Genomic DNA, 60,948 nt, shown 5'->3' on the forward strand with positions numbered 1-60,948 from the left:
TCATTATTACAGCTTCATTATTACTGTCACAGTTCAACTTGTGTCTGTGAACTAGCCCATTAATCACTGGGCAGGGTCAGTACGTTCTGTAATGATCACAGTAGGACACAGAAATTTTAATTATTTTAGAATATGAAAGGAAATAAACATCAGTGCAGCTTTACTGATATTCATCCATCAAACCAACAGCAGACGTGACCTGAGCATCACTGATTAACATTTACAGAGGAGTCAGAAAAACCCTGAACAGCAAACACACATCAGCAGTGTGTTAACAACAACCCCACTCAAACTAAACTCTCATATCAAAAAGATCCAAACAGGTCTTAAATCAAACAAAAGAGAACAAACATAATTTTTATTTCACACACCAAGAAAAACCTGTTTATGTTGATGAGTCAACAGCACAAATTCAATTCAATTTTATTTATATAGCGCAAATCACAACAAACAGTCACCTCAAGGCGCTTTGTATTGTGGGTAAAGACCCTACAATAATACAGAGAAAACCAGGAGGGGGCAGTCATCTGCTGAGGGGGGGAGAGACAGGACAAAAGACACACTGTGGAATAACAGACACTTGTTCCTTTTTCCTTTCCTATGTGATCCAGTTTGGGAATTTTTCCCAGATTCCTGACCTTCTGTTTTCAGTTGCATAAATCAAGCAGAGGATTTATATAAACTTTTGCTTTACCTAATAAATGAGTGAGGGACATCTCCCTCTTTGTTTATGTTTGCTATAACCTTAATATTTGACCTTTGGTCTTTAAACACCTTTAATTTTGTTTTGTTGGTTTCTTTGAGGATTTTTCATTTACTGCAGCAGGCTCATTTGTTCACACACACTCACACATGAATTAGAGGTGCCAGCAGCTCAAGGACACCACTTAATCCACCACTCAACTCAAACCATTCAAAGGTCTTACTCATTCACACTTTTATTAAACTAATTTCTAACAATTTCCTGCCAATATTTCAGTCTCTACTTTGTTCATACAACACTTTTCATAATAATTTTTCCCGCCAACATATACCACGAGAGATTGTCCGAACAATTAATAACGTTCACTTCTTATTTTATCCCAATGAGACTACCTTAAATCTATGCAACAATGATGCATAACAATACTGCTGCATAGAGTATGAATCATTGTTCATACTCTATGCAGCAAAAACATCAATATTTTAAATGTCTCTCATGGTATATAGCCAATTCTCACACAACCATTCCTCATGTTGTGGTTTTCAGGAGTCATTTCTAATTCAAAGAAATTTTCTTAGCCACACACTTCACAGGGAGACAGGACAAAAGACACACTGTGGAAGAGAGACAGAGATTAATAATAACTAATGATTAAATACAGAGTGGGGTATAAACAGAGTAAATAAGGTGAATGAAGAAACTTTGTTTCTTTTAACCACTATTTTTAATTCTTAATGTCAACCATTCTTCTGATGCTTCAATACTTCCAAGTTTTAAACAGTTTATTTAACAGATTCTCTAAAATTTATTCTCTTGTGACCTTACCTCCTCCTCACTCACAAAAAAATTAACACCCAATTCAGCAGACTTCAGTTAACCAACAGGCTTCTGCTTACCCATATTGCTGACGCCTCACTGTGAGTGTGTGAGGAGTTAAAGTCCCGAGGTGAGTCGTGGAGAAAATATTCCCCTCCCTCCTCTTATGCCAATCATCCTCCTTCACAAATCCCGTCCGGGTCACCATTTATTATCTGTGCCTGTGTGTGCTCTGTCTCCCTCCCCTCCTGTGTTCCTCTCTAACCAGAACATTTCTATAGTGATACTTCATCTACACATAAACAGAGTGTGAGTGCTGCGGTTTGGCCTTCATCATTGGTCTTGTCCAGTGCTGGTTCTCATTACTCACATTTCTCCCATCGGTGATAAAGTTTTGTAGAAAAAGCACATCTTCTCCCCTGATGTTTCAGTTAATCAATACAGAGCAATCTTATCCAGATTAATAACAGAACATGGTGATGTTTTAATTGGACGTATTGTGGCCGAACCTTCAATGATAAGATAAACTGAGACTGGGAAGTTAGTCTGGCACTTTCTAAGGTCTAATGTATCTATTTATTTATTAAATTGTCTGTTTGCTCCAGCCACTGTTTATTAATTAATTTCCTGGAGTTTACTTTTAAACATTTGTCATTTTATTCTTTGGGTAAAAAGTAAACCCCAACAGTACCCATAATAATAATGTCTGTCTGCATGTGTGTGTGTGGGTGAGTGCGTGTGTGTTTGTGTGTATGGCTGGACCTGGTTCTGGGCCTTCTTCCCTCCCTGCTGCTCCTTGCTGGTTGCTCACCCGGGGTGTGGGTGCCTTAGGGTTCCAGAGCAGGGCTGGATGTTCTGACATGGGTTAGATCAATTATTTTAGTAATCGAGTATTCTATCAATTATTCCATTGATTAATCGGATAAGAAATACTTTTTTTATGAACAGTTTATCTGCATATTTTAACTTCCATACTGCAGTTTTTCGCCTGTGAACAAACAGCGGTGAATGGAGCAGCTACAAAGTTCTCTTTTCTTCACCTTAACACTTGCTGATCAGGTGCTTGATGAAGGACCTCCAGCTGTTTCACAGATTTAATGGTGGTTACTAAAAGAAAAAGCTGCTGTTTTGGATGCTGGAAAAACGTTTCCTTTTTCACTACTTGAGCTCACCGTCTATAACAGCTTCGCCTCTTTGTGCTTGCGCAGTTAATCGCTAGTGCTAATGGCCCGCGCTCGCTAGCAAACCAGTTCTGGTAGCTACTAGTGGTGTGCGATACTGCAAGATTTGGTATTGATCCGATACCAAATAAATACAGGGCCAGTATCACCTTTACTGATACCGATACCAATACTTTTTAATAATTATGAAGCGTTTTCTTAATGTTTAAGTGTTTTGTGATTTTTTTTTTTTGGATCATTAATTAGTTAAAACCCAGGATAGAACTGGGCAAAATACTTTATTGTTCTGAAACAATAGAACAGTAATAAAATAATTTTCCACATATATTGTGATCTCTTGATTTTCTTTGATTTTCTTTTCTTGAATAAAGTGTACAAAATGATCACTCAAGAACAAATTAAAACTTTTTTCAGGTAGAGTTTTCAGAAAGTATGATTGAAAAAATGTAATTAAAAAATATCCCTTCATTCACTAATTTTCTGGATTTTATAAACGTTATAAAACATTTAAAGCAAATTCCTTTTTTTCCCAAGTAAAATATGTTACGTGTCACGTGACAGTATGACATCAAAACACTGTGTGGAGCAGAGTGTGCCTGCTCTGTACTGTGACAGGAGTGGCACTTAAACAGTCAGCTCACATCTTTGATGAAACCGCAGCACTGCATACAGGAGAGACACTGAAGCTAAAGTATCGATCTCATTACACTGATATTGATCAATATCAATACTAAATGTGGGGTGGCTGTAGCTCAGTAGGTAGAGCAGGTCACCTACTGATCGGAAGGTCAGCGGTTCGAATCCTGGCTACTCCGGGCTACGTGCCAATGTATCCTTGGGCAAGATGCTTAACCCCAAGTTGCTCTCCGACCGTTCTGTCGGAGTATGAATGCGTGTGAATGTTAGGTAATTAAAAGCACTTAGCTTAGTAAAAATGGAAGTGCTTGTATGAATGGGAGTGCATGGGTGAATGCAAAACAGGTTGTATAAGCGCTTTGAGTGCTCATACTGAGTAGAAAAGCGCTATATAAGAACTAGTCCATTTACCATTTAAATTTGGTATCGATATCATCGATGTTTGGATCGATCCGCCCACCACTAGTAGCTACAGCTGAAGTAAAGACAAAAATAACAGCTGAAATTCTCAGCGAGCACAACACACACAGACACACAGAGAGCAGTGGAGGCGTGGAAATGCATGTCAGCGATAGTTGCCACCTGTCCAGTAAAGTACGGAACCCCGCATGTTACGGAGCCGTATTCCACGGAGTCCCGTAACATACGGGGTTCTGTATTTTAGGAGACAGGTGGCAACTCTAGATGATCCACTCTGTGTTAAAGGAAATCCATCGCAGTGACGGAGAGCTTTTTAGACTCTGTGTGTGTGTGTGTGTGTGTGTGTGATTCACACTCCAGTCCAGTAGGTGGCGGTAATGCAGTTCTATGTTGGTTTGCCAGCCACCAATAAACCCACAAAAAGACGACGGAGTACTATAATTGCTGCTAATGCTAGTGAGGAGCGCCGCTTACACCGAGACAGCTGAGCGCTGCAGAGTTTAAACGAAGCAGCGAAACAGTAAATTTGTGTCGATAATTTTTTAGAATCTAATTAATCGAGTTAATTGATGAATCGTTGCAGCCCTAGACATGGGTGTTGACCTGGTCCCCTGGGGGTTGTGATCCATTGCGGCTTTGGGTTCTTCTGCGTTTGGTGAGGTGTCGGGCGGTTTTCAGCTGCCTGGGGCCCTGGGAAGGAGCTGCCAGCCTGTGCAGGGGACTGCTTCTGGGAGGGGGTTCTCTGGGGCCCTTGCTCCTCGGCTGGGGGGATCTGTCTGTTGCCAGATCTCGCGACAGAAACAAGCAACCAGCTCTATGAAAACAAGCCCAAAAGAAGCCCAACTGGCAACCCACAACACTGTGTAAAACTGAGGCTGCTTTTAAACAGTATATCTCTATAGTATAGCTCACTTCTTTGTTTTGTCTCATTGTGTTGGAGCAGTCAAACCCATGGTTCTTAGCCTCACAGAAGAGAAGGGTGCACAGTTTTTTTTTGTGTGTGTGCTTCTCTGTATTAGCATGTTGAACTAAATCAGCATAGTGAGCACATATTTCACACTTGCAAAATCTGCAGAATGCCTTTGGTACGTCTCCCATTAGGACCGCAGCTACTTTCAGAGGTGTATGCGGACACAATCCACCCCCCCCCCCCCCAAAGGAGGAGGGGAGGTGAAGGAGCAGGGGTGCCTAATCAGCGCCGTTCCTCTGTTATTGATCATATCATATGCACAGCTGTTAAATACAGAAAATGCCGACTAGAGAAATAATTTCATTGCATCGTGTTGGTGCCCCCCTCTTGTGCGGCGCCCCTATGCATATAGTGCATAAACACTTTTAGCGCCACTGTCTCCCATCCGAGCTTGGATCCAGTCTTTAAGTGCGCTCTCTTTCTCCCACTCTTTATTATATATTTTTTTCTATATTTTCCCCACTTACTGGAGCTCATTCTTATGCTGCCTCCTCACTCTGGGCTGTTATGTTTGTTTGGGTGTGCGCCCGGTCAGCTTGGGAAGGAATGATAAACAGGAAAAGGGGGCTTGGAAGGGACAAACTACCTACCAGTCGTCTTTTGCTTTATTATGGGGCGCCAAGAATCAAGGAGTTTCACTCGGAAAGAAAGTCAAGCCCAAATAAGTATGGAGAGAAAATTGACTGAAAATATCTGTGTGTCTGTAACGCTGGATTTGTGCATAACTTGCTGGATTTGTAATTTTTTGTAATACACGAATCACCTGATACACACGCACAAAACGGCGGTTACGAGTGCACAAAGTTTTTGAGACACATTTCACGCTTCCGGAGAGCTCTCAGATTTGTGCTAACTCGGTGCATTTAAATGCTGGTGCAAAGCTGGGTCATCTGAGTTTTGTTCGGGGTCTAGTGTTTTTTCCGCTGAACTTCTTTCATTCTGTGGAAGATGGGATACCTCAGCACCCTTTAGTTATAACACATACACCTACATCTACATCTAATATTCTAATACTGTTTAATTTTATGTTTTTGGTCAGACAGTGTGTTAAGTTGTGCCATCCTATTAATTGAATTTGTGTTCTGTCTTTATAGTCTATGTCTATGTAGTCAAATTATATTTCCATTGTAATTGTAATGTACTTGTACTAATGTACTGTAAATAAAAACAACAACAAGAAAAAAACATTATAAATTCCATTAAATTTCTTAATCTAAACACTACTAATGATGCCCCGCAATAACGGTCTCCTACGCTTCCTTCGTGCCTCTCAGAATTTGACTGGCTGTTTTCCCAGCCAGAGAAGCATTGCACCACCTAGTGGTCGTCTCTTTTAACCAAGTAATTACATTTGTACAGCTCACAAATGCATATGTAAACAGTATTAGAATATTTAAAAGTAGATGTAGGTGTATGTGTTATAACTAAAGGGTGCTGAAGTATCCCATCTTCCACAGAAAATCGTCTTTTCCACTTCGGCACAAGTATAGAGTGAAATAAGTTCAGCGGAAAAAACACTAGACCCCGACCAAAACTCAGATGACCCAGCTTTGCACCAGCATTTAAACGCACCAAGTTACACACGAATCTGGGAGCTCACCGGAAGCTGAAATGTGTCTCAAAAACTTTGTGCACTCGTAACCGTCGTTTTGTGCGTGTGTATCAGGTGATTCGTGTATTACAAAAAATTACAAATCCAGCAAGTTACGCACAAATCCTGCATTACAGACACACAGATATTTTCAGTCAATTTTCTCTCCATACTTCTGGTGGGCGGAGCTGCGGCTTTCCGCCCTCATTAGTGAGTACATTTCATGACACAGACACAGTCATGCAATCACAACACAAAAAAATTGTTGGTTTGTGTAACCATGCTTTGTTTAGCCCACATGAATTTATTTTTCCAAGTATTGTATTTTTTTTTCTCTCACAGGTGCAGCAGTTGATGAACCTGTTTCGTTTTTTTTTTTTTTTTTTTTTTTTTTTTTTCCAAGATGGCGCCACGGTAGGCAGCCTGTTACTGCAGCTCCCAGGTTACTTCCCTTTCTTGTGTGTTTTTCTTGTGTTTTTAGTTTTTCTTTCAGACTCTTAGTTTCGTAGTTATATTAGATATCAAACCCGTCATGGACCTGCGAAGTTTCATTAGAGTACTGGCATTCCTTATACTCTTTTTGGGACTTTTCACCACTTCATCTGGAGAACCGGTGAGACACTCTATTGTTTACAGCCGGGATCAGCTGTTAGCCCTGTGCAACAGGAGCGTACTCCCGGAGGAGCGACCCGAGATTCCGAAGGAATTACGGCGTCGGAGGAGGGGATGCAGAGCTGGAGCGAAGTACCGGGAGAGGAGGAGACGGTACAAACCGAGCATTCCATCTATTCTCATGGGCAACGTAAGATCTTTACCCAACAAGATGGAAGAGCTGGCGGCGCGAACCAGACTGCAGTGGGAGTACCAGCAGAGCAGCCTCCTGCTGTTCACGGAGACTTGGCTCACGGACCACACACCGGACTCCGTCGTAACATTGGAGGGCTTTCAGCTGGTGAGAGCGGACCGGAGCATGAGGGAGAGCGGTAAGAGGAGAGGTGGGGGACTGGCGATGTACGTTAATGAGAGATGGTGTAACCCAGGACACATCACTGTGAAGAGGCAGCGCTGTACCAAAGACATTGAACTGTTAGCGGTTAGCGTTCGACCATACCACCTGGCCCGGGAGTTTTCACATGTTATTGTGTTAACTGTTTACATCCCGCCATCGGCCGACGCTACAGCAGCCTGTGAGGACATCCACACCACCGTCTCTCAGTTACAGACGGCACATCCGCAGTCCCTGATTATCATCTCTGGGGACTTCAACCATGCCTCACCTTCTTCCACTCTCCCTAACTTCACCCAATATGTTGACTGCCACACAAGGGACAATAAAACTATAGACCTGCTGTTTGCTAACACAAGGGAGGCTTACAGCTCATCACCTCTACCCCCGCTTGGCCACTCAGACCACAACCTGGTCATTCTTCACCCCACCTACACCCCCATTGTGAAGAGGAAACCCCCCACCAAGAAGACAATAAGACTGTGGTCTGAGGACTGCAGTGAGGCCCTGAGAGACTGTTTTGAATGTACAGACTGGCAGGAACTCTGCAGGCCTCACGGTGAGGACATCGACGCCCTCACCCACTGCATCACAGACTACATGAACTTCTGTGTGGAGAACACTGTGCCAACCAAGAAGGTACGGTGCTTCTCCAACAATAAACCGTGGGTGACCCCAGAGCTGAAGGCCCTGCTGAACGAGAAGAAGAGGGCCTTCAGATCTGGAGACAAGGAGGAACTGAGGAGAGTGCAAAAGGATGTAAAATACAAGATCCGGAGAGGCAAAGAGAGCTTCAGGAGGAAGATGGAGGAACAGCTCCAACATAACAGAGTCCGAGAAGTCTGGAGAAACATGAAAAAAATCTCTGGCCACTTTGAGGACAATGGAGGAGCCACAGTGTCTGCTGACCGGGGGTGGGCTAACAACTTGAATCTGTTTTTCAATAGATTTGACTGTGGGTCGTTGACCACCTCCCCCACCCCTCAGCTCCCATCTGCCCCCTTCCCTATGCTGACCCCCCTCTCTCCTGGTGCAATGCCATCATTGCCTGCGCTCTCCTCACCCTCACCCACAGCGGAGCCAGCCCCATCACCCACCCCAACCCAGCCTCACATCCACCTCACAGCTGATCAGGTGAGAAGTCAGCTCAGGAAGCCGAAGATCAGGAAGGCAGCGGGTCCAGATGGAATCAGCTCCAGACTGCTCAGGGATTGTGCAGACCAGCTCTGTCAGGTGGTCCTGCACATCTTCAACCTGAGCCTGAATCTGGAGAGGGTTCCTGAACTGTGGAAGACTTCCTGCATAGTTCCAGTGCCAAAGATCGCACATCCCAGGGAGTCCAACCACTACAGACCTGTGGCCTTGACTTCTCACCTGATGAAGACCATGGAGAGGCTCATCCTGCACCACCTCCGCCCACTGGTGAGCTCAGCGCTGGACCCCCTGCAGTTCGCCTACCAGCCCGGCATCGGGGTGGACGATGCCGTCATCTACCTGCTGCACAGATCCCTCTCTCACCTAGAGCAGGCAGGGAACACTGTGAGGGTCATGTTCTTTGACTTCTCCAGTGCTTTCAACACCATCCAGTCTGCACTGTTGAGAGGGAAGATGGAGGGAGCCGGAGTGGACAGGCAGCTGATGGCATGGATCATCAACTACCTCACCAACAGACCACAGTATGTGAGGTGCCATGACTGTATGTCTGATGTGGTAGTCTGCAGCACGGGGGCGCCACAGGGCACTGTCCTCTCACCCTTTCTGTTCAGTCTGTACACCTCAGATTTCAGGTACAATTCAGACCATTGCCACCTACAGAAGTTCTCAGATGATACGGCCATCATTGGATGCGTATCAGATGGGAACGACCAGGAATACAGGGGGGTCATCAGTGACTTTGTCGGCTGGTGTGAGAACAACACACTGCAAATCAACGCCAGCAAGACGAAGGAGATGATCATAGACTTCAGGAGGAAGCCACCCCCTACAGCACTGGTGAACATCCAGGGAAAGGACATTGAGACAGTGGTCTCCTACAAATACCTGGGTGTTCATCTCAATAACAAGCTGGACTGGACTACAAACACAGACGTCCTGTATAAGAAGGGCCAGAGTCGACTCCACCTGCTGAGGAGACTGAGGTCCTTTGGTGTCTGCAGGACTCTGTTAAAGACCTTTTATGACTCAGTGGTAGCATCTGCCCTTTTCTATGCAGTGGCCTGCTGGGGGGGGGTGGATGCACCGAAAGGGACAGGAGCAGGATCGACAAACTGGTGCGGAGGTCTAGCTCTGTGTTGGGATGTCCTCTGGAGTCTGTGATGGTGATGGGTGAGAGGAGGATGTTAGCAAAGCTGACATCCATCATGGACAACCCCCATCACCCTCTGCATGAGACCGTGGGTGAGCTGAGCAGCTCCTTCAGTCAGAGACTGAAACATCCTCGCTGCAGGAAGGAGCGCTTTCGCAGGTCATTCATCCCAACAGCAGTTAGACTGTACAACACTTCATAATGTCTTGAGTCACTTGGACACTTTACCTCCTCTGCATCACTTTATCCTTACAGTCCAGATACATTTTATTTATTACACTCACCCATATAATGCATACCGTGTATGCTGTGTACCTTACCGGCTACAAATGTATATAATATTTGATATCTTTATATAGTGTTTTGACGTGTGTGTATATGTGTGTATATGTAAATGTGGGTATTGACACTGATATATATATTTATGTATATAGTGCTTATGTATATGTGTATAGTTTTTTGCTATTTTATTTTATTCTATTGAATTTTAGTTTTTAGTTTAGTTATTTGTTCTTACTCATCCTTTTCATTTTTTCTCTGTATTGAGCTGCTGTAATGCACAAATTTCCCCGTCGGGGGATCATTAAAGTTTTATCTTATCTCTCTCTCTCTCTTACCCCCCCCCCCCCTTCTTTTTTTCTCAGCCTGTCAACTCTGGAATTACAATAATGAAAAAAAATGTTTTTTAAATATAGAACTGATAATAAAATTGTGCATTTTAAAACCATATGGCACAAAATATGCATTAGATTTTCTTTGATTTTATAGATTGATATTGATTGTGAGCAGTCTGGGAGATTTACAGGTTATGTGGAAGAAATGGAGAAAACATTTACACACCTTTAAAGCTGCACTCTAAAAAACCCAACTTCATATTTGTCATCCATCCATCCATCCATTTTCTTCCGCTTATCCGGGGCCGGGTCGCGGGGGCAGAAGCCTAAGCAGAGAAGCCCAAGCTTCCCTCTCCCCAGCCACCTCCTCCAGCTCATCCGGAGGGACCCCAAGGCGTTCCCAGGCCAGCCGAGATACATAATCTCTCCAGCGTGTCCTGGGTCTACCACGGGGCCTCTTCCCGGTGGGACATGCCCGGAACACCTCACCCAGGAGGCGGCCAGGAGGCATCCTAATCAGATGCCCGAGCCACCTCAACTGGCTCCTTTCGATGTGGAGGAGCAGCGGCTCTACTCTGAGCCCCTCCCGGATGGCCGCACTCCTCACCTTATCTCTAAGGGAGAGGCCAGCCACCCTTCGAAGGAAACTCATTTCTGCCGCTTGTATTCGCGATCTTATTCTTTCGGTCACTACCCAAAGCTCGTGACCATAGGTGAGGGTAGGAACGTAGATCGACCGGTAAATCGAGAGCTTCGCTTTTACGCTAAGCTCCCTCTTCACCACGACGGACCGGTGCAGCGTCCGCATCACTGCAGAAGCTGCCCCGATCCGCCTGTCGATCTCCCGTTCCCTTCGCCCATCACTCGTGAACAAGACCCCGAGATACTTAAACTCCTCCACTTGAGGCAAGAACTCGTTCCTGAGCCGGAGATGGCACTCCACCCTTTTCCGGCTGAGGACCATGGCCTCAGACTTAGAGGTGCTGATTCTCATGCCAGCCGCTTCACACTCGGCTGCGAACCGTTCCACTGCGAGCTGGAGGCCCCCCCCCGATGAAGCCAACAGAACCGCATCATCTGCAAAAAGCAGAGATGAGACTCTGAGGCCACCCAGGAAGAAGCCTTCCGCCCCCTGGCTACGCCTAGAAATTCTGTCCATAAAAATTATGAACAGAATCGGTGACAAAGGGCAGCCCTGACGGAGTCCAACACCCACAGGAAACGAATCCGACTTATTACCGGCTATACGGACCAAGCTCTCACTGTGGTTGTACAAGGACTGAATGGCCCGCAACAATGGGCCAGACACCCCATACTCCCGCAGAACCTCCCAAAGAACACCCCGAGGAACACGGTCGAATGCCTTCTCCAAGTCCACAAAGCACATGTAGACTGGTTGGGCAAACTCCCACGCACACTCGAATATCCTTGAGAGGATAAAGAGCTGGTCCAGCGTTCCACGACCAGGACGAAAACCGCATTGTTCCTCCTGAATCCGAGGTTCGACTAACGGACGCACCCTCCTTTCCAGCACCCTGGCATAGACCTTACCGGGGAGGCTGAGGAGTGTGATCCCCCGAAAGTTGGAGCACACCCTCCGGTCTCCCTTCTTAAAGATGGGGACCACCACCCCGGTCTGCCAATCCAATGGCACTGCCCCAGATCTCCACGCGATGTTGCAGAGGCGTGTCAACCAAGACAGCCCTACAACATCCAGAGCCTTCAGGAACTCAGGGCGAATCTCGTCCACCCCAGGGGCTCTGCCACCAAGGAGTTGTTTAACTACCTCAGTGACCTCACCCCCAGTGATGGTCAAGTCATCCCCCTCATCCCCAGACTCTGCTTCCACTACAGAAGGCGTGTCAGTGGGATTCAGAAGGTCCTCGAAGTATTCCTTCCACCGTCCGACTATAGCCTCAGTTGAAGTCAGCAGCACCCCCCCCGCACTATAAACAGTGTGAGTGAAGCACTGCTTTCCCCTCCTGAGTCGCCTGACGGTTTGCCAGAATCGCTTCGATGCCGTCCGAAAGTCTTTTTCCATAGCCTCACCAAACTCCTCCCACACCCGAGTTTTTGCTTTGGCCACTACCCGAGCTGCATTCCGCTTGGCCTGTCGATACCTGTCAGCTGCCTCCGGAGTCCCACAGGCTAACCAAGCCCGATAGGACTCTTTCTTCAGCTTGATGGCTCCCTTCACCTCCGGTGACCACCATCTGGTTCGGGGGTTACCACCACGACAGGCACCAACCACCTTGCAGCCACAGCTCTGAGCAGCAGCCTCAACAATGGAGGTGCGGAACATGGTCCATTCGGACTCAATGTCCTCAGCCTCCCTCGGAATGCTGTCGAAGTTCTGCCGGAGGTGGGAGTTGAAGATCTCCCGGACTGGGGCTTCTGCCAGGCGTTACCAGCGCACCCTCACAATACGTTTAGGTGTGCCAGGTCTGTCCAGCATCTTCCCCCGCCACCTGATCCAACTCACCACCAGGTGGTGATCAGTTGACAGCTCAGCTCCTCTCTTCACCCGAGTGTCCAGAACATACGGCCGCAGATCTGATGATACGATTACAAAATCGATCATCGACCTGCGACCTAGGGTGTCCTGGTGCCATGTGCACTTATGGACATCCTTGTGTTCGAACACGGTGTTTGTTATGGACAAACTGTGGTTTGCACAGAAGTCCAATAACAAAACACCATTCGGGTTCAGATCGGGCAGGCCGTTCCTCCCAATCACGCCCCTCCAGGTCTCACTGTCATTGCCCACGTGAGCGTTGAAGTCTCCCAGCAAGACTATGGAGTCACCAGATGGAGCACTCTCCAGCACCCCACCCAGCAACTCCAAAAAGTTGCTCATATTTGTCACTTTAACTTATTTTTAAAAGCTGAGAGAACAAATACACTTTTTTAAAAGTTCAGAAAACTGAAAATTTCAAGTTTACTTGTAAGTAGGGCAACATCCTTAAAGTTTTAGGTTGCAAAACTTCAGGTAGTGGTTTGGGGATGTGCTGTGGAAACCAAGGCCATTGCACATGTGTAGACATTAGTTAACAAGGCTTAAGAGTAATGCCATATCAAATTACCAGCAAGTATTTATCCAGCCTTCAGAATTTGCCAAGATTTGTAAATGTTGGGAAAAGTAAAAGAACTGTCATGGAACGACTGTGTGGCAGGCAAGAAAGAGGACCCCAATGCAGGATACACCAGGCAAAGGTTAAGCTTAAAATCCACTTTATTTCCAAGTTGCAAAACAAAAGACCGGACTGGACAGGACCAATTCAATTAAATTCAATTCAATTTAATTTGATTTACATAGCACCAAATCACAACAAACAGTCGCCTCAAGGCGCTTTGTATTGTGGGTAAAGACCCTACAATAATACAGAGAAAACCCAACAGTCAAAATGACCCCCTATGAGCAGCACCTGGTGGCAGTGGGAAGGAAAAACTCCCTTTAACAGGAAGAAACCTCCATCAGAACCAGGCTCAGGGAGGGGGGGTCATCTGCTGAGGGGGGAGAGACAGGACAAAAGACACACTGTGGAAGAGAGACTAATAATAACTAGTGATTAAATGCAGAGTGGAGTATAAACAAAGTAAATAAGGTGAATGAAAAGAAAGTGCATTTTGGGAACCCCCCAGTAGCCTAGTATGGAAAGCCGTTTCATTCAAAATGAAATAAATAAATAAATACTGCTATTGATAAATTATTAATAAATATCCCCATGAAATAAAATAAATTCTTATTTAATTTTTTAAAATGCATTTATCTATTTATTTATTTATTCATTTATTTATTTCATAATGGAGTTTTATTTTGTGACACTTTTATTTTGTAAAGCTATTTTACGTATTTCAGTGACTTTTATTTTTTAACCCCGTTTTTCATGTTCTTATATTCAAATGAGGGGGCGGAGTTTTATCTGCGGGGCGGGGCTGGTCAGGAGTGGCGGACTTGGACCAGAGCGGAGGATAGCATCCAAAAAGTTTGAAAAATGACTGTTTCTGTGACATAAAATAAGCTTTTAAGATATTTTCAGGCGAAAATGTAAATGTGTAAACCTCAAATATCAGCTCGTTTTATCAAGATATCGCTTAATTGCAAAAAGTGCTCCGCTGTTTTCGGAGCTGCCGTTGCCGCTTCTCTACCAGCAGCTCGCCTCGCTAGCTGTCAGCTGACCGGGCGATCGAGGCGAGCTTTAGCCGGAGAGAGCGTCCGACTGCCGGCACATCCTTTTGAAACCCCCGCTGGCTTTCGCCGCCGCGTTGAGGTTAAGCACAGTTATAACTCACTCAGATGATCTCTAACAGCTGGTGTTTGGTTTGTTTCAGTTTTTCATTTGTTCCTCAGCAAATCAGTTTGCCTGAAATTAAAGTTAATCATCATAACTGGATAGTTTTATTCAACATTAATGTCTCACTTAATATAGTTGAAATTAATCATTCTCTCAGCTGTACTCCTTGATGTTGAAATGTGTTATGCTTGTTTTAACAGCTTATTTTGAATTAAAGAATTAAAATTAAACCACAAAAAGGAGAAAAAGTTGTTCTCCGTTTAACAGCTGATTTTACACAGCTGTGCTTCACACTGTCGCGGTTGCTAGGCGACATGAGCTACGCTGAGGTGAGGGCAGGTGACGCTGATATCTGCTTCAACACACCTGAGTCAAATATAGAAGTCATCAGCAGGACTCTGGAGAACTTGACTGCATACTGAGGAGGTCATTCAGCCATTTGATTCAGGTGTGTTGGATCAGGGACACATCTAAAACCTGCAGGACACCGGACCTCGAGGCCTGGAGTTGAAGAGCCCTGGCCTATCCGGTCTTTCAGTCTGACGTCACCAGTGACGTTTCTGTCATTTCTGGGTCCAAATGGCAGAACCAGTGACTTTGTTTACCATTACATCCTAATTTAGCGAGACACCGATTAGAGTTAAAAAGGGCCTTAATTCTTTTAACTGCGATAAAGTGGTCAGTGTATCTGTTCTCCCAGGTGGTGTCATTAAGGGTAGAGTCCAGGCATCCATGAAAAAGATTAACGAGGTTGAGGTGAGTTAGGTGTAAGCTAGTTAGCTGACATTTAAAGATGAAAAACCTGTACTGGCTGACGTATTTCTTAAAACGCACACACGTACAGCACAGCTAAAACGGTGTATGTAAATGGAGATGGAAATCTAAATAACAGAGAGTTTTTGGACAGCTAGTGAAGGAATTTATTAATAAATGTGAGTGCTGTCTGCTGTTTAAGCCTTTAAGTTTCTGCGTGTTCGTTTCTCGAACAGGAATGACATACAAACAAACAGAATAAGGAGTCCAAATATTAAATTTAATAAAGCCATTTTCAAACAGTTTACAGATTAATCCGCTTCAGAACTGCATACCATAATCGTGTGAGATGGCATGAAGTACTGGCACTTTCTAATTCAAGTTACAGTTGTCATATAGTCACAGCTTATCAGTCTTGATTACATCATTTACAAAACAGAATGTGGAAAACAGAGAATTTCAACAACAGGGTGACCTCGACGTCTCCATTTCTATCATTGTGTAGTCTTCATCAGTGTGGCTCAGTGTACAGTCAGAACACAAAGTTCACAGAACATTATAAGCTTCTGTATTTGTAATCAGTTAAGTTATTTTCCAGACAAATTTCTCAGGGAAGTAAACGTACATAAGATATATATGTGGCATATACTATGAATATTCCAACAATCCCCCTTTTGACCTTAGACATTTCTAAGGTCACCTTCACCAGCCTGACCTCGGGTGGTCAGCCAGGACTGTATTGATATTAAAAGCCAGAAGAGGATTCTTGTGAAAACTAATCTTATACCATTGTGATTGTGAATTTAGCAAAAAATTAGACAGAGTTTAATAATGTCATATTTATAATGGATGTATCTGCTTTCTATACTTTCTTATGGCCTGAAAAACAAAAAGAAAACAAGCATTATTCTTTCATATGTCAATGTTGTTCAGTGAAGTGGATTAGCATTTAAATTTAATCAGTCCAAAGTAAATTCTGCATATAAATTGGCCCACATGACAAACAGTAACATGAAACAGTCACTATCTAATAATTTTCCTCAAATTCATTAAAAAACGTGGATTGCATCCCTTCAGGATCAAATCCAGTTCTAGCTGATGAAAATCTTACTGCAAACATAAAGAAATGATCACTGATCAGGTAGTAGTTATATATGCAGCCTTCTTTCAGCCTTCAGCACAGCCTGCTTTTATTCACCAAAACCGTGGATGTTCAAACCACAATAGTCAGCACTCGTCCCTGGAGATGCATTCCTGCACCTCTTTAGACACAGCTGTTCACATCTGGCCGTCATCGTTTCCTGTTAAAGGCGCATAATGTCTCAGGTATGATCTCAGGTACCTGTGGAAAAAGTCCAGTGAAGAAAAAATTCCAAATTTCCTCCCTGTCAATTAAACAAAATATGAACTGCAGGTCTTGTGGGTCAATAATTAAATTTGCACAAACTAAGACAGCACATCAAAATGCCCATAAATATTCTAAGGATGTATTTATTCAATGGCTTTTAGTTATAAATCTTTTGTTAATCAGCCTGAGAAAAATGAGCTTACAATTTTCATACATCACTAGTTTACTAATTTACTAAGTAAGTGGATTCAATCCACCCAAAGTGAACCTGATTTAATGCACCTAGAGTTAAATATCAGATTAAGCAAAAATATAATTTGAGCTTCTGTCTGTCTATGAGTGTATGAGTGAGTGTATGAGTGAGTGAGTGAGTGAGTGAGTGAGTGAGTGAGTGAGTGAGTGTATGAGTGAGTGAGTGAGTGTAAGCTGCTTCTTCATTGCAAGTGTTCATGTTTGTGTTTTATTTTTTTATAAGCTCAGTGTCAGCTTCTCACTTTTCATCCAATTGTAAAGTTAACTTTTGCATTTTGGTCTCAAACTCATCAGAAAATGTAAAACACCAATTATTGTCTTTAAATTAAGATTTGACACACCTTCTATGTGAGCTAAAGTGGAACAAAAAGAACACAAGAAAACAAAAAACAAAATATGGGATGAATCTCAAAATATCTAAAAATAATCAAGAATCAAGAAGAATCAAGAATCAAGAATGCCTTTATTAGTCCCACAAATGGGGAAATTGCAGTTAACAGAACATCCATCCAAAACAAAAACATAACACAGACAGGGGGGGGACAGATGTCTGAGGTCATGCAACCGTTTCACAACGGCGCTACCTTTAGCAGAGAGACAGAAAGAGATACATTGGGATAGTTAGGTTCAAAAAATCATCTCATACTGTGTTCATAAAGAACACCTTACGAGGTTCCAAAAAACACCTCAGCAAAAAGCATATTGCACATATAAAGCCGGGATAGCAGTATGGTGGGTAGGGTCAGGGTCAGGAGGGGACGCAGACGGAGACGAGAGGGTGGGGGCATTGTGGAGCCCAGATGCCAGCTCCCAGGCAAACAGTTTGCTGATAGTGATGGAAGTTCATCAGCAGCCTTGGTACACCAGATCCAGCTTCACAAATCACAGAGAGGGCTGAGGGGGATAGCGGCCTTCACACATAGTTCTGGAGAGATATGATTGCCAGCCAAGGCCGGCTAGGGAGCCGAATTCTGATAATGCAGGTGTTGTTTTGGAACAGGCTGCTTGTTTTTTCAACAGCCTTCAGTCTCACTGGGAAACCATTCAATAAATCCAATAATCCAAATTCATTAGTTACCGTCCTCACTGAGCAGAACCGTACCTTATCTCCAGATCGAACCCCTCACACCTGCTACTCCCCAAGTCTACGGCTCAGGTTCATCAGGCTTTGAGTCTGAGTCTGTACCATTCTGGTCAGCCCATCCACCTGGGTCGGCAGCCTCTGCAGATGTCGAACTGCCGTCCAGGTTTTCTTGATTTCACGGTAAATCAGGTATCCTCCAAGCCCAAACAGAAAAGATACCGCTACCAGATAGCCAAATATGTAAGCGTCTTCCACGTCTTCCACCTCTAGGGCCGAGAAGCACACAGGTCTCCACGAGCTCCAAGAGTCGATGACGTATCCAACCGGGTCTGTTCCACTCGGACACGCAGGCTCCCCTTTCCCAGATCTCATAGTGGAAAAAATTCGATCCATGGTCTTGAAGGCCCAGTTTGCCAAATCCATATTGCTCTCAATCTTATTCTTATTCGAACAGTGTGCAAGAGACGCTCTCACAGCAAGCAGCAAGCAGGAAAGATAGGGAGGGCAGGGAGAGAGATAGAATGCGACCGTCCCCGTCAGAGGCTGGAGCAAGAAAAGCAATTTTAAATCATTTTAAAGTTCTCTGATCTTAAACAGCTCTTGGATAACTCTGTCTATAAAATTACTGTTCAATTCTGACTCCTTTGGCATGAAAATCTGGGGAAATAAAATATGTTAGAGAGATCAACAATCAAAATCATTTCAAAGTATTCTACTAGACTCAAAATTATATTTATTCTGTAAGGGTCTGTACCCCAAAGAAAAGCATAATTATGGCAGACAAAATATGGCTTCATAAACCTCAAGTTATTAAATCGTGAAGGGGAAAAATGCATAACCTTGACCTAAAACAACATCAGCAGTTGTTACTAGTTCAGCAGTGAAATAAAAGCTTTAACTATTTTTTTTTCTTCATTTTCTGTAATTCTATGCTTTTAAATCTAAAACCCCTGCAGTGGGATTTTCACCCCAAAACAAACAAAATAAAAATAAAATGTTTTGGACAAAGTCTTTAGTCAATACGTAGATACTTTTAGGGTCAGAGGTCATACTCACAATACCATTGTTGACCTTACATGCAGCTCACTGCAGGTTTGTCATCTTTGGTCTAAACTGAAATCAGGGCGTGTCCCCCTGAGGCCTCATGGGAATTTATAAGAGAACAATAGTTAGTGTTGGAGGAAGCATTAAACAAATTATACTCTTGAAACCACAAAATTCTGGCCTCTGTAGGGGTGGCCTTACAATAGTAGTTGAGTCATACTACTGAATATAGCATAACTGAAATTAAAACATTGAAATCAATTGCTTTCTGCCTGGGAGTTCTTTGACCTTTGACCCTCTAATGTGCTCTTTCTTCACTGAAACCCTGTGACTGGTCGCACCTGTTGTTATCGACCCCCACGTCAAAAAAGGCCTCCTATGGATGACCCTCTTTCTGGGCTCAGACTTGTGCACAAAGATCATCGGTCAAGAACTCTCAGGTCACCTGTTGGAGAGATGGTTGGCCTCCTCCTCCTCCTTGAGCACCAGGAGCCTTTTTTATGAGTTTGTGGAGCTGTCAGTCTGTTCAGGAGATCTTAGGATGAACTTGAACACCTTGTAACGCACCAGTTTCTTTATTGATAGCTGATCAGTTCAGTCTCCTGTAGCTCCAGTGATGTTCAGGCTTCCTGTTTTCATTAGTTAAATCTTGAACTTTCTGCTGGTCTGTCTCCCTCCTTTGAGACTTAACTCTGTTTGTCTTAATTTAGCTTACTTATCTAAAGGGCAAACTGATTTTTATATTATTAGCTTCTGGGATTTTTTCCTTTAATGCTGGATTCAATATCAAATTGTTTAGACATTCAAAATTCAAATGTTCTCTACTTTTCACTTATAATCTTAGCTTTAAAGAAAACTACCAAATAAATAAATGTAAATGCGCAAAAGAATAAATCGGGAACTTGTATTCTATGCTACATGGGCAAACAAATAAGTTTCTTTAGTTCTCTATATTTTGTAGCAGAGCAGCAGCTCAAAGTTTGGCTCTTTGTTTTGGGTCTCAGATTCGGCTGTTTCACAGAGTTTTTACATGCACTGTTTTTTTTCTAACGTTTCTTTTGAGGTTTTACTAATACTGAGCTTCTCAGACTTTTCTCTTGAAATTTAACAACAATCTTCTGGAAAAATTACCTCTAATAATTTGCAAAAAATACTTCAACCTGAAATTTGCAAGGCATCTATTTTAGTGGCTTTGTTTATTCATTATTTATTATTTTTAAAGCAATAAACTCCTGACTCTCTCTTTTGTGATTTTTAAATATTTTTTTGTCTTTTTATCCATCTGTGGTCGGCTTATCCCTCATATGTATCAGAAGCGAAACCTTCCTTCTGAGAATTTCTGACCAGCATTACCTTATCAACAACCATCTCTATCCAAATTAAAGGAAAGAAAAGAAGAGAAAAAACTTAGAGCTATAGCTCTCATCACCACGCACGACTTATGTCTCTCACTTAGATTCACACACACACACACACAGCAATGCTAAAACCTCGGCACCATTCTCTTTTCCTTTTTTCCTTTTCCTTCCCCACACATACTGACAGTCAGTCCAAACTGCAACAACAAAAACAATATTAGCAAGGTACCACTTATATTTTTTCTTTTTTTAGGATTTTTATTTTTATTACAAAACTCTTTTTTCTCTTTATCTCTTTATTTCTTCATTTCTCTGTATTCTTTTACTTTTTCTTTATTCTCTTTATTCTTTTTCTCTATCTTTTGAGGCTTTTAAAGGGTTTTAGTTGCTTTTATGGATTTCTGAGATCAAGGTTCATGAAAAGAACCGCAGAGACCACCAGTGTTTACTCTATCAGCTTTTCTACCGGGAGCCGTAGACAGACGCGTTACTGTTACGCCGCTCAACTTTCCAAAGGATATGAGTAAAGACAAATGTTCTGCTTTAGATTTCAGAAAAACCAAAGGCCCTCTAAACCTAAAAACCCTCTGAGAAGGGCACTCGTTCGGTCCGCTGGCCAGACGGCCCATGGGCTCATGAATGAATGAATGAATGAATGAATGAATGAGTTTATTGCCATGTGGGTGAACAAGTTAACACATTGGAAATTGCAGTTACAGAACACCATCCAAGAATACACAAAACACAACACACATGGGGGGATATGTGTCCTCGGGTCATGCAGCCGACTTGCAGCGCTACCTTTGGCAGGAGGAGAAAACAACACATCATGGGGAAGTTAGGTTAAAAAAAAAGTCATCTGGTACAGTGCTCAAAAAGAGCACTATACCAGGGTCCAAAAAAACCACCTTAGCAAAGCATTTGCACATGTAGTTGCCATCATTGGTGAGATAGGTGGCGCTGTCACTTGGTGTTGGCTCTCACTGCGGTATTGTATCACTTCCTGTTCCTGTTTCGGAGCACAGTGTTTTGCTGTCTGTTAGCTGTTATATCTGTATAACTCGATTTATCTGGATAATAACATATTTTAGTGTAATCTTCACCTACTTTAAATAGCATACTCTTTGCTGAATCACCTGTATTCACATTACTCACTTTATTTGTTTTTAGAAATTCGCTAGCTTAGCTCAGCTAGTAGCTTAGCCCTTAGCCGACTCACTACCAGCATGGCTTCTTCTCCTGTCTCTCCTGCACTTTCCTGCTCTGGGTGTCACATGTTTAGTTACTCCTCGGCCTCCTTTAGCAGTAACGGTACTTGTAATAAATGTAGTCTGTTTGTAGCTCTGGAGGCCAGGCTTTCTGAACTGGAGACTCGGCTCCGCACCCTGGAAAATCCTACATCTAGCCAGGCCCCTGTAGCGGGTGCGGACCATGGTAGCTTAGCCGCCGTTAGCTCCCCCCCAGCAGATCCCGAGCAGCAGGGAAAACAGGCCAGCTGGGTGACGGTGAGGAGGAAGCGTAGTCCTAAGCAGAAGCCCCGGGTACACCACCAACCTGTTCACGTCTCTAACCGTTTTTCTCCACTCGGCGACACACCCGCCGAGGAACAAACTCTGGTTATTGGTGACTCTGTTTTGAGAAACGTGAAGCTAGAGACACCGGCGACCATAGTCTAATGTCTTCCAGGGGCCAGAGCAGGCGACATTCATGGAAATTTGAAACTGCTGGCTAAGGCTAATCGTAGATTTGGTAAGATCGTTATTCACGTCGGCAGTAATGACACCCGGTTACGCCAATCGGAGGTCACTAAAATTAATATTGACTCGGTGTGTAACTTTGCTAAAACGATGTCGGACTCTGTAGTTTTCTCTGGGCCCCTCCCCAATCAGACCAGGAGCGACATGTTTAGCCGCATGTTCTCCTTGAATCGCTGGCTGTCTGAGTGGTGTCCAAAAAATGACGGGGGCTTCATAGATAATTGGCAAAGTTTCTGGGGAAAACCTGGTCTTGTTAGGAGAGACGGCATCCATCCCACTTTGGATGGAGCAGCTCTCATTTCTAGAAATCTGGCCAAATTTATTAACCCTCCTAAAAACTGACTACCCAGGGTTGAGACCAGGAAGCAGAGTTGCAGTCTTACACGCCTCTCTGCAGCTTCTCTCCTCCTGCCATCCCCCCAAAACCCCATCCCCACAGAGTCGGTGCCTGCTCCCAGCCCACCAAAAACCAAAGCTAAAATCAGCAAAAAGCTATTTAAGCATAAAAATTCAAAAACAATAAATAATACAGCTTCATCAACTGCACCAAAGAATAAAACAATTAAATGTGGATTGTTAAACATTAGGTCTCTCTCTTCCAAGTCCCTATTAGTAAATGATTTAATAATTGATCAACATATTGATTTATTCTGCCTTACAGAAACCTGGTTACAGCAGGATGAATATGTTAGTTTAAATGAATCAACACCCCCGAGTCACAGTAACTGTCAGAATGCTCGAAGCACAGGTCGAGGAGGAGGATTAGCTGCAATCTTCAATTCCAGCTTATTAATTAATCAAAGACCCAGACAAAGTTTTCATTCTTTTGAAAGCCTGACTCTTAGTCTTGTCCATCCTAATTGGGAAAATCAAAAAGCTGTTTTATTTGTTATTATCTATCGTCCACCTGGTCCCTACTCAGAGTTTCTGTCTGATTTCTCAGACTTTTTATCTGATTTAGTGCTCAGTTCAGATAAAATAATTATAGTGGGTGATTTTAACATCCATGTAGATGCTGAGAATGACAGCCTCAACACTGCATTTAATCTATTGTTAGATTCAATTGGCTTCTCTCAAAATGTAAAGGAGCCCACCCACCACTTTAATCATACTCTGGATCTTGTCCTGACATATGGCATAGAAACTGAAGACTTAACAGTATTCCCTGAAAGCCCCCTCCTGTCTGATCATTTCTTGGTAACATTTACATTTACTTTAATGGATTACACAGCAGTGGGGAATAAGTTTTATTACAGTAGAAGTCTTTGTGAAAGTGCTGTAACTAAGTTTAAGGATCTAATTCCTTCATTGTTATGCTCTTCAGTGCCAACACAGTGCAGAGCAGCTACCTAAACTCTGCTCCCAGTGAGGTTGATTATCTCGTCAATAGTTTTACATCCTCACTGCGTATAACTTTGGATACTGTGGCTCCTCTGAAAAGGAAAGCTTCAAATCAGAAGTGCCTGACTCCGTGGTATAATTCACAAACGCACAGCTTAAAGCAGATAACCCGAAAGCTGGAGAGGGAATGGCGTCTCACTAAATTAGAAGCTGCTCATTTAGCCTGGAAAAAGAGTTTGTTGCTCTATAAAAAAGCCCTCCGTAAAGCTAGGACATCTTACTATTCATCATTAATTGAAGAAAATAAGAACAACCCCAGGTTTGTTTTCAGCACTGTAGCCAGGCTGACAAAGAGTCAGAGCTCTGTAGAGCCGAGTATTCCTTTCACGTTAACTAGTAGTGACTTCATGGATTTCTTTACAAATAAAATTTTAGACATTCGAGAAAAAATTATTCATAACCATCTCAAAGATTATTCTTCATGTTCGGCTGTTTTCAGCACTGCTGGTATTTGTTTAGACTCTTTGACTCCAGTTGATCTTTCAGAGTTAACTTCAATAGTTACTTCCTCCAAACCAGCAACATGTTTATTAGATCCCATTCCTACTAGACTGTTCAAAGAAGTCTTTCCAATTATTGATGCTTCAATCTTAAAAATGATCAATCAGTCTTTATTAGTTGGCTATGTACCACAGACCTTCAAGGTGGCTGTAATTAAACCTCTGCTTAAAAAGCCATCACTGACCCAGCTGTCTTAGCTAATTATAGGCCAATCTCCAACCTTCCTTTTCTCTCAAAGATTCTTGAAAGAGTAGTTGTAAAACAGCTAACTGATCATCTGCAGAGGAACGGTTTATTTGAAGAGTTTCAGTCAGGTTTCAGAATTCATCACAGTACAGAAACAGCATTAGTGAAGGTTACAAATGATCTTCTTAGAGCCTCTGACAGTGGACTCATCTCTGTTCTTGTCCTGTTGGACCTCAGTGCAGCTTTTGATACTGTTGACCATAACATTTTATTACAGAGATTAGAGCATACTATAGGTATTAAAGGTACTGCACTGCAGTGGTTTGAATCATATTTATCTCATAGACTCCAGTGTGTTCATGTAAATGGGGAGTCTTCTTCACACACTAAGGTTAATTATGGAGTTCCACAGGGTTCTGTGCTAGGACCAATTTTATTTACATTATACATGCTTCCCTTAGGCAGTATTATTAGAAAGCACTGCATCAATTTTCATTGTTATGCAGATGATACTCAGCTTTACCTATCAATGAAGCCAGATGACACACATCAATTAGTTAAACTGCAGGAATGTCTTAAAGACATTAAGGCCTGGATGACCTCTAATTTCCTGCTTCTAAATTCAGATAAAACTGAAATTCTTGTTCTCTGCCCCACAAATCTTAGAAACATGGTGTCTAACCAGATACTTACTCTGGATGGCATTACTTTGGCCTCCAGTAACACTGTGAGAAATCTTGGAGTCATTTTTGACCAGGATATGTCCTTCAATGCACATATTAAACAAATATGTAGGACCGCTTTTTTGCATTTGTGCAATATTTCTAAAATTAGAAACATCCTTTCTCAGAGTGATGCTGAAAAGCTCATTCATGCATTTATTACTTCTAGGCTGGATTATTGTAATTCATTATTATCAGGCTGTCCTAAAAGCTCCCTGAAAAGCCTTCAGCTGATCCAAAATGCTGCAGCTAGAGTACTGACAGGGACTAGAAAGAGAGAGCAGATTTCTCCCATATTGGCTTCTCTTCATTGGCTCCCTGTTAAATCTAGAATAGAATTTAAAATCCTTCTCCTCACATACAAGGTCTTGAATAATCAGGCCCCATCTTATCTCAAAGACCTCATAGTACCATATCACCCCAACAGAGCACTTCGCTCTCAGACTGCTGGCTTACTTGTGGTTCCTCGGATACTTAAGAGTAGAATGGGAGGCAGAGCCTTCAGCTTTCAGGCGCCTCTTCTGTGGAACCAGCTTCCAGCTTGGATTCAGGAGACAGACACCCTCTCTATTTTTAAGATTAGGCTTAAAACTTTCCTTTATGATAAAGCTTATAGTTAGGGTTGGATCAGGTGACCCTGAACCCTCCCTTAGTTATGCTGCTATAGGCCTAGTCTGCTGGGGGGTTCACATAATGCACTGTTTCTCATTCACCTTATTTACTTTGTTTATACTCCACTCTGCATTTAATCATTAATTGATATTAATCTCTGGCTCTCTTCCACAGCATGTCTTTCTCTCCCCTCAGCCCAACCGGTCGCGGCAGATGACCCCCCCCTCCCTGAGCCTGGTTCTGATGGAGGTTTCTTCCTGTTAAAGGGAGTTTTTCCTTTCCACTGTCACCAAGTGCTGCTCATAGGGGGTCGTTTTGACTGTTGGGTTTTCTCTGTATTATTGTAGGGTCTTTACCCACAATACAAAGCGCCTTGAGGCGACAGTTTGTTGTGATTTGGCGCTATATAAATAAAATTGAATTGAATTGAATTGAATTAACTTCTGAAAACATGATCTTTAGGTCTGTCATCATTGTGGTTTTCAGGTTTGTGGGCTTTCTCCTCTTTGATCTGAAGAAACTCAAAGACTTAAATTTGCTGAGTCTCCTTTTCATCACCCTCTGAACTGCTTCCAGCACAGCTGCTGCCTTTAGGTTGCTCTCCTGAAGTCCCGTTCTGACTATTTTCACTCGTGATTCATAATAAATCTTCGGGGCAGGTGGGGAGTGAAGATTGTGTTGGTGATACCAAAAAAGTCCTGAATCTTCAGTGCGCAGTGAGTCATCACTCCATGGCATGCACCACGGCCAAGGTTCTCTCCATCATGAGTGAACTCCTGGTAGCACTCCTGACCCAAAGACCTAGCTTACATAGTGATGATGGGTAACTTCATAGGTTAGTCTGAGACAAAAGCTGATTGCTGCATAATTTTGAGGTCCATGATAAATTTGCAGAGCAAGTGATCAGAGCAGGACTTACAAAGACCAATCTCAAAACTGCAGCCACACTGTAAGAGGTCCAGAGGTGCACAAGGTGATCACCTTAAAGGGTAGCTCCGACAAATTCAAATCTGGATTTATCATGACTCTTGACTTTCTGTTTTTATCCATGACAGGAGGTAAATGTGGATGCCTCGTTAACGCATTATAACCTGACTAGACTTCATCCTGGATCCACGTATACGGTGCAGCTATGGGCCGAAGGAGGAGGACACTACACATCCCCCATCTCCACAGGATTCATTACTGGTACAATGATGCTACAATAGTGTTTTTGTTATCAACAGATATTTCTTCTCATCCTTACCTTCATCCTCTTCCTCCTCAGGAACCCTGCAGTACCCCTTCCCCACTGACTGCTCTCAGGAGCGACTGAACGGCATCTGGACATCAGACAAGACAGAGATTTTCCCTCTAGGAGGACACGGCAGGCCCGTGATGGTTTACTGCGACATGGAGACAGACGGTGGCGGCTGGACGGTAGACTCACACCACAGATAGTTATTTCTGCATTCAGCTGGTTTGTGCTTGTTTTTGTTGCACTTATGTTGGTCAAAGACAAAAAAACAAGTTCATAGAGTCTCCAAGATCTTCATCCTTTAGCTGGGAGAAAATGGTAAATGGACCAGTTCTCATAGAGCACTTTCCTGCTCTGACTGAGCACTCAAAGTGTTTACATTCACCCATTAATACAAGCACTTCCTTATGAAGCTAAGCTAAGTACTTACTGTCTAACATTCACACCAACTCAGGGTTCAGTATCTTGCCCAAGGATACTTTGGCATGCAGCCCAGAGCAGCCAGGAATCGAACCATCAACCTTCCAATTCATGGGTGACCTGCTCTACTTCCTGAGCCACAGCCACCCCAATCTCTAACCCCACGTTAGAGAAAATCCTAAGACAAACGGAGGAAGTTGGCTATAGAAAATAAAACCAGTCTGTGGGGGCTCACTCACTTTGAAGGCAACCTCAAGTGTCAGTGATGGGACTGCAGATTGTTGTGTTGACAGCCAGGTTAATGAATGCTTTTCTGTGCCTTTTCCTTTCTGTCTGCAGGTCTTCCAGAGGAGGAAGGATGGCGCAGTGAATTTCTTCAGAGGCTGGAAAGAGTATACTGAAGGATTTGGAGATCAGAATGGAGAGTTTTGGCTCGGTGAGAGATCTTATTCATGTTTGAGTTCAAATTTACAGGACGAGCAACAGGCTCAGATAATTATTCAGAAATAAATGGTGAAACATCCAAAGCAGCTGCCACAGTCAGAGGGAGGAAGTATAGAGTCTGCTTAAAGGAGCAGGTTCAAGTGGAGAAGCATCAGTTTCTGGAACTGCAATGAAAAACTGCTGTTTTCATTTTCATCCTGGTCTTTCAATATATTTTTATTTTAAAAAGTGGTTAGTCAAAATTAGACAAATGAAGGTCATTTAAAGTGAATCCAACAAACCAACTCCTCCTCCTTCAGGACTCGAGAGTATCCACAATCTCACAGCGATGACCAGGATGAGTCTACGCATCGACCTGCGAATCGGGGAGGAGTCTGCCTTTGCGCAGTACTCGACGTTCGAGGTGGCCAAGAGGAACTATGTGCTGACTGTGGGAGGCACTGCAGGTAAGACAGAGACAAATTTAGCTCTTAAAATTTGGCTGAACACGAGGTGTGACCAAAAGTTTTCAACACTGCAGTGTTTGGATGTCCTGGCATGCTTTGAATGCTCCGTGGGAGTCCTGTTCTGTCTGGGTCTCCTTCAGTGTGTCAGAAAAAGCCATCTCACCAAGGTTCAGGTCATTTGTGCTGAACATGCTCCTCTGCTGCTGTTTCTTCACACAAAGACTGCAGTGCATCAGAGGAATATGACTGCTTGCACAAAGAGACAGGACTGCTTCATACTGACTGTGACAACTTCCTTCTGTCCTTGAAACATTCCCAGGTTTAAATACTGAGGTCCCCAAACCTCACAAATATGAAAACACAACAGATATGAAAGATGTCAGATTAAATTAAACATATTGAATTAAATCACCCAAATAAAACATATAATAATAAGTTATATAAGTAAATGAAGTTATTTGGAAACATTCCTTTGGGCGACTTGTCCCTTGCCTCTGGTTTCAGGTGACTCTCTCAGTTAGCACAACAACCAGATCTTCTCCACCAAAGACCGGGACCTGGCGTTCTTCATCACCCGCCACGCCGTGTCTTATCGAGGAGGCTGGTGGTACAAGAACTGCCATGAAGCAAACCTCGACGGCCTCTACGGCATCAACACCAAACACCAGGTAACCTCATCAGACAAATCTGAACCCACAAGTCTGTTTACACGGATGCAAGTTATGCTGGATTTGATTAAAACGATGGCTGCAGCTTTTGAATGACACAAACATTTTATTTCAGCAGTTTAAGGTGTGTGTGTGTGTGTGTGTGTGTGTGTGTGGGTGTGTGTGTGTGTGTCAGGGGGTGATCTGGGCTGCGTGGAAAGGAAAAGACTTTTCATCCCGTTCACTGAGATGAAGATGAGACCAGCAGCCTTCAGGCCTCCGTCCCGAGCATGAACGTGAAAGATGGTGATGATGATGAACTGCTAAACACACATGCATGGACTGCAATGTGTCAGCATGTGTGAACACACTGAAACAAGGAGTTCGATCTCCTTTAAGAACATTTGTATAGAGCCAGTTATCAGTATGTTACTGCAGATTGAACAGGTTCCTTCTTTGCACCAATATTTTAAAACGGGGCTTCTTCCTCCATATTTGACAGAGATTATGTTGGGATTTATTTTTATCACCCAATACTGATATTTAAAGTTATTATTCCTACTTCTGTTTATTTGCAACTAAACAGCTTTCTACACTGTAATAAATGCATATTGTGTGTCTAAAAGTAGCAGGAAGATTTGAGGCCTGTTTGAGTTGCTCTTATTTGTGTTCAGGGCCCCAGAAGCTCTGCTACTCCTCCCTAACAGTCTGCTGTGGCCAAGCAGGCCCGCTTAGAACATCCTCAAAGCATACTCATCTTCTGCTCTAGCCCCGTGATGAACCTGTTGCTCATTCAAATTCATGCTTAGGGGTCTCCGCTCATAAAGCTGCCTTTTTTGGGTTCGTGTACAGGACACCAGTCATCCTGTTTGCCCATTTTTTGATTTATACTGGTTATAGGGATAAATCTGTCCAGTGGACCTAGCCGTAGGCTAACTTGCTTATGTAGCACAGCCAAAGACTTTGGAAATGCAAATCAAGAAAGTATAAATCTGTCCATGCAACAAGTCTGGGGGCAAAATGGGCCTCACTTTCTCCCTCATATCTGCTCATTCTCCCTCATATCTGATCAGCGTAAGTGTGGGCAGTTGTAAATCCTTCTCCAAGAGTGCCTTAGGATGGCCTCAAGGAGGTTGTGGCTGACAATTACTGTGATGAATTTTTCTTACTGTCTTGTTGATGTATTGAAAATGCTCCGGGATGTTTGTGCCTTTGACAGTAGAATTAATAGCAGTTTCTAATGAAAGTTTGTAAATCGCTGACTGTGCACAAAACCCTAGACAAAGAAAGGGAAAGAGTATAAATACCACGGTTAGGAGAGGGAAGGGAGGAAGAGAAGATGTAGCGACTGTCTTTGTCCGTGTTGTCCGTTTTTCCAGCAACTACTAAGGCACAACGTCCTGGGAGGGCTTCTTGCTTTTACTTTTTGCTTTTTGTCCTTTGTTTTTTGTGTTTGTATATTTCTAAGTACTAGTAACTTTTTTGCAACAGAGCTTGCTCATCGCCATGGATCATTTGGACAGTTTGATTTTATTTAGACTCATACTTAATCCCTGCACGGGCTCTCCTCGGTCGGAGGGAGTGATGAGGAAGCCGGGGCATGATCAACAGGTTCTTTCTTCTTTTCTGTTACTCTGTGTGTGCATCTCAGTTTTTACTATGCTACTGTCTATGTCTTTTAAACTATTTGTGTGCTACTAAGATGTCTCATAAACAGCCTGCATTGGAACCTGCTCAACCCTGTGATTTGTTGGTAACTATGGTTTTAATTGGGTTTTAATTTGCGGTCAAAAAGGAACATGGAGACCCCTAAAATGTATCCTACAATTACAGCACAGCTGGTGTCTAGTTAGACAATTCTATTCTAGATTTAACAGGGAGCCAATGAAGAGAAGCCAATATGGGAGAAATCTGCTCTCTCTTTCTAGTCCCTGTCAGTACTCTAGCTGCAGCATTTTGGATCAGCTGAAGGCTTTTCAGAAAGCTTTTAGGACAGCCTGATAATAATGAATTACAATAGTCCAGCCTAGAAGTAATAAATGCATGAATGAGCTTTTCAGCATCACTCTGAGAAAGGATGTTTCTAATTTTAGAAATATTGTGCAAATGCAAAAAAGCGGTCCTACATATTTGTTTAATATGTGCATTGAAGGACATATCCTGGTCAAAAATGACTCCAAGATTTCTCACAGTGTTACTGGAGGCCAAAGTAATGCCATCCAGAGTAAGTATCTGGTTAGACACCATGTTTCTAAGATTTGTGGGGCCGAGAACAAGAATTTCAGTTTTATCTGAATTTAGAAGCAGGAAATTAGAGGTCATCCAGGCCTTAATATCTTTAAGACATTCCTGCAGTTTAATTAATTGATGTGTGTCATCTGGCTTCATTGATAGGTAAAGCTGAGTATCATCTGCATAACAATGAAAATTGATGCAGTGCTTTCTAATAATACTGCCTAAGGGAAGTGTGTATAATGTAAATAAAATTGGTCCTAGCACAGAACCCTGTGGAACTCCATAATTAACCTTAGTGTGTGAAGAAGACTCCCCATTTACATGAACAAATTGGAGTCTATGAGATAAATATGATTCAAACCACTGCAGTGCAGTACCTTTAATACCTATAGCAAGCTCTAATCTCTGTAATAAAATGTTATGGTCAACAGTATCAAAGCTGCACTGAGGTCCAACAGGACAAGAACAGAGATGAGTCCACTGTCAGAGGCTGTAAGAAGATCATTTGTAACCTTGACTAATGCTGTTTCTGTACTGTGATGAATTCTGAAACCTGACTGAAACTCTTCAAATAAACCGTTCCTCTGCAGATGATCAGTTAGCTGTTTTACAACTACTCTTTCAAGAATCTTTGAGAGAAAAGGAAGGTTGGAGATTGGCCTATAATTAGCTAAGACAGCTGGGTCAGTGATGGCTTTTTAAGTAGAGGTTTAATTACAGCCACCTTGAAGGTCTGTGGTACATAGCCAACTAATAAAGACTGATTGATCATTTTTAAGATTGAAGCATCAATAATTGGAAAGACTTCTTTGAACAGTCTAGTAGGAATGGGATCTAACAAACATGTTGCTGGTTTGGAGGAAGTAACTATTGAAGTTAACTCTGAAAGATCAACTGGAGCAAAAGAGTCTAAACAAATACCAGCAGTGCTGAAAGCAGCCGAACATGAAGAATAATCTTTGAGATGGTTATGAATAATTTTCTCTCTAATGTCTAAAAAAATTTTATTTGTAAAGAAATCCATGAAGTCTTTACTAAGAAAAGAACATTAAATTTATTATTATCATCAAGTTTACCCTGCCTCTCGCCCTATGACAACTGGGATAGGCTCCAGCCCCCCCCGCGACCCTTAACAGGATGTGCGGAAGCGAATGGATGGATGGATGGATGGAAGTTTATTGAGAAAATGAATAAACACTGAAACACTGTTGAACCTTTCTTCTTTCTCAACAACCAGATGTTCACTAACACAGACTCTGCTTCACCATCGCTGTTCTTTAATATGTTTTTAGAGTGAAAAAGAATAAACCAGAGTACTCAGACCCTGTTGGATCTGAAGATGAGGCTGAAATGAAGATCCTCAAACAGAAATAAAACTATTTTAAAGTGACTTTACATTCAGCCTGCAGACAGTCTAACTGTAATCTGTCTGAATCTGACATATTTTTTTACTGAAAATCCCCTAAATCAGTCTCAGTGTGTCTGCACAGAACTGAAGGATCCAAAATAGGATCACAGATTCAGACCAGATTAGATACTTTGTTACTGTATTGAAGTAGATTTTTCAGGTATCTGTATTTTACTTTGTACTTTTCCACACTACATTTTTACACAAATATCTGTACTTTCTACTCATTAAATGTTCAGACAGACTCGTTACTTTAGTTTTTTTAAGCCTGTCAGGTCTGGCAGATCTTGCGAGCAGAACTGTGATCTGAATGTTGTGCCAAACATATTTGCTCTTTGAAGATGAGCTCCATAGGTTCTCTATAGGCTCCTCTTGTTAATGTTTGTGCTTTATTTGTTATTTTTCACATACATATATCTGTGCCAGAGTTAACAGGCTGAGGAAAAGAAAAGAGAAAAGAAAAGGAAGAGAGAGAAAGAGAAAAAAGGAGAATAAGGAGAAAATAGAAAAAAGGGAAAGAGCACAAGTAAATAAACCAAAATAGTTCATCACTTGCTGAACTTGATGAGAAAAAAAAACATGCAAACTTGGAAAAATACATTTATGTGGGAAAAACCAAACAAAGCATGGCTACGCAAGCCAACAATGTTGTTGTGTTGTGATTGTGTGGGTGTTTGTGTCTGTGTCATGAAATCTACTTACAATGAGGGCAGAACGCCGCAGCTCCACCCATCAGAAGCTAGAGGGGGGTAGAGGAAGCCCCAGGAAACCCAGGCCACCAGCAGCCCATCAAGACCTACGAAGACCTACGGCCACTCATTCCAAAGACGCCCACCCCAGCAGACGGAGCCCCCCGAGTCAAGGAGCAAGGGCCCAGAGAACCCGAGGTGATAAGCCAGCCCCCCCCCCCCCCCCCCCCCCCCCCCCCAGGCACCCAAGAACCACCCGACCCCCGCGAGGTGTAGGTGTGAGATGACCCACCCGCCCCTCCCTCTCCCCAACTTGTGTTTTGAAAAGTTTATGTGTTTATGTTTGTGAATGAATGAGGTGTATGGGGTGCAGTTAAAATTGAGGGGACAGTTGACCCACAAGCACCAACTGCTGGTCGTCAGTGCCCCCCCAAAACCCTCCATGTCTTAAGTGCAAATAAAGGATCTGAGGAGTGTAGTGAGGATCTGAGATGGGGCCACCTCAGCAGCCCCATCTCATCAGCCTCTGGGTAACATGCCTGTCCCAAAGGTCCTATGTGTATCAGGATGTGTTGTGAATTATAAAGACTATAATGCAATTAAAAACTAGAGGCAAGTGGCCGCACGGCTCTGCACACTTGTAGTAATGCCCCAGCTGCAGCTGAGGAAACACACTTGGAGGCAGGAAGTCTCTTCAACCAGTGTGCAATTTATTTACAGGTGCTGATTACAAGGCAGGTCAGGCTGGTGATATGACCAACAAAATATACAAAAGCTCTACAAAACAAAACTGTTCAAAAGAACTCAAAAATCAGCTAAACCAAACCTGCAGTGCGACCCTCTCTAACTCTCAGTAAGGATGGGATGCTGATGTTGAGCTTCCGAAGCACAGATGGTTCAAAACACCCAGATCACATGATGGTGGCAAAGCAAGGCTTTGGTGCGGTTCACCGTAGCTTCGATAGGTGGCTCACCTGCTGAAACTCCCAGAAAGCATAAAAGCTATTTCAGCACTTTGAGAAAGAAATGTAAAAGTAAATGTTACTAAGAAAGGATTACAGCATTACAGCTTAAGTACAGAGAAGAATGAAGGGATGAATAAAACAAATGAAATTAAAAAAGAATAGGAAACACTATATACATCAAATATACAGCATACATTTGCAGCATGTTGTATTTAGTGCATTTGCCAAATAGCTCGCTTTTTTTTCATATTAAAATATATATATATATATATATATATATATATATATATATATATATATATATATCTTTGAGGCTAGATTAGCAGTCAGTGCCCCAGAAACATTATTCCATCGCTTGATGTAGCACTAAAACTTTGTTTTTATCTATTGACAGATCAAAGCGTCACTATAAGAAATTGCAATTTTCTGGCATTGTTGATCCTCAATATTGGCAGTTAAACTTTAGCTGATTGAATTTTAATGACCATATTTGGATTCAGCACTCCCCAAAATCACCCAAATTATTGCTAAATTCTGTTCAATTTCAAAACTAGAAAATCTACATGTGTGTGAGAAGCTCCAGTACAGCAATAATTAGCTAAATATAGACATGTGCATAACTCAAGAACCTGACGTCCTAGAGAAGTTATGATTATAGATTTGGAATCAGCACACCTGAAATGCCTTATAGCAGCTATTTTTCTCCAGGTAGCAAAATCATTGTTAACCAGTGTTATCGCAAACCCTCAACCGCGATTTCCCATTGCCCGTAAATGCCTCCATGACCATAGAACCAATCAGAATCCAAGATTAGACCATGTGACTTCAAGTATTTTCTGACAGTTCTGTGCAGCTGGCTTTTATTGGTGGTGATCAGGTTGTAAACACAGCTGAAGGTGAGTCTAACCTTGTTTTGTGTAAACAAAATGTTCATTAATCAAACTTGTTAATCAAACTAAATGAATTAAACGTCCTAACCAGATTGTCGTCAGTGAACCTGCAGAAGGATCGTTACTGGCTGCAGAGCGAACACCCCGGCCTGGGCGGGGCTCCCGTCTCCTTTGCTTTGAGGGTCTCTCACGGTCTGCTCGTGGGGGGACCGGACGGGTTGGCGGCTCAGCATCTGGCCCTCACACTGTCTGCAGAGAACAATTCTAACCCGTGGACAAATGTAGTTGATGACCCCTGACCTCTACACCATCACACCAGCAGCATCCTGAACCAATGATACAAGGCAGACAGATCTATGCTTTCATGCTGTTTACCCCAAAGTCAGATCCTACCGTCCAAATGTTGCAGCAGAAACTGAGACTCACAGACCGGTCAGTCTTCTGCTGTGCAGTCACAGTGAGCCAGTGTGAACTGTAGCCTCAGTTTCCTGCTCTTAGATGATGATGAGCAGCAGCCTGTGTGGCTCCTGCTGCTGCAGCCCGTCTGCTTCAAGGATAAATGTGTTGTGTAGACATTTATTTTGGGCATTGTTGCCTTTATTGGATAGGAAAGTGACATGAACGTGGGAAAGAGTGAAGCTGGATGAGCCTGCAGAAGGTCTTTGATAGCTGGGTCACTGATGCTTCCACCCTCACAGAGCCGTGAAGCTCTGCAGGAAGAAGAGGAGGATCTGAGCAGTCATGATGGGATCATCTCTGTGTGCTGTCACATTATCCCAGTTCAGCTGAGTTCATATAGAAATACAAGATGTTTATTAGTATTAAATAATATTATGTGTCCTTGCTGTTCACACCATGATAGTTTTTCACCAACATCCTTAAAGTTTGATGAGTTTGATTCAAACAAACTCAGATTTTCTCTGATGAAACTTTTTTCTGTCTGTGAGCGTTTCACACAATCAAAGCAAAGATTTTATTTAAATTTAAAATGTTTAAGTTTATGCTGTTTCTCTTCTGAGTGCAGTTTGATTTATGTGTGCAGGTTCCTGCACTGATTCTTCTTCTTTAGCATCTTTAGCGTCACACAGCTGCTTCATATGGACTCACTCTAATCAATTAATAACTGATTAAACCTCCCTGCACAGGTCACCGGTGTGCAGCAGGGCACCAAGTTTTATTATTCTTAATTTTCAGGCATCATGTGCAAAAACACAGATGCCAGCATTTAAACAGGGATTCAAACCAGCAACCTCCAGGTTAGTAATTATCTGCTGAGCCTTCTTTGTCTCAGTTTGAGCAATAATATAATAACAGAATTAAAATATTATGATTTTTTTACAGGTTTCAGGAGCAGTGAGGCTGTTTGCTGTAATAAATGTGATGTGACTGCAGTTTAATGATTAACGTTATTTTAACATCCTCTCATATTTTATCAGAGTTTTTCAAACATGTCAGATCTTCAGCTCAGTGTCTCTGATTTCTCATTCTTGGGTAGAAAAGTTGGTTTGCAAATGTTTTAGGAAATTTAGAAAAATTACTGTCAGTGCAAGTGAAAAATGTTTTTGAGCAAAATAAATCATATTTAATAATTAATAACTATCCAATTTCTGCCTTTTTCACTGTTGAACAGTTGAAACTGACTTTACAGCTCAGATCAACTTTTTGTGGGAGCAACAGTGTCTGTGGAAGAGTCAGAGGGGGGGGTGTGATGAAGATGCTGCTTCTTCATCCTGTCAGGTGGAGCTGGTCAGTCAGGATCAGGATGATGGGAGGCAGCAGCATCACGTCCTGTGACTCCAGCACTAAGAATACATTTTATTACTACAGTATTATTATTTCTACATTATTATTATTACTACATTACTGACCTCATTTTCTGTTAGTGGATCTCAAAAATGTCTGAATATTTTGTCCTGACTTGTTCACAGTTCATTAATTAAGGTTTTGATTGAGTTGCAGCTTTTTGCAGACTAATTATTGTGTTTTGCATCTTCAGAGTTCAGTTTCAAAAATCTGGCATGAAATGAGAAAAGCTGGAACCATCACAGGTCAGCAGGGGGCGCTGTCACACTGTTTCTCTGTAAATTCAGGTAATCAATAAGCAGGAGGTTCAGCATGAGATCTGAGACACAGCGATGTTTGGTTTTTGTAGATGTAACATTAGCATCAGTTTTAAACTGTGTAACAAATATAAAATGATTCAAACGTGAGAAGTCAAATATAAACTGACCAAAGCAAATTCTGAAACAGCCTCAGGTGTTCAAACAGTTTCTGCAACATTCATATCAGCACGTCATCATCTGAGCTGCAGATCGAGCTGCTGGGATCTAAAGTTTGTGTTTCCTTTTATTTCTCTGGGTTTCATTAAAGTTCAGAGGATCACACAGAGGCTAAATATGGACTCCCTGAGAGGTCAAACACACTGTAACCTGGAAACAGCAGGAAATAAATAAATGAATAAATAAATAAATAAATGAATAGATAAATAAAGCAGAAGTGATTCAGAGGGAGAGAAAGATGCCAAATAATATGTTCTGATCACATGATTCATATTAACTCTGGATACATTTATGAGAGACATGTTTGCTCCTTTGCTTTTAACCTGTCACATTATTGTGTCCCCTAAATCACTTCTGCTGCGCTTTGTATTTATTTATTTATTTATTTCTTGGTGTTTCCAAGGTTACAGTGTGTTTGACCTCTCAGGGTCAGTAAAAGACTTCATTATACCAACAGGTATCAGACCTGTACTGTAACTGTACCTGAAAATACTCACATAAATACAGGATCAAAATACCACAACATGGCTTAATGATAAAGTGCACATATTAATCACTCCACTGGACGGAGCCCCACAGCAGAAACTCAGTGAAACCATATTTGATATTCTTCATCATCCACACAGGAAAAAAAAAAAAACGGGTTCAAATGAGGACCTTTTAATTTCACTTTCGTTAATAACCTCACTATGTGAGTTTAACCCAGATTTAGGTGACGTTTGCTCTCAGGCTAAATTCCTATTGGCTCCGATGGACCATGATGGTGACGTCACTCCTGGTTCTCCTATTTCAGCCTTGATCTCTGAGCTGGAAGCGCAGAGTCAGTTTTTGTAGACAGCGAAGCGCTTCGAGTGTTGAAGGTTCAAATCCCGGAGGTTAAAATGAAGATCCTGATGATCCTGATGATCCTGGTGGTCCTGGGAATCCAGGAGGCGGCCGCAGGTCAGTTTGGAGTTTATGCTTTGGTCTGTTTATGTTTCTGTGTTATTGTTAAATTTATATAATTTGGAATAAAAACAGACGGATGTTTGATCCTCGGAGAGCTGCAGTGCGCTAAATATTTATCTGTAATAGATCCGAGTGGATTATATGAATCCATCATTTTAGCACAATTAAATCACGTCTGTTTAAATTAATCCTTAATAATCGGCAGTGAAGTGTAGACGAAAAATAAAGTTTAGTTAATAAATAAATACATAAGGCACAGGTTAAATCGATCCTGCCCACAGCTGTGATAGTTTCTGCATTTTCACACTTTAAACTGTTTTTGACGCACTTTTGTCTCCAAACGACCAAAAAGATAAATTCAGATCAGTTTTTGTTAACTTTGTCACCAAATCCATCACTACTTCGCGCTTCGCTGTTTTCAATCAATATTAGTGTAAAATATTTATCGCGGTATTTTCGCAGTATCGCGGGTTTTTGCGGTACTCGTTCTTCACATGCGTAGTACGTGTTGTACAGTAATGTATATATTTGGTGTATAAGTGTGTAGGGAGGGTTTATAAAAACTTAAAATAGTGTATAACTACTAAAATAATGTATAAGTATTAAAATAAATATAGCGTTCCTACTTAGCGGATTTTCACTTATCGCGGTGGTCCTGGAACATAAGTGAGGGATTTTACTGTAACACCCCCAAGAAAATATCTTGTGTCTGAGTGTTGAAAACTGAAAGAACAGATGATCCTTCATAGCACCCCCCCCCCCCTCCCCCCAGAATAACATTTCTGCAGCTTGAATCTGAACAAACGCTCAAATATCATAAATAAAGTCTGAATATAAATTCACTGTTTTTGTTTCATTATTATAATCAGTTTATGAGACACTGATGTCTTTGATCACCGACACACTTTATTATCTTTAAAAACTCAGTTATCTCCACCAGGGGACGCTAATGGGAGGAGTTTAAACTGTGTGCGTCAGTGACTCAATAATCAATCAATAATCAATAATATGACATACATGGATGTAGCTGGAAGAGGATTTGATTGATACTTTATCAAACTCAGCCTCAAACCTGATCACAAAGTAAAATCAATATCTGTGTAAAGTAATATTTTTAATCAGCTCTGGTTTGATCAATAATTTGATCCATCACAGATTTTAGGACAAAAACCTTTAACAACAGTCCTCCATGTTTACATGAAAATGATGGTCTGATTTTTTATTATTTATGTTTTATGGTTTAGAAAAAGGCTCCATAACCAAAAACTGGAGTCACATTAAAGTGAATCAGTTCATATAATCAATAACATCAACGATAGAAAAGAAAACAGACGTGAGGCTGAAACTGGATCTGCTTCATATTCAAACACAATTATGGATCAATAACCACAGAAGAAAACTCATAAAGTCCTGATGGGTGAAAGCATTAATGATGAAAACTGAGCTGAAAATATTTTTATACAAACTGATTCTGTTAAATACAGAATTACAGTTTTAAAGAGAAACCATCAGAATATGAAGCAGAACATTTATTCATGAATCTTTATTGAGGGGACAGCAGGATTATTATGTCTTTAATGAGTTCTAGTTTTTTTATTGTTCATTAAAAATATAAATCTGTGATGTCACATTAACTGTTCCCACAGTGACCCACTCTATGAAGTATTTCTTCACTGCATCCTCTGAAGTCCCAAACTTCCCACAGTTTGTGGAAGTTGGGATGGTTGATGATGTTCAGATGGTTCACTATGACAGTGACACAGAGAAAGAGGTGCTCAAACAGGACTGGATGATCAAATACACAGCAGAGGATCCTCAGTACTTGGAGAGGAACACTGGGATCTATCTGGGTGCCCAGCAGACGTTCAAAGCCAACATTGAAATTGCAAAGCAGCGCTTCAACCAAACTGGAGGTTTGTTTCTGTTTATTTTTCTCTCATTCTTCCTGTTTACATGTTTTATTTGTCAGTATTAATCAGATTCACATTAAAAGTTTTATTCCGAGCACAGATTTACATTATTACACATTTATATGTAATGATGTCATTTATATTAAATAAATCATATTTACAGGTTATAGTTTTATAGAATTTGAGCCTCTGAAACTTTGATGATTATTTTTCATCAATTAACCAAAAACTCAGAAAATCAGCAGGAATGATAAAAATTAATTTGTGTTAAAAATCCTGTGAACTGAAATCTGTTAATAAAACAAAGATTCAGAAGAATAAAAAAGCTGCTCGATGCATTTTTACATCACGAATCACACAAAGAGCACAAACTGTGGAAACTTCATGATTTGGCAGTTTAATGAAATTAATCTATAAACTATAAACGTCGTCACACTCAGATCAGCTGCTGATATTTTCCTGCCTTTAATAAAGTTTCTCTAACTAAAATAAATGAATGATGATCCTGATGCTGCAGGCTGCGCATGACCTCTGACCTCTGTCTGCAGATGCTGAACATTAATTATGGATCAGCAGCTCACACACACACACTCACACACACACACACACAATCAGCTGTTTGGTCACCGAAGATTAAACTAAAAAGCTTTTCGACTCAGAAACATTTACAGAAACTTTTTCCATCTGAACGTTATTTTTGTATTTTTTTGTGATATTTCTGAAACGTGTAATCAGAGTATTTATGTTTACAGGAAGTTTCTGATCACATGACCTCAGTTCCAATAATCACAGGAATAAAAAAAGATCCACCGATGAAATCATTGATCATCATTTCACTGCAGATGTGCTGCGATGTCACAGTTTAATAACATTTGGCTCCAATAATATTTCAGATTCAGGTGAACACACATTGATGGAGTAACAATCAGCTCCTATCAGGGATCAATAACAGGCTGATGAACCTGAGACGTGATGATTGAGTCAAAGTGTTGCTGCTAAAGTTGCCGTCAGTGTCTCCACGTTTCCTCTGGTCTGAACTCTGTGTGTGTCTGTCAGGAAACGTGTCGCAGTGCAGAGTTTGTGCTGACGTTGTTTGTGTGTTGCAGAGTGTCAACAACATCATTCAGTTAAACAGTTTTTGTGCTTCATAACCACAAAAACTGTTTAACTGAGAAAACCTGAGAGCTACAGAGGCACAAAAATAACACAAATGTCTCTGAGAGAAGCTCACAACCTGCTGACATCACCCTGATGATGTCACCACCTCATTAATGATGTCAGAAGGATCATACCATTATTTTACGGGGGTGTGTGTGTGTGTGAAGGAGTTCAGTAACAGGTTACTGTGCATGCATCATACCACACCTACAACTATGTTTGTGCACCGGATCATCCATCAGCAGCTCCACCAAAGCTGCAGCTCCTCCTCCGCTCTGACTATCCAGAATGGTCATTTAAGATATCCACAATTACATTCTGACTAGTGCAAATTCCTTTCAAGATATCTCAAATGACGTCACCGGATTCGTCATTTGACTAGTCAAAATTACAGTTCTACATATCTCTAATTTAGTTTTGCCGAGTCCTTATTTGCTTTCAAGATATCTAGAATTTAATTTGCACTAGTCAAAACTATTTATCGCCTATCTAAAAATACATTTAAGATATCTTTAATTAGAATTATGACTAGTCATAATTTAATATCTGAAATGTGAGTTTCAGATAGTCAGTAATTTATTGAAGATAAATTGAATTGAAGATATTTGAATTGAAGCCGCCATACAAATCAATGGTAAATCTGACGTCATTTCGACTAGTCAGAATATAATTAGAGATATCTCAATTTACTAATACGTCTAGTCATAAATCAATTTCAGATATCTGGAATGGAAGTGTGGTGAATCGGATTTTATGTTAAAACGGCCTGCCATACCCGCAGTAATAAACCAACCGAGTTCCTGGCAGCGCTCCAACCAGCTGACCTGGTGACATCATGAGTGATGCACCAATAATATGGCAGAAAGTTTCCATCAAACAGGAATCTCTCTGAATCCTGATGTTTCTCAGAGTGAATCAGAGTCCTCTTTAAGGCCACGCCCACAAAACTCACAGCCGCTGCGAGCTGATCGACTTTCCTGTACAGTAAATGAGACCAACTACACAATGCTGCTGTTTATCCCACAGACACACAAAACAGCATCACAGTAACAAAAACACTCACAGCCCCGCAGACACACACGTGACTGCAGGTGTGACACAAAGAAAACTGATGGAACGCCCTCCACCTGCATCCACGCCGCTCAGGCTCCTCCCACAGACGCTCTCTGATGTCCCACATCCCATAATATCAATAATGTTTTAATATTTTAGAGGAGGAATCTGCTCACAGCCCTGAATCCGTCCACAGCTGGATCTGAGCAGATGTGATGAATATGTGATGAAGCTCCTCAAACTTCAGGTTTGAGGAGCTGAAAGAACGATTTCTTCTTCTTTTGACAAAAATTAATCGATCAATCAAAAAGTGTTTGTTACATAATCAATAACGACACAAATCATCAGCCTTAAATATGTAAAACTACAGATTAACTTCATGACCTCAGTGTGTGTGTGTGCATCATAAACACTCAGAAACAACGAGTGAAACAGGCTCCGCCCACACCTGTAGCTCACCTGTGTGGAGACAGGAAGTTTCTGTGCTACAGAACATGAAGTGTGTTTCCTGCAGTCTCTCTAAAATCTCATTATTGATCCTGATTGGCTGCAGCAGCAGTTAATGCAGCTCCTCTGTGTGTGTCTGTGTCAGTGCTGCAGGCTGTCTGTGGTTCACTGCAGAGTCTCTGTTTCTCTGTCAGGTGTTCACATTGTTCAGCGGATGTACGGCTGTGAGTGGGATGAAGAGACTGATGAGCTGAATGGATTTATGCAGTACGGTTATGATGGAGAGGACTTCATATCACTTGACCTGAAGACACAGACGTGGATCGCTCCTAATCAGCAGGCTGTCATCACCAAACAGAAGTGGGAGAAAACAGCTCTGGCTGCACGGCAGAAGAACTACCTCACCCAGGAGTGTCCTGACTGGATCAAGAAGTACCTGAACTATGGGAGGAGCTCTCTGATGGGAACAGGTGAGTTCATATGAGCAGAGTTAGAGTGATAATAATAAATCATATTTCTGATTTCCTGCCACATTAAAATGTGTCTGACTCTTTCTCCACCTCATCAGTCTGGTTTCCTCAGTTCCTGCATGTGTGTCACAGTGTTATCATCACTTTATAACTCACTGTTTTAACTTCACAGCATTTCTATTAATCTGAGGCTCACAAACTGCATCACATCACAAAGAAGTTACAAAGAAGTTACTCTGCTGATAATAATAATAATAATGATAATAATAATATTAAAGAATGAACTGTTTCTCTTTACTCCTCAGTCCCTCCCTCAGTGTCTCTCCTCCAGAGGTCTTCCTCCTCTCCCATCAGCTGCCACGCTACAGGTTTCCATCCCAACAGAGCCGAGATGTTCTGGAAGAAAAATGGGGAGGAGCTTCATGAAGGTGTGCACAAAGGAGAGCTCCTCCCCAACAATGACGGGACCTTCCAGATGAGTGTTGATCTGGACCTTTCAGCAGTTGGACCTGAGGACTGGGACAGGTACAGCTGTGTGTTTCAGCTCTCAGGTGAGAAGGAGGACATCAGCACCAAACTGGAGAAAACAGGAATCAGGAGCAATGAAGGTGAGACTGAGATCAGAGGAGACAAACATGGGAAACAGACTTTTACAGTTTCCTGTGACGCTCCTGCAGCTCACAGGTTTCCTTTAGTTTCTGTCATTTACATCAGTTTAATAATCAATAACACACTTTAGTTTTCTTTCAAATGTTACATTTAAATCCAACTTTATTTCTTTTATTGTTTTTTGTGCTCTAGAGACTAAATTTAGTTTTTCAGCACATTCAGCCATGTTCACATGTGTTAATGATAAAATCTGTATTTATGTAACTGATGGAGAGTTTTGGAAGAAGACAGAATCATATATTAGTGTTCTGTTAACAGATTCAGCTTTAATGGTGAAGCTGCCATTAATTTAAATATATCAGAACTTTTATTGTAGGGATGAAATTAGTGGTTCAAACATTAGTGACTATAAAGAGGCTGATCGATTATTTTCTATTGATCTGCAGGAGGTTCTCTCTCCATGATCATTCCTGTGGTTGTTGCTGTGGTCGTTCTCGCTGCCGTCGCTGTGATCGGATTCATTATTTACAAAAAGAAAACAGGTGAGAGAGCAGAACTACCTGGATCTGTTTGTACACTGCAAACAATCAATAATCAAGTAATAATAATTGATTAGTTATTATTTACAGATGCAGATGGAACTAAATTATTAGCACAGAAATAAATCAGATAGTTTCAGGTTAGATCATATTTGAACTCTTTGAGTCACAAAGAACAAACTTCAAACACAAAATGATCATTTTTAGATCCTCAATATTAAACCCAATAATCACTGAAGCTGTTTGTCAGAACTTCTAACCTGAGCCTCAGTTTGTGAGTCAGGAAACAAAACAACAACAACTCAGTTATTAGAACACACACACACACACTCACACACACACACTCTCACACACACACACAGAGCAGAAAGTTTCCTCCTCAGAAATCGTTTCAGCTGCTTTAAAAAAGTTTCTCCTCTGCAGCAGGTTTGGTTTCAGAACTTTTCCTGAACGTGTTCCTTATGAACAAAATGATTTTGTCAGTCATTATAAAACACTTTGATTCATTAATATTCACTCAGTCAGATTAACATGTAACAGGTTTCATGAATCATGAACACGTCAGTGTTTTTATCCACACTGAAAATTAAATTACTAAATTATGTTTCATGACTTTTATCATTTGTGAAAAGTGTAACATTTATAATTAAATACTAAGTTTATGCATTTCTTTCTTATTATTGCAGACAAACGTCCCCCGTCCCGTAAGTTAAGCTTCATCTGTTTCCTCTGATGTCTGAAATATTGTTTGTGTGTTTGAACCTAAAGTCTCCTCAGGCCTGTGTTACCTGTAAAAGTGTGCGCTCAGAGCAGGATGTGTGTTTCTAACTGTGTGATTCTGACCTGCAGCTGTGGAGAAATCTGAGGTTCAGGAACAAATGCTTCCTAAAGCCTGAAGGACCAACAGCTCCTCTGCACTCAGTGAGTCACTGCAGAGTTTATCATGTTAAAACTACAATATTGTGACTGTTGTAAACTCTCCTTTTATACATAACCAGAGGAAAGTGCTTTGTTATAAGATTAAATCATATTAGCAATGTTCATACAGGTGCTGGAAGTCCTTGGATTTTAACATTGTCTTTTCAAGGTTTGAAAAGTGCTTGAAGTTTGAATGTAGTGCTTGAAAATGTTTGAAAATGTAACCACTTATAAAAAAAAAACATCTGATTGAATAGTTCACTTATGAAACAGAGAAATAAAATGAGTCAGAAAGACTAAAATGATCATTTTTACAGCACGTCTGCTGTGACCTGTCAGTCTGTTTGTGACCCCCCCCCCCCCCTCCCCTGAAGACAGAGAGTCGCAGTTTTAATGAGTGTTCACTGGAAAACTGCAAATTCCAATTATGGATAAAATGAATATGGAATAATATTTAGGTCAGAAGTCACATGAGAAAAAAACTTAATGTGAGTAAATTTAGCAGCGCACAAAGAAACATCGAACACACAAGTGTCTGCTGTGTGTGTGCGCTGCTGCAGGCTCACATGCTGCAGGTTCACATGCTGCAGGTTCACATGCTGCAGGTTCACATGCTGCAGGTTCACGCTGTCATGAGGAAACTTTACACGTGAGGAGCAGTGATGATGATGATGATGTGTCGTTCAGAGCTCCCTGATTTCTCATTGGATCTGTTCACAAACCCAAGGACAGGAAACACTGATGGACACACCATGCAGCCAATCACAGGGGGGGATTAAACCATTATGTTAAAGCAGAGGGGGAGAGAGATGTAAATCCATATATATATATATATATATATATATATATATATAGTTGTTTTTTTGGACAGTCACAGGTAATCACACATTCATCCATGAAGCTGCAGGTTTAACACATTAAGATGCTCATTAGTCACAGGGTAAACAGCCACCTTTCATCCTGGAGCCCTGCTGAGTTTTTTCTTTACTTTTCATGAACTGACAGATGTCCTCAGGTAGCTCTTTGCACCTGTGTGATGAGGCCCGTCACCAAATCCAGAAGCAGAATCCCCATTTTCCACTGTTTACATATAACTTAAATCTTATATTTGTTGTAATTTCTGCAGCTCTCTCAGGAAAAAAAGAAATTTTTAATATCACTGACAGCTTTTTCCCTCATTAATAAAGAAGATATGAAAGTCAGTTTGCCAAGAATTAATAGCAGCTTCTACCTGTGACAGGAAGTGCTGTTTCTCACTCAGAATGATGTGATATCATTCATGAGAGACATGTTTAAGATATGTGTCACAGATTTGAGGCCAGAAATCACTTTTTGACTCATCAGTCTTTCTCCCTAACCCTCCAACCCTAACCCTCCCTGATAACACCGGGAAAAGTCCTGAAATTTGTTGCCAGTCGCTTTTTGGGAAAAACAGTCAGTGGAGGTCTGAAAAGTCGTAGAGCCAACAGGAACGTTCTTTATGACTCAAAATGAGTGAAAAATGAACCACATAAATACCAGCAATCATTTTTTTTGGTAAATACATCAGATTTTGGCACAAGAGCAGCTTCAGATGACAAAGTGCTCCACTGCAGTGTGCTGGTGTGTACATTTTGTGTACATGCAGTACAGTACAATGTTTTAATACACAGGAAAGAGCATATTTGATACCAAGATTTTTCAACACCAGGATGTTTTTAATACTTCCTGTTATATTAAAATAGAAACCAGGAGAAATTAAATGTCATGAAAAAAGATCAAAATTTTCTTTGTACACTTTTTTTTGGGGGGGGGGGGCTGAAAAAGAGTGTTGATAATTGTGAATGAGCCCTTAATGTGCTGGAAAACCTTGAAAATGGACCTTTAAAAATGCTTAAAAGTGCTTGAATTTGATCCTGGAAAACGAACCCTGTATTCAGAGAGACTCACGTGTTTTTATTAAATCAGTTTAATCAAATAAATTAAATCCTCAAATGAACTGGAATATTTTAATGATGATGTAAATCTGTTGTTTGTGCAGCTGAACAATGCAAACATTGTTTTACTCTCTTCAGGTTTATGGATAAATGCACTGAAACGAGAGGCGGAGCCTCGTTCTCCATAAACTGGAACGTCACGGATTATTCAGGAAATGATGGAACTTTGGGGAATCTGGTTGTAGATGATTATTAATCAATATTCAACTTTGAACATGAGTCACAAATGTTTAACAAAAACATCATATCTGGATCATTTCTGTGCCCACCTGGAAAAAAAATCACCTTTAAACAATAATGAAAATAATTTTACAGTCAGACTTAAACCTTCATGAGTGATAATAACTAATAATGATTATCTTATCATCTTAAACAGATCTGCTATATTTACAGTTTAGTGTTCCTGGTGTGGGGTTTCCTTATAAATCAATAATAATAAAAATGTGGACATTCATAAACAGAGGTAGTGATACGTGCTTTCTGCTCTTCATAGATATTCAGTCTACTGATCATTTAGTTCTTGAAGCTGCAGCTCAGCAACAATCTGAAAATCTCAGATTAGAAATAATCTGAGATTTTCCTCATAATTGTTAAACTTTGTAAACGTGATGATGAACTTTGTGCTCTGAGTCCTCCGGAGGAAACAGGAAACGATGGAAGCTGATTGGATCCATCAGCAACGCTTTGGACTCACATTTGTTTCTATGATGTCTCTAAATTATCAGTTTATTGAATTCACAGTAAATATACATGAAGTAAAAAAAATTAAATACTTGTTACCATCGTTATTAACGCGTCCAAAGAGCACAAAGTTTCTAAATGTTGTACATATTTTACTTTTATGTTTAATTTTGACTTAAAGAAATCTGGATGATTTTAACATAAACAGGTTTTATTTAGTGTGTGAAATCATAAAAATGATGTTTGTTCTCTTTTGTTTGATTTAAGAGCTGTTTGAATCTTTGTGATATTAAAGTTTCAGATTGTGAAGTGTTGTGTGGGTTGTTGTTAACACACTGCTGACGTGTGTTTGTGGTTTTTCTGACTCCTCTGTAAATGTTAATCAGTGATTATCAGGTCACGTCTGCTGTTGGTTTGATGAATATCAGTAAATATTCACTGATGTTTCTTTGCTTTTCAATAAAGTCCCAATAATCCAAACTTCTGTCCTGCTGTGATCATTATGAAACTGATCCTGTCAATGAGTAACAGTTCATTATGAGACTCGGGTTCATTATGCGTCTTATTGACAGTAAAACAGCCAAAGCTGCCCCCCCTCATGAATATGCATATATATTAGTACTGCTACATGTCCAAATATCTCCTGTGTGAAGGGTCTGCTGGCAGGTAGAATAAATGAATGTTTCCTGTGGAGGTCGATCGGCGCTCCTTTACTGAAAACTGAAAAAAGTTTTTAATGTAAAATTTTCTGGATTTTTTCTTGTGTTTTAAGGACTGATTGTGTTCATCTGTTGTTGTTGTAGTTGTTGTAGCCCGTTCTTCTGTTCAGGTTCCACAGATTTCCACACTGCACATCATGTGGATGGTTTATTATAATAGCTCTTTGGAATCAGCTTGTGGGAACAAAAATACAATTTAACCGGTGAACAGGTGAAACAAATCAGAGGAAGTAAAACTTCATCCCAAAAATATGAGATCGAACTGCAGGAGTAATAAACAAGGCACAGACACGGAGAGGCTAAACTAAATGAAGGTAATAATACTATCAACTATAACCATGAACAGAAATTAGACTAAAAGAATTTAAAGTGCAGGATTGTTATAAAACAAACCTGCTGATGATGTTTGTTGTAGGCGGGGCTTTTTTTACACCTGCACTTCTTCTGCCCAGCTTCCACAAACTTCTGCACTGTCATCTAACAGCTGTGGCAGGCTGCCCAGTGCAGCACTCAGGACTGACCTTTAACCTCTGGAAGAGCCAGCAGAAAAACTAGGAAACTCACTCAACAGGAACACACCAGGCAACGAGGGGGTGGAAACAGGCTGGGAGAACAGAATCACACACTAACAAGTCAGAGGAAGCAAAACTGAATACAGAGCACAAGATACAATAGACTGTCAAAGTAAAACAGGAAATGAACAAACAGGAACACAGAAAAACAGACTTGACAAATGAGGCAGGGAAACATGAGGGAATCAAAAACATAACCATGCAAAAGACTCAGGTAACTGAACTAAAACACTGGCTCCTACAGAGTAGCTCTTTGGGAATCAGCTTGTTGGTGCAAAACTACAATTTAAACGGTGAAAGGGGGGGTCAGCTTTGGCTGTTTAACTGTCATGAGTCAATAAGACAAATGATGGGCCTGAGCTTCATTATTACAGCTTCATTATTACTGTCACAGTTCAACTTGTGTCTGTGAACTAGCCCATTAATCACTGGGCAGGGTCAGTACGTTCTGTAATGATCACAGTAGGACACAGAAATTTTAATTATTTTAGAATATGAAAGGAAATAAACATCAGTGCAGCTTTACTGATATTCATCCATCAAACCAACAGCAGACGTGACCTGAGCATCACTGATTAACATTTACAGAGGAGTCAGAAAAACCCTGAACAGCAAACACACATCAGCAGTGTGTTAACAACAACCCCACTCAAACTAAACTCTCATATCAAAAAGATCCAAACAGGTCTTAAATCAAACAAAAGAGAACAAACATAATTTTTATTTCACACACCAAGAAAAACCTGTTTATGTTGATGAGTCAACAGCACAAATTCAATTCAATTTTATTTATATAGCGCAAATCACAACAAACAGTCGCCTCAAGGTGCTTTGTATTGTGGGTAAAGACCCTACAATAATACAGAGAAAACCAGGAGGGGGCAGTCATCTGCTGAGGGGGGGAGAGACAGGACAAAAGACACACTGTGGAATAACAGACACTTGTTCCTTTTTCCTTTCCTATGTGATCCAGTTTGGGAATTTTTCCCAGATTCCTGACCTTCTGTTTTCAGTTGCATAAATCAAGCAGAGGATTTATATAAACTTTTGCTTTACCTAATAAATGAGTGAGGGACATCTCCCTCTTTGTTTATGTTTGCTATAACCTTAATATTTGACCTTTGGTCTTTAAACACCTTTAATTTTGTTTTGTTGGTTTCTTTGAGGATTTTTCATTTACTGCAGCAGGCTCATTTGTTCACACACACTCATACATGAATTAGAGGTCCCAGCAGCTCAAGGACACCACTTAATCCACCACTCAACTCAAACCATTCAAAGGTCTTACTCATTCACACTTTTATTAAAATAATTTCTAACAATTTCCTGCCAATATTTTAGTCTCTACTTTGTTCATACAACACTTTTCATAATAATTTTTCCTGCCAACATATACCACGAGAGATTGTCCGAACAATTAATAACGTTCACTTCTTATTTTATCCCAATGAGACTACCTTAAATCTATGCAACAATGATGCATAACAATACTGCTGCATAGAGTATGAATCATTGTTCATACTCTATGCAGCAAAAACATCAATATTTTAAATGTCTCTCATGGTATATAGCCAATTCTCACACAACCATTCCTCATGTTGTGGTTTTCAGGAGTCATTTCTAATTCAAAGAAATTTTCTTAGCCACACACTTCACAGGGAGACAGGACAAAAGACACACTGTGGAAGAGAGACAGAGATTAATAATAACTAATGATTAAATACAGAGTGGGGTATAAACAGAGTAAATAAGGTGAATGAAGAAACTTTGTTTCTTTTAACCACTATTTTTAATTCTTAATGTCAACCATTCTTCTGATGCTTCAATACTTCCAAGTTTTAAACAGTTTATTTAACAGATTCTCTAAAATTTATTCTCTTGTGACCTTACCTCCTCCTCACTCACAAAAAAATTAACACCCAATTCAGCAGACTTCAGTTAACCAACAGGCTTCTGCTTACCCATATTGCTGACGCCTCACTGTGAGTGTGTGAGGAGTTAAAGTCCCGAGGTGAGTCGTGGAGAAAATATTCCCCTCCGTCCTCTTATGCCAATCATCCTCCTTCACAAATCCCGTCCGGGTCACCATTTATTATCTGTGCCTGTGTGTGCTCTGTCTCCCTCCCCTCCTGTGTTCCTCTCTAACCAGAACATTTCTATAGTGATACTTCATCTACACATAAACAGAGTCTGAGTGCTGCGGTTTGGCCTTCATCATTGGTCTTGTCCAGTGCTGGTTCTCATTACTCAGATTTCTCCCATCGGTGATAAAGTTTTGTAGAAAAAGCACATCTTCTCCCCTGATGTTTCAGTTAATCAATACAGAGCAATCTTATCCAGATTAATAACAGAACATGGTGATGTTTTAATTGGACGTATTGTGGCCGAACCTTCAATGATAAGATAAACTGAGACTGGGAAGTTAGTCTGGCACTTTCTAATGTTTAATGTATCTATTTATTTATTAAATTGTCTGTTTGCTTCAGCCACTGTTTATTAATTAATTTCCTGGAGTTTACTTTTAAACATTTGTCATTTTATTCTTTGGGTAAAAAGTAAACCCCAACAGTACCCATAATAATAATGTCTGTCTGCATGTGTGTGTGTGGGTGAGTGCGTGTGTGTTTGTGTGTATGGCTGGACCTGGTTCTGGGCCTTCTTCCCTCCCTGCTGCTCCTTGCTGGTTGCTCACCCGGGGTGTGGGTGCCTTAGGGTTCCAGAGCAGGGCTGGATGTTCTGACATGGGTTAGATCAATTATTTTAGTAATCGAGTATTCTATCAATTATTCCATTGATTAATCGGATAAGAAATACTTTTTTTATGAACAGTTTATCTGCATATTTTAACTTCCGTAATGCAGTTTCTCGCCATGTGAACAAACAGCGGTGGATGGAGCAGCTACAAAGTTCTCTTTTCTTCACCTTAACACTTGCTGATCAGGTGCTTGATGAAGGACCTCCAGCTGTTTCACAGATTTAATGGTGGTTACTAAAAGAAAAAGCTGCTGTTTTGGATGCTGGAAAAACGTTTCCTTTTTCACTACTTGAGCTCACCGTCACAGCTTCGCCTCTTTGCGCTTGCGCAGTTAAAACCGCTGCCTGCTATGAGTGTTTTGAAAAACTAGTGGCTGCGGGAGCCATGGAGCATGTGTGAGTAATGGTGTAATGCTTTGTATTCACAAGCATTCTCGAAAATACGTTTCTACTGCAGGTCTATATTTAGTCACTAATAAGGGATTAAAGTATAAAAAATATTTTGAAGGAGCCCCTTGGTCCTGGGGGGCGGGCCTTCCGGTACCGAACCATCGCTAGTGCTAATGGCCCGCGCTTGCTAGCAAACCAGTTCTGGTAGCTACTAGTGGTGTGCGATACTGCAAGATTTGGTATTGATCCGATACCAAATAAATACAGGGCCAGTATCACCTATACTGATACCGATACCAATACTTTTTAATAATTATAATAATAATAATAATTTTTTTTTGGATCATTAATTAGTTAAAACCCAGGATAGAACTGGGCAAAATACTTTATTGTTCTGAAACAATAGAACAGTAATAAAATAATTTTCCACATATATTGTGATCTCTTGATTTTCTTTGATTTTCTTTTCTTGAATAAAGTGTACAAAATGATCACTCGAGAACAAATTAAAACTTTTTTCAGGTAGAGTTTTCAGAAAGTATGATTGAAAAAATGTAATTAAAAAATATCCCTTCATTCACTAATTTTCTGGATTTTATAAACGTTATAAAACATTTAAAGCAAATTCCTTTTTTTCCCAAGTAAAATATGTTACGTGTCACGTGACAGTATGACATCAAAACACTGTGGGGAGCAGAGTGTGCCTGCTCTGTACTGTGACAGGAGTGGCACTTAAACAGTCAGTTCACATCTTTGATGAAACCGCAGCAGTGCATACAGGAGAGACACGGAAGCTAAAGTATCGATCTCATTACACTGATATTGATCAATATCAATACTAAATTTGGTATCGATATCATCGATGTTTGGATCGATCCGCCCACCACTAGTAGCTACAGCTGAAGTAAAGACAAAAATAACAGCTGAAATTCTCAGCGAGCACAACACACACAGACACACAGAGAGCAGTGGAGGCATGGAAATGCATGTCAGCGATTGTTGCCACCTGTCCAGTAAAGTATGGAACCCCGCATGTTACGGAGCCGTATTCCACGGAGTCCCGTAACATACGGGGTTCTGTATTTTACGAGACAGGTGGCAACTCTAGTGATGATCCACTCTGTGTTAAAGGAAATCCTTCGCAGCGATGGAGAGCTTTTTAGACTCTGTGTGTGTGTGTGTGTGTGTGTGTGTGTGTGTGTGTGTGTGTGTGTGTGTGTGTGTGTGTGTGTGTGTGTGTGTGATTCACACTCCAGTCCAGTAGGTGGCGGTAATGCAGTTCTATGTTGGTTTGCCAGCCACCAATGAACCCACAAAAAAGACGACGGAGCACTAATGCTGCTAATGCTAGTGAGGAGCGCCGCTTACACCGAGACAGCTGAGCGCTGTGGAGTTTAAACGAAGCAGCGAAACAGTAAATTTGTGTCGATAATTTTTTAGAATCGAATTAATCGAGTTAATTGATGAATCGTTGCAGCCCTAGACATGGGTGTTGACCTGGTCCCCTGGGGGTTGTGATCCATTGCGGCTTTGGGTTCTTCTGCGTTTGGTGGGGTGTCGGGCGGTTTTCAGCTGCCTGGGGCCCTGGGAAGGAGCTGCCAGCCTGTGCAGGGGACTGCTTCTGGGAGGGGGTTCTCGGGGGCCCTTGCTCCTCGGCTGGGGGGATCTGTCTGTTGCCAGATCTCGCGACAGAAACAAGCAACCAGCTCTATGAAAACAAGCCCAAAAGAAGCCCAACTGGCAACCCACAACATTGTGTAAAACTGAGGCCGCTTTTAAACAGTATAGCTCTATAGTATAACTCACTTCTTTGTTTTGTCTCATTGTGTTTTGGAGCAGTCAAACCCATGGTTCTAAGGGGCTCGACACACGGGGAGCGACGTCGCTCGCTCTCCATTCATTTCCTATGGAGCTTGTGCGATGAGGCGACAATCGCTTGCCCTCCTCCAGCTAAGCGACCGGCGACATTCGTGCATGTGAAATTTCGAGCTCGTACACGTAGACGTGCACACGCGACCAGGCGACGCGACACAACAAAGTTGGAAAATGTTCTACTTTTGTCGCTGTCGCGTGGCACTAAACCAATCAGCAAGAGTTTCATTGACTGACCAATGAGCGAAGAGTATGCTACACACTGCAGTCTGCAACCACTTTCAGCAGGAAGGAAAGCATCGTTTTAGCTGTGTTTGACTTTCCTATATTATATGACACTTCACGCAGTGATTATCGAGTTAAACATAAAAGGCAGCCGTATGAGAACGTGTTGGTGCAAGACTAACGTTAAACAGACCGATAGAGAGGACTTTTGTGCTAATATAGGATGAACGCGAGGTTGTCTTTTTCTTTTGTAGAGGAGACTTAACAGCAAGATTTCTGTCAGTTCCAATAAAATCTTCAGACTCCTCATCTTTATTGCCGTGTCTGACACGGACTGCTTTGAAAATGTCTAAATCCCTCCAGTTTCATAACCAATCACATTTCTTGGAGACGAGTGACGTAAGAGCGCGATTCGCAAAGCTGCCGTCGCTATCGCGTCCCGTGTGTTCGGTTTCACCCCAGTGGCGATGCGACCCATTCGTCGCTGTCGTTTGTCGCTCCCCGTGTGTCGAGCCCATTAGCCTCACAGAAGAGAAGGGTGCACAGTTTGTGTGTGTGTGCTTCTCTGTATTAGCATGTTGAACTAAATCAGCATGGTGAGCACATATTTCACACTTGCAAAATTTGCAGAATGCCTTTGGTACGTCTCCCATTAGGACCGCAGCTACTTTCAGAGGTGTATGCGGACACAATCCACCCCCCCCCCCCCCAAAGGAGGAGGGGAGGTGAAGGAGCAGGGGTGCCTAATCAGCACCGTTCCTCTGTTATTGATCATATCATATGCACAGCTGTTAAATACAGAAAATGCCGACTAGAGAATAATTTCATTGCATCGTGTTGGTGCCCCCTCTTGTGCGGCGCCCCTATGCATATAGTGCATAAACACTTTTAGCGCCACTGTCTCCCATCCGAGCTTGGATCCATTCTTTAAGTGCGCTCTCTTTCTCCCACTCTTTATTATATTTTTTTCTATATTTTCCCCACTTACTGGAGCTCATTCTTATGCTGCCTCCTCACTCTGGGCTGTTATGTTTGTTTGGGTGTGCGCCTGGTCAGCTTGGGAAGGAATGATAAACAGGAAAAGGGGGCTTGGAAGGGACAAACTACCTACCACTCGTCTTTTGCTTTATTATAGGGCGCCAAGAATCAAGGAGTTTCACTCGGAAAGAAAGTCAAGCCCAAATAAGTATGGAGAGAAAATTGACTCAAAATATCTGTGTGTCTGTAACGCTGGATTTGTGTATAACTTCTTTCATTCTGTGGAAGATGGGATACCTCAGCACCCTTTAGTTATAACACATACACCTACATCTACATCTAATATTCTAATACTGTTTAATTTTATGTTTTTTGGTCAGACAGTGTGTTAAGTTGTGCCATCCTATTAATTGAATTTGTGTTCTGTCTATATAGTCTATGTCTATGTAGTCAAATTATATTTCCATTGTAATTGTAATGTACTTGTACTAATGTACTGTAAATAAAAACAACAACAAGAAAAAAACATTATAAATTCCATTAAATTTCTTAATCTAAACACTACTAATGCTGGTAGCCTTTCACAAACTTGCTGGTAAAACAAGATGACCAGCAAGTGGCTTAGAGGGTTCCCCAAGCCTACAAGCTGGTCGACATAAAAATATCCAAGCCTGGAGATAAATTTAGAGATCGCTTTCACAGATCTGGAATGTACTGTCTTAGCTACCAACAGCTAAAGTAGCTTCGATCACATAAAGATGAGTTCTAGCTAACAGAGAAATGCATGGAGAACTGTATCAAACTACTTGACACATAAAACGCAATCTGAAATAATCTAAAAATACTCATAATCGGATAGCAAAGTGTGCAGGTTTTAACTTTAAATTACTTCTGAGGGTAGACCACCGTGATGCCCCGCAATAACGGTCTCCTACGCTTCCTTCGTGCCTCTCAGAATTTGACTGGCTGTTTTCCCAGCCAGAGAAGCATTGCACCACCTAGTGGTCGTCTCTTTTAACCAAGTAATTACATTTGTACAGCTCACAAATGCATATGTAAACAGTATTAGAACATTAAAAAGTAGATGTAGGTGTATGTGTTATAACTAAAGGGTGCTGAAGTATCCCATCTTCCACAGAAAATCGTCTTTTCCACTTCGGCACAAGTATAGAGTGAAATAAGTTCAGCGGAAAAAAACACTAGACCCCGAACAAAACTCAGATGACCCAGCTTTGCACCAGCATTTAAACGCACCAAGTTATGCACAAATCTGGGAGCTCACCGGAAGCTGAAATGTGTCTCAAAAAGTTTGTGCACTCGTAACCGTCGTTTTGTCCGTGTGTATCAGGTGATTCGTGTATTACAAAAAATTACAAATCCAGCAGGTTACGCACAAATCCTGCATTACAGACACAGATATTTTGAGTCAATTTTCTCTCCATACTTCTGGTGGGCGGAGCTGCGGCTTTCCGCCCTCATTAGTGAGTACATTTCATGACACAGACACAGTCATGCAATCACAACACAAAAAAATTGTTGGTTTGTGTAACCATGCTTTGTTTAGCCCACATGAATTTATTTTTCCAAGTATTGTATGTTTTTTTTCTCTCACAGGTGCAGCAGTTGATGAACCTGTTTCGGTTTTTTCTACCCCCCCCCCCCCCCCCCCCTTCTTTTTTTCTCAGCCTGTCAACTCTGGAATTACAATAATGAAAAAAAATGTTTTTTAAATATAGAACTGATAATAAAATTGTGCATTTTAAAACCATATGGCACAAAATATGCATTAGATTTTCTTTGATTTTATAGATTGATATTGATTGTGAGCAGTCTGGGAGATTTACAGGTTATGTGGAAGAAATGGAGAGAACATTTACACAACTTTAAAGCTGCACTCTAAAAAACCCAACTTCATATTTGTCACTTTAACTTATTTTTAAAAGCTGAGAGAACAAATACACTTTTTTAAAAGTTCAGAAAACTGAAAATTTCAAGTTTACTTGTAAGTAGGGCAACATCCTTAAAGTTTTAGGTTGCAAAACTTCAGGTAGTGGTTTGGGGATGTGCTGTGGAAACCAAGGCCATTGCACATGTGTAGACATTAGTTAACAAGGCTTAAGAGTAATGCCACTTCACATTACCAGCAAGTATTTATCCAGCCTTCAGAATTTGCCAAGATTTGTAAATGCTGGGAAAAGTAAAAGAACTGTCATGGAACGACTGTGTGGCAGGCAAGAAAGAGGACCCCAATGCAGGATACACCAGGCAAAGGTTAAGCTTAAAATCCACTTTATTTCCAAGTTGCAAAACAAAAGACCGGACTGGACAGGACCAATTCAATTCAATTCAATTCAATTCAATTTAATTTGATTTACATAGCACCAAATCACAACAAACAGTCGCCTCAAGGCGCTTTGTATTGTGGGTAAAGACCCTACAATAATACAGAGAAAACCCAACAGTCAAAATGACCCCCTATGAGCAGCACTTGGTGGCAGTGGGAAGGAAAAACTCCCTTTAACAGGAAGAAACCTCCATCAGAACCAGGCTCAGGGAGGGGGGGTCATCTGCTGAGGGGAGAGAGACAGGACAAAAGACACACTGTGGAAGAGAGACTAATAATAACTAGTGATTAAATGCAGAGTGGAGTATAAACAAAGTAAATAAGGTGAATGAAAAGAAAGTGCATTTTGGGAACCCCCCAGTAGCCTAGTATGGAAAGCCGTTTCATTCAAAATGAAATAAATAAATAAATACTGCTATTGATAAATTATTAATAAATATCCCCATGAAATAAAATAAATTCTTATTTAATTTTTTAAAATGTATTTATCTATTTATTTATTTATTCATTTATTTATTTCATAATGGAGTTTTATTTTGTGACACTTTTATTTTGTAAAGCTATTTTACGTATTTCAGTGACTTTTATTTTTTAACCCCGTTTTTCATGTTCTTATATTCAAATGAGGGGGCGGAGTTTTATCTGCGGGGCGGGGCTGGTCAGGAGTGGTGGACTTGGACCAGAGCGGAGGATAGCATCCAAAAAGTTTGAAAAATGACTGTTTCTGTGACATAAAATAAGCTTTTAAGATATTTTCAGGCGAAAATGTAAATGTGTAAACCTCAAATATCAGCTCGTTTTATCAAGATATCGCTTAATTGCAAAAAGTGCTCCGCTGTTTTCGGAGCTGCCGTTGCCGCTTCTCTACCAGCAGCTCGCCTCGCTAGCTGTCAGCTGACCGGGCGATCGAGGCGAGCTTTAGCCGGAGAGAGCGTCCGACTGCCGGCACATCCTTTTGAAACCCCCGCTGGCTTTCGCCGCCGAGTTGAGGTTAAGCACAGTTATAACTCACTCAGATGATCTCTAACAGCTGATGTTTGGTTTGTTTCAGTTTTTCATTTGTTCCTCAGCAAATCAGTTTGCCTGAAATTAAAGTTAATCATCATAACTGGATAGTTTTATTCAACATTAATGTCTCACTTAATATAGTTGAAATTAATCATTCTCTCAGCTGTACTCCTTGATGTTGAAATGTGTTATGCTTGTTTTAAAGGCTTATTTTGAATTAAAGAATTAAAATTAAACCACAAAAAGGAGAAAAAGTTGTTCTCCGTTTAACAGCTGCTTTTACACAGCTGTGCTTCACACTGTCGCGGTTGCTAGGCGACATGAGCTACAATGAGGTGAGGGCAGGTGACGCTGATATCTGCTTCAACACACCTGAGTCACATATAGAAGTCATCAGCAGGACTCTGGAGAACTTGACTGCATACTGAGGAGGTCATTCAGCCATTTGACTCAGGTGTGTTGGATCAGGGACACATCTAAAACCTGCAGGACACTGGACCTCGAGGCCTGGAGTTGAAGAGCCCTGGCCTATCCGGTTTTTAAGTCTGACGTCACCAGTGACGTTTCTGTCATTTCCGGGTCCAAATGGCAGAACCAGTGACTTTGTTTACCATTACATCCTAATTTAGCGAGACACCGATTAGAGTTAAAAAGGGCCTTAATTCTTTTAACTGCGATAAAGTGGTCAGTGTATCTGTTCTCCCAGGTGGTGTCATTAAGGGTAGAGTCCAGGCATCCATGAAAAAGATTAACGAGGTTGAGGTGAGTTAGGTGTAAGCTAGTTAGCTGACATTTAAAGATGAAAAACCTGTACTGGCTGACGTATTTCTTAAAACGCACGCATGTACAGCACAGCTAAAACGGTGTATGTAAATGGAGATGGAAATCTAAATAACAGAGAGTTTTTGGACAGCTAGTTATGCCTAGCTGACATTCACTGTCTTCTCTGTGCACAGTAAAAATTCCAGTGTTAATTTAACACCCACAGTGTTAATTTCAACACCGACAAAGTGTCTATATGTGTCCACACTACCTGGTGTTAAAATAACATTTGTGAAAGTGTTAAAAGATTGACACCCATTTTTTTGTTAAATTAACACCAGACATTGTTTACTATTCAACAATACCAGGTGTCACATTAACATTACAGTGGTGTTGGTGTTAAAACGTAATGTTAAAAGTAACACCAGTATAGTGTTACTCACAAAACAAAATGTGGTGTTAAAAAGGTAAATTATGCACACCACAAGGTGTCAATACAAACCAAATCCAGTGGAAAAATATATAATAAATATTCAAAACATTACACAGAAATGGAAAGTTTAACTTTTATTAAACCCATTTAAATATTAAAGACCTTCAATGCACAGCTCATATAAAACAGCAGCGGGGCACAATATATGTTATTTCATCACTGTCAGCTGAAAACTGCCTGTCGTAAGGCTGATAATATATCAGATCAGAGATACAGATAACAGCAAACACATCATCCACAATCTCTATTCTGAAAGCATTCAGATGATCATCAAAATACTCTGTAATGACTTTAGCAGTCAAAAGAAATGCTTCATCATCCTTGACTATGATGTTAACAATTTTTTGAAAAACAGGCATTTCATTTTCAGTACTTGTACAGACAATCATTCCAATATGGTATTCTGTTCCAAAGTTTTTCACCCATGAAGCTGTGGATACACAAGGCACATTCAACCTGGGGCAAGTGTTAACTCAATAACCACATCACTGACGATAGGGTACACTCTTTATTCGTTGCCATCAACAAAACCTACAAAACTCCCAGCACCCCCTGCGCACTCCTCACTCCACCCTCCGACACATGCGCAGTAGGATAATACAACTTAACAATCTCCCCTCTTTCTTTAAAGAATACAGAACAAATTAAAACAACATTTTAACTTTACTTATTTGAACTTAATCTTTAAATTGCCACTCCCCCTCACTAAGGGCTCTCAGCAGTCCAAGTGCAGATGCTCCCACTTTTGTTAAGCAGTTAGCAAGCTGCTCTTTGGTAGATGTCCATATGATTTTTTGAATTGTCCCTGATTCCATAAGTTCTTTGATGCCGCTGATCTCAAGTCGAAGTCTCTTTTCAGTTACAGATTTTGTAGACTTTACAGCATCAAGAAGGGAATGGTTGTCTG

The 60,948-nt window shown here is 41.2% G+C and overlaps 1 protein-coding gene across 1 annotated transcript; it reads left to right on the forward strand.

The window, feature by feature from the left end:
• Positions 1-38,004: 38,004 nt before the first annotated feature.
• On the forward strand, positions 38,005-48,404 carry LOC115787844 (H-2 class I histocompatibility antigen, Q9 alpha chain-like). The gene is made up of 8 exons (XM_030740592.1): positions 38,005-38,157; positions 39,810-40,076; positions 42,926-43,201; positions 43,507-43,809; positions 44,257-44,352; positions 45,036-45,053; positions 45,199-45,270; positions 47,322-48,404. The coding sequence occupies exons 1-7, from the start codon at positions 38,097-38,099 to the stop codon at positions 45,243-45,245; spliced, it is 1,068 nt and encodes a 355-aa protein (XP_030596452.1). The 5' UTR covers positions 38,005-38,096; the 3' UTR covers positions 45,246-45,270; positions 47,322-48,404.
• The last annotated feature ends 12,544 nt before the right edge of the window (positions 48,405-60,948 follow it).

Source organism: Archocentrus centrarchus, chromosome 11 (genome assembly GCF_007364275.1).
Source record: "Archocentrus centrarchus isolate MPI-CPG fArcCen1 chromosome 11, fArcCen1, whole genome shotgun sequence".
Taxonomy (NCBI): domain Eukaryota; kingdom Metazoa; phylum Chordata; class Actinopteri; order Cichliformes; family Cichlidae; genus Archocentrus; species Archocentrus centrarchus.

Coding starts and splice junctions, on each gene's coding strand:
- LOC115787844 (XM_030740592.1), top strand. CDS start 38,097: ATGAAGATCCTGATGATCCTGATGATCCTGGTGGTCCTGGGAATCCAG. Junction 43,202..43,506: donor GAGCTCTCTGATGGGAACAG/GTGAGTTCATAT, acceptor TTTACTCCTCAG/TCCCTCCCTCAGTGTCTCTC. Junction 43,810..44,256: donor AGGAATCAGGAGCAATGAAG/GTGAGACTGAGA, acceptor ATTGATCTGCAG/GAGGTTCTCTCTCCATGATC.